We start from the raw sequence: 72089 nt of genomic DNA, 5'->3' as shown, positions 1-72089 counted from the left end.
GACCTGTAGAGGATGGAGATGTAGAGGATGGAGTTGTAGGGGATGGAGTTGTAGAGGATGGAGCTGTAGAGGATGGAGCTGTAGAGGATGGAGTTGTAGAGGATGGAGTTGTAGAGGATGGAGCTGTAGAGGATGGAGTTGTAGAGGATGGAGATGTAGAGGATGGAGCTGTAGAGGATGGAGTTGTAGATGATGGAGCTGTAGAGGATGGAGTTGTAGAGGATGGAGATGTAGAGGATGGAGTTGTAGGGGATGGAGTTGTAGAGGATGGAGTTGTAGAGGATGGAGCTGTAGAGGATGGAGTTGTAGAGTATGGAGTTGTAGAGGATGGAGTTGTAGAGGGTGGAGTTGTAGAGGATGGAGTTGTAGAGGATGGAGTTGTAGAGGGTGGAGTTGTAGAGGATGGAGTTGTAGAGGGTGGAGTTGTAGAGGATGGAGTTGTAGAGGGTGGAGTTGTAGAGGATGGAGTTATGGAGGATGGAGTTGTAGAGGATGGAGTTGTAGAGGATGGAGCTGTAGCGGAAGGAACTGCAGAGGATGGAGCTGTAGAGGATGGAGCTGTAGTGGATGGAGTTGTAGTGGATGGAGCTGTAGGGATGGAGTTGTAGAGGATGGAGTTGTAGAGGGTGGAGTTGTAGAGGATGGAGTTGTAGAGGATGGAGTTGTAGAGGGTGGAGTTGTAGAGGATGGAGTTGTAGAGGATGGAGTTGTAGAGGGTGGAGTTGTAGAGGATGGAGTTGTAGAGGGTGGAGTTGTAGAGGATGGAGTTATGGAGGATGGAGTTGTAGAGGATGGAGTTGTAGAGGATGGAGCTGTAGCGGAAGGAACTGCAGAGGATGGAGCTGTAGAGGATGGAGCTGTAGTGGATGGAGTTGTAGTGGATGGAGCTGTAGGGATGGAGTTGTAGAGGATGGAGTTGTAGAGGATGGAGTTGTAGAAGATGGAGTTGTAGAGGGTGGAGTTGTAGAAGATGGAGTTGTAGAGGATGGAGTTGTAGAGGGTGGAGTTGTAGAGGATGGAGCTACAGAGGATGGAGCTGTAGAGACCAGAGCTGTAGAGGATGGAGCTGTAGAGGATGGAGCTGTAGAGACCAGAGCTGTAGTGGATGGAGCTGTACAGGATGGAGCTGTAGAGGGTGGAGTTGTAGAGGATGGAGCTACAGAGGATGGAGCTGTAGAGGGTGGAGTTGTAGAGGATGGAGCTGCAGAGGATGGAGTTGTAGAGGATGGAGTTGTAGAGGGTGGAGTTGTAGAGGATGGAGTTGTAGAGGATGGAGTTGTAGAGGGTGGAGTTGTAGAGGATGGAGCTGCAGAGGATGGAGCTGTAGTGGATGGAGCTGTAGTGGATGGAGCTGTAGAGGAAGGAGCTGTAGGGGGTGGAGCTGTAGAGGAAGGAGCTGTAGGGGATGGAGCTGTGGGGGAAGGAGCTGTAGAGGAAGGAGCTGTAGGGGATGGAGCTGTAGTGGATGGAGCTGTAGAGGATGGAGCTGTAGTGGATGGAGCTGTAGAGGATGGAGCTGTAGAGACCAGAGCTGTAGTGGATGGAGCTGTAGAGACGAGAGCTGTAGTGGATGGAGCTGTAGTGGATGGAGCTGTAGAGGAAGGAGCTGTAGGGTGTGGAGCTGTAGAGGAAGGAGCTGTAGGGGATGGAGCTGTAGGGGAAGGAGCTGTAGAGGAAGGAGCTGTAGGGGATGGAGCTGTAGTGGATGGAGCTGTAGAGGATGGAGCTGTAGTGGATGGAGCTGTAGAGGATGGAGCTGTAGAGACCAGAGCTGTAGTGGATGGAGCTGTAGAGATGAGAACTGTAGTGGATGGAGCTGTAGAGGATGGAGCTGTAGAGATCAGAGCTGTAGTGGATGGAGCTGTAGGGGATGGAGCTGTAGTGGATGGAGCTGTAGAGGATGGAGCTGTAGAGACCAGAGCTGTAGAGGATGGAGCTGTAGGGGATGGAGCTGTAGTGAATGGAGCTGTAGAGGATGGAGCTGTAGAGACCAGAGCTGTAGAGGATGGAGCTGTAGAGGATGGAGCTGTAGAGACCAGAGCTGTAGAGGATGGAGCTGTAGAGGATGGAGCTGTAGAGACCAGAGCTGTAGAGGATGGAGCTGTAGAGGATGGAGCTGTAGAGGATGGAGCTGTAGAGGATGGAGCTGTAGAGGATGGAGCTGTTGAGACCAGAGCTGTAGAGGATGGAGCTGTAGAGGATGGAGCTGTAGAGGATGGAGCTGTAGAGACCGGAGCTGTAGAGGATGGAGCTGTAGGGGATGGAGCTGTAGAGGATGGAGCTGTAGAGACCAGAGCTGCAGTGGATGGAGCTGTAGAGACGAGAGCTGTAGTGGATGGAGCTGTAGGGGATGGAGCTGTAGTGGATGGAGCTGTAGAGGATGGAGCTGTAGAGACCAGAGCTGTAGAGGATGGAGCTGTAGGGGATGGAGCTGTAGTGAATGGAGCTGTAGAGGATGGACCTGTAGAGACCAGAGCTGTAGAGGATGGAGCTGTAGAGGATGGAGCTGTAGAGACCAGAGCTGTAGAGGATGGAGCTGTAGAGGATGGAGCTGTAGAGGATGGAGCTGTAGAGACCAGAGCTGTAGAGGATGGAGCTGTAGAGGATGGAGCTGTAGGGGATGGAGCTGTAGGGGATGGAGCTGTAGAGACCAGAGCTGTAGAGGATGGAGCTGTAGGGGATGGAGCTGTAGAGACCAGAGCTGTAGAGGATGGAGCTGTAGAGGATGGAGCTGTAGGGGATGGAGCTGTAGAGACCAGAGCTGTAGAGGATGGAGCTGTAGGGGATGGAGCTGTAGAGGATGGATCTGTAGGGGATGGAGCTGTAGTGGATGGAGCTGTAGAGACCAGAGCTGTAGAGGATGGAGCTGTAGTGGATGGAGCTGTAGGGATGGAGCTGTAGTGGATGGAGCTGTAGATGATGGAGCTGTAGGGGATGGAGCTGTAGGGGATGGAGCTGTAGGGATGGAGCTGTAGTGGATGGAGCTGTAGTGGATGGAGCTGTAGGGATGGAGCTGTAGTGGATGGAGCTGTAGAGACCAGAGCTGTAGGGGATGGAGCTGTAGGGGATGGAGCTGTAGGGGATGGAGCTGTAGAGACCAGAGCTGTAGAGGATGGAGCTGTAGGGGATGGAGCTGTAGAGACCAGAGCTGTAGAGGATGGAGCTGTAGAGGATGGAGCTGTAGAGACCAGTAGATGGTAAATATAGCTACACATCAAGGAGAGAGCGACAGATAGACTAGCGATTAAGAGCGTTGGGCGAGTAACCTAAAGGCCGACTTGGTGAAAAATATGTCTGTCTGTCTAAAGATCAGAGAATCAACAGAGTCTGTATAGGTAATCTCTCTCTGTCTGGAGGGATGGAAAACAGACTAAGGGGTAGAAGAAGAGTGGGTTGGATCAGGGGAGGCGGTGTGTGTGTGTGTGTGTGTGTGTGTGTGTGTGTGTGTTGAGCAATGCACAGGCATTGTACTCGAACCAGTGTATGGTGGTAACAGGATAAACACACCATTGTATGGGTGGTAACAGGATAAACACACCAGTGTATGGGTGGTAACGTAGCTTGTCAGAGACAATTAGTAGTGATTAAAGCACAGCCACACACACACACACACACACACACACACACACACACACACACACACACACACACACACACACACACACACACACACTCCCTTAATGTTGTTAACTCATTATTAACTACTGCATAACACAGGACTCCGAGATCTTTAATAGGACCCTATTGGATTCTATAAGATTATTTTAGACTCTATTGGACTCTATTGGAGTCTATAAAATTATGTTATACTCTATTGGATTCTATAATATTATTTTATACTCTATTGGAGTCTACTGGACTCTATTGGAGTCTATAAGATTATTTTATACTCTATTGGAGTCTACTGGACTCTATTGGACTCTATTGGATTCTATAAGATTATTTTATACTCTATTGGACTATAAGATTATTTTAGACTCTATTGGACTCTACTGGACTCTATTGGACTCTATTGGAGTCTATAAGATTATTTTCTACTCTATTGGATTCTATAAGATTATATTAGACTCTTTTGGAGTCTATTAGACTCCATTGGATTCTCCTGGACTCTATTGGACTCTATTGGCATCTGTTGTTCCGAGAATGACGTTTCATGTCTGACTCGTCAGAGCGCTGAACAACAGTGACCTCTTGTGATTGGTTTAGGGAATGACATCGTCGTGGCATTCTGAGTGTCACTGTCGTCATGGAGGAGCAGGAAGTAGTGAGCGGGGAAAATAAAGCTCTCCGGTCTCTAAATGCTGATGTCGAAACCCACGTTAATTTTATTAATCAATCGAAACAAAGCGCCCGAGCATGGTGGTTGGATTATTCCGGACATCCAGTTTCTTATGGCGATATACGAACGAACGGGTTATTACGTATGGATACTTTTCTGAGTGAGTCCCTCCCTCATGTCTTTCTTGTGTTACTCAAATACTTGATCTGTATTACGTTTAACATGTCATGTAATTTAGCTATGGGTTGAACCAAGAGGACAGTTATACCCCAACAAAGCATTACTCAGCTATGGGCCTTTCCCAAATGTTGAATTTAACGAGTTATAGTCTATAGCCTAAAGCTATTGTTCGTGACATGTAATTTCCCTCCATCTCATTCCACTCTCCGCAGCGCATCCATGGGTTTTCAGAGCCTCTCGAAATGGGGCGAAACTTTTAGCTAATCAGCAAGATGTTTATATGCCAACAGCTGCCACCGAATATGAAGAGGATGTTTCTGAGTTTCCAAGTTTCTGAATGTTGTCATAGCTACCCCAGGTGTGTCCCTCTCTATGTTGCTTCTCATCAACCCCGTTGACAGACACCTGTTGTACACTACACTTCCTAGTGCTGTCGTTTCCTTTCCTCGTTGTCACCTAGATATAAAGGAGTCAAACCAATAATAGCATTGACATTTTCCCTGTCCCAGGCTGCTATAGGCTGTTTAAAAAATAAATAAATGGTAGGCCTAGGCAACAGACAAGGAGAGGAAAACAACCTAGACTATTGAGACTTCCCCTCAAGTTGTTGTTCGTGTCACCACCCACACATGCATTACTTGTTTGGCATTTTACCCCTCAAAAAGTTATTTCGATTGTTTCTTCCTGTGTTCCAGTGTTGTTTATAGTAGCCTGGGTCCCAGATCGTTTTCTGATCTGGCCAACTCCTGATGGAATCGTCGTAACAAATCATTTGGCTTGGCGATGGAGTAGACAAAAAGCACAATCAGACCTGGAACCAGTTCTGTCCGGGGAGTGTTGATAGATCTGGGACCAGCTCTGTCCAGGGAGTGTTGATAGATCTGGGACCAGCTCTGTCCAGGGAGTGTTGATAGATCTGGGACCAGCTCTGTCCAGGAGTGTTGATAGATCTGGGACCAGCTCTGTCCGGGGAGTGTTGACAGACCTGGGACCAGCTCTGTCCGGGGAGTGTTGATAGATCTGGGACCAGCTCTGTCCAGGGAGTGTTGATAGATCTGGGACCAGCTCTGTCCAGGGAGTGTTGATAGATCTGGGACCAGCTCTGTCCTGGGAGTACTGATAGGTCTGGGACCAGCTCTGTCCGGGGAGTGTTGACAGATCTGGGACCAACTCTGTCCAGGGAGTGTTGATAGATCTGGGACCAGCTCTGTCCAGGGAGTGTTGACAGATCTGGGACCAGCTCTGTCCAGGGAGTGTTGATAGATCTGGGACCAGCTCTGTCCAGGAGTGTTGACAGATCTGGGACCAACTCTGTCCAGGGAGTGTTGATAGATCTGGGACCAGCTCTGTCCAGGGAGTGTTGATAGATCTGGGACCAGCTCTGTCCAGGGAGTGTTGATAGATCTGGAACCAGCTCTGTCCAGGGAGTGTTGATAGATCTGGGACCAGCTCTGTCCAGGGAGTGTTGATAGATCTGGGACCAGCTCTGTCCAGGGAGTGTTGATAGATCTGGGACCAGCTCTGTCCTGGGAGTGTTGATAGATCTGGGACCAGCACTGTCCAGGGAGTATTGATAGATCTGGGACCAGCTCTGTCCAGGGAGTGTTGATAGATCTGGGACCAGCTCTGTCCAGGGAGTGTTGATAGATCTGGGACCAGCTCTGTCCAGGGAGTGTTGATAGATCTGGGACCAGCTCTGTCCAGGGAGTGTTGACAGACCTGGGACCAACTCTGTCCAGGGAGTGTTGACAGATCTGGGACCAGCTCTGTCCAGGGAGTGTTGATAGATCTGGGACCAGCTCTGTCCAGGGAGTGTTGATAGATCTGGGACCAGCTCTGTCCAGGGAGTGTTGATAGATCTGGGACCAGCTCTGTCCAGGGAGTGTTGATAGATCTGGGACCAGCTCTGTCCAGGGAGTGTTGACAGATCTGGGACCAGCTCTGTCCAGGGAGTGTTGATAGATCTGGGACCAGCTCTGTCCAGGGAGTGTTGATAGATCTGGGACCAGCTCTGTCCAGGGAGTATTGACAGATCTGGGACCAGCTCTGTCCAGGGAGTGTTGACAGATCTGGGACCAGCTCTGTCCAGGGAGTGTTGACAGATCTGGGACCAGCTCTGTCCAGGGAGTGTTGATAGATCTGGGACCAGCTCTGTCCAGGGAGTGTTGACAGATCTGGGACCAGCTCTGTCCAGGGAGTGTTGACAGACCTGGGACCAGCTCTGTCCAGGGAGTGTTGACAGATCTGGGACCAGCTCTGTCCAGGAGTGTTGACAGATATGGGACCAGCTCTGTCCAGGGAGTGTTGACAGATCTGAGACCAGCTCTGTCCAGGGAGTGTTGACAGATCTGGGACCAGCTCTGTCCAGGGAATGTTGACAGATCTGGGACCAGCTCTGTCCAGGGAGTGTTGACAGATCTGGGACCAGCTCTGTCCAGGGAGTGTTGACAGATCTGGGACCAGCTCTGTCCAGGGAGTGTTGACAGATCTGGGACCAGCTCTGTCCAGGGAGTGTTGACAGATCTGAGACCAGCTCTGTCCAGGAGTGTTGACAGATCTGGGACCAGCTCTGTCCAGGGAGTGTTGACAGATCTGGGACCAGCTCTGTCCAGGGAGTGTTGATAGATCTGGGACCAGCTCTGTCCAGGGAGTATTGACAGATCTGGGACCAACTCTGTCCAGGGAGTATTGACAGATCTGGGACCAGCTCTGTCCAGGAATGTTGACAGATCTGGGACCAGCTCTGTCCAGGGAATGTTGACAGATCTGGGACCAGCTCTGTCCAGGGAATGTTGACAGATCTGGGACCAGCTCTGTCCAGGGAGTGTTGACAGATCTGGGACCAGCTCTGTCCAGGGAGTGTTGACAGATCTGGGACCAACTCTGTCCGGGGAGTATTGACAGATCTGGGACCAGCTCTGTCCAGGGAGTGTTGACAGATCTGGGACCAACTCTGTCCAGGGAGTGTTGACAGATCTGGGACCAACTCTGTCCAGGGAGTGTTGACAGATCTGGGACCAGCTCTGTCCAGGGAGTGTTGACAGATCTGGGACCAACTCTGTCCGGGAGTGTTGATAGATCTGGGACCAGCTCTGTCCAGGGAGTGTTGACAGATCTGGGACCAACTCTGTCCAGGGAGTGTTGACAGATCTGGGACCAACTCTGTCCAGGGAGTGTTGACAGATCTGGGACCAGTTCTGTCCAGGGAGTATTGACAGATCTGGGACCAACTCTGTCCAGGGAGTGTTGACAGATCTGGGACCAACTCTGTCCAGGGAGTGTTGACAGATCTGGGACCAACTCTGTCCAGGGAGTGTTGACAGATCTGGGACCAACTCTGTCCAGGGAGTGTTGACAGACCTGGGACCAACTCTGTCCAGGGAGTGTTGACAGACCTGGGACCAACTCTGTCCAGGGAGTGTTGACAGATCTGGGACCAACTCTGTCCAGGGAGTGTTGACAGATCTGGGACCAGCTCTGTCCAGGGAGTGTTGACAGATATGGGACCAACTCTGTCCAGGGAGTGTTGACAGATCTGGGACCAGCTCTGTCCAGGGAGTGTTGACAGATCTGGGACCAGCTCTGTCCAGGGAGTGTTGACAGATCTGGGACCAGCTCTGTCCGGGGAGTGTTGACAGACCTGGGACCAGCTCTGTCCAGGGAGTGTTGACAGATCTGGGACCAACTCTGTCCAGGGAGTGTTGACAGATCTGGGACCAGCTCTGTCCAGGGAGTGTTGACAGATATGGGACCAACTCTGTCCAGGGAGTGTTGACAGATCTGGGACCAGCTCTGTCCGGGAATGTTGACAGATCTGGGACCAACTCTGACCAGGGAGTGTTGACAGATCTGGGACCAACTCTGTCCAGGGAGTGTTGACAGATCTGGGACCAGCTCTGTCCAGGGAATGTTGACAGATCTGGGACCAACTCTGTCCAGGGAATGTTGACAGATCTGGGACCAACTCTGTCCAGGGAGTGTTGACAGATCTGGGACCAGCTCTGTCCAGGGAGTGTTGACAGATCTGGGACCAGCTCTGTCCAGGGAATGTTGACAGATCTGGGACCAACTCTGTCCAGGGAATGTTGACAGATCTGGGACCAACTCTGTCCAGGGAGTGTTGACAGATCTGGGACCAGCTCTGTCCAGGGAATGTTGACAGATCTGGGACCAACTCTGTCCAGGGAGTGTTGACAGATCTGGGACCAGCTCTGTCCAGGGAGTGTTGACAGATCTGGGACCAGCTCTGTCCAGGGAATGTTGACAGATCTGGGACCAACTCTGTCCAGGGAGTGTTGATAGATCTGGGACCAGCTCTGTCCGGGAATGTTGACAGATCTGGGACCAACTCTGTCCAGGGAGTGTTGATAGATCTGGGACCAGCTCTGTCCAGGGAGTGTTGACAGATCTGGGACCAGCTCTGTCCAGGGAGTGTTGACAGATCTGGGACCAGCTCTGTCCAGGGAGTGTTGACAGATCTGGGACCAGCTCTGTCCAGGGAGTGTTGACAGATCTGGGACCAACTCTGTCCAGGGAGTGTTGATAGATCTGGGACCAGCTCTGTCTGGGAATGTTGACAGATCTGGGACCAACTCTGTCCAGGAGTGTTGACAGACCTAGGACCAACTCTGTCCAGGAGTGTTGACAGATCTGGGACCAACTCTGTCCAGGAGTGTTGACAGATCTGGGACCAACTCTGTCCAGGAGTGTTGACAGACCTGGGACCAACTCTGTCCAGGAGTGTTGACAGACCTGGGACCAACTCTGTCCAGGAGTGTTGACAGACCTGGGACCAACTCTGTCCAGGAGTGTTGACAGACCTGGGACCAACTCTGTCCAGGAGTGTTGACAGATCTGGGACCAGCTCTGTCCGGGAATGTTGACAGACCTGGGACCAACTCTGTCCAGGGAGTATTGACAGATCTGGGACCAGCTCTGTCCGGGAATGTTGACAGACCTGGGACCAGCTCTGTCCAGGGAGTGTTGACAGATCTGGGACCAGCTCTGTCCAGGGAGTGTTGACAGATCTGGGACCAGCTCTGTCCAGGGAGTGTTGACAGATCTGGGACCAGCTCTGTCCGGGAATGTTGACAGACCTGGGACCAACTCTGTCCAGGGAGTGTTGACAGATCTGGGACCAGCTCTGTCCAGGGAGTGTTGACAGATCTGGGACCAGCTCTGTCCAGGGAGTGTTGACAGATCTGGGACCAGCTCTGACCAGGAGTGTTGACAGATCTGGGACCAGCTCTGACCAGGAGTGTTGACAGATCTGGGACTAGCTCTGTCCAGGGAGTGTTGACAGATCTGGGACCAGCTCTGACCAGGAGTGTTGACAGATCTGGGACCAGCTCTGACCAGGAGTGTTGACAGACCTGGGACCAGCTCTGTCCAGGGAGTATTGACAGATCTGGGACCAGCTCTGACCAGGAGTATTGACAGACCTGGGACCAGTTCTGACCAGGACTATTGACAGACCTGGGACCAGCTCTGACCAGGAGTGTTGACAGATCTTGGACCAGCTCTGTCCAGGAGTGTTGACAGATCTGGGACCAGCTCTGTCCAGGGAGTGTTGTCTGATCTGGGACCAGCTCTGACCAGGAGTATTGACAGTTTCACAGACGTCATTGTTTCTCTGTGTGTTCCAGTGTACTCTCTGCAGGAGTGTTGTCTGATCTGGGACCAGCTCTGACCAGGAGTATTGACAGTTTCACAGACGTCATTGTTTCTCTCTGTGTTCCAGTGTACTCTCTGCAGGAGTGTTGTCTGATGCTAATCCGTAATCTGGTAGAAGAGGAGGACTACGGCAGACTGGACATCCCCGAGTCACTGAAGACTGACCTCAGACAACAGCCTGACTTACTGAAGGAGCTGGGACTCATCAACCGTCTCAGAATAGGAGTGTTGACCTAGGATCAGTTGTATCATTTAGATCACAATGAATCAGATTACATGGACAGGGGGGGATGACCTGATCCTAGATCAGCTCTCATACTCTGAGAAGCTTTATGCATAACAGGCCACTGAATAATGGACTTTCTGTTGACCAAATGTACTGCCCCCCCCCCCCCCCCCAAAGTCAGGTTCGGGGAACTGCAGTAGGGTTGCGAATTAAGAGTACTCATTATTATAAAGAGTACATATTATTGTATGGGACAAAAAAAGAAACAAATATAAATAAAGAAATATTTTTTTTTTAAATGTTTATTGAATAAATGTATTTGTTTGTTTCTTTTCATTTTGATGAGGGTGTGAAAACACAATGAATTTAAGGTTATACGGGGTGAGGTCGCAATAAATTCTTGAGGAGAAAATGGGGTCCCCACTGAAACATTTTGAATACCACTGGCTTAGAGCATCTGAATGGAACTTGTCCCTACCCTGAACTCATTGGTGACTCTAGAAGCTCAGAGCATCTGAATGGAACTTGTCCCTACCCTGAACTCATTGGTGACTCTAGAAGCTCAGAGCATCTGAATGGAACTTGTCCCTACCCTGAACTCATTGGTGACTCTAGAAGCTCAGAGCATCTGAATGGAACTTGTCCCTACCCTGAACTCATTGGTGACTCTAGAAGCTCAGAGCATCTGAATGGAACTTGTCCCTACCCTGAACTCATTGGTGACTCTAGAAGCTCAGAGCATCTGAATGGAACTTGTCCCTACCCTGAACTCATTGGTGACTCTAGAAGCTCAGAGCATCTGAATGGAACTTGTCCCTACCCTGAACTCATTGGTGACTCTAGAAGCTCAGAGCATCTGAATGGAACTTGTCCCTACCCTGAACTCATTGGTGACTCTAGAAGCTCAGAGCATCTGAATGGAACTTGTCCCTACCCTGAACTCATTGGTGACTCTAGAAGCTCAGAGCATCTGAATGGAACTTGTCCCTACCCTGAACTCATTGGTGACTCTAGAAGCTCAGAGCATCTGAATGGAACTTGTCCCTACCCTGAACTCATTGGTGACTCTAGAAGCTTAGAGCATCTGAATGGAACTTGTCCCTACCCTGAACTCATTGGTGACTCTAGAAGCTCAGAGCATCTGAATGGAACTTGTCCCTACCCTGAACTCATTGGTGACTAGACGCTCAGAGCATCTGAATGGAACTTGTCCCTACCCTGAACTCATTGGTGACTCTAGAAGCTCAGAGCATCTGAATGGAACTTGTCCCTACCCTGAACTCATTGGTGACTAGACGCTCAGAGCATCTGAATGGAACTTGTCCCTACCCTGAACTCATTGGTGACTCTAGAAGCTCAGAGCATCTGAATGGAACTTGTCCCTACCCTGAACTCATTGGTGACTCTAGAAGCTCAGAGCATCTGAATGGAACTTGTCCCTACCCTGAACTCATTGGTGACTAGACGCTCAGAGCATCTGAATGGAACTTGTCCCTACCCTGAACTCATTGGTGACTCTAGAAGCTCAGAGCATCTGAATGGAACTTGTCCCTACCCTGAACTCATTGGTGACTAGACGCTCAGAGCATCTGAATGGAACTTGTCCCTACCCTGAACTCATTGGTGACTCTAGAAGCTCAGAGCATCTGAATGGAACTTGTCCCTACTCTGAACTCATTGGTGACTTTAGAAGCTCCAGAGCATCTGAATGGAACTTGTCCCTACCCTGAACTCATTGGTGACTCTAGAAGCTCAGAGCATCTGAATGGAACTTGTCCCTACTCTGAACTCATTGGTGACTCTAGAAGCTCAGAGCATCTGAATGGAACTTGTCCCTACCCTGAACTCATTGGTGACTCTAGAAGCTCAGAGCATCTGAATGGAACTTGTCCCTACCCTGAACTCATTGGTGACTAGACGCTCAGAGCATCTGAATGGAACTTGTCCCTACTCTGAACTCATTGGTGACTAGAAGCTCAGAGCATCTGAATGGAACTTGTCCCTACCCTGAACTCATTGGTGATTCTAGAAGCTCAGAGCATCTGAATGGAACTTGTCCCTACCCTGAACTCATTCATTGGTGACTCTAGAAGCTCAGAGCATCTGAATGGAACTTGTCCCTACCCTGAACTCATTGGTCACAGCGCTTCATGTCGACCAAATGTAGCCTTTTCCTAGCCTGGTCCCAGATCTATTTGTGCTGTCTAACCAACTCCTTTGGTCATCAAGACGAGATCAGGCTAGCCTTTCCCTTCCTCAAAACACTCAAAGTATGGAATGTATGAACAACATATTTAGGTTTAGAGCAGGTTGAATGGAACTTGTGACCAAACATTATAACAGAGCCTATTTACCATAGCAACACAGTGGGCCTGCTCCTACTTATCAGCCAAACATAGTTTATACCGTATATTCAGTGCCTTGCAGAAGTATTCATACCCCTTGGATTTCTTCACGGTGTGTGGTGCTACAACGTGGGATTAAAATGGATTTAATGTCAACAATCTACACAAAATACTCGAAGGTCAAAGTGGAAGATTTAAAAAATAAAAATGGATGAATAAATGTTTTTATAACTAAAATATAGTTGTTGTGTTAGTATTCAGCTCCCTGAGTCAACACCTGTTAGAATCACCTTTGGCATTGATTCCAGCTGTGAGTCTTTCTGGGTAAGTCTCTAAGAGCTCTACATACCTGGACTGTACAATATTTGCCCATTATTATTTTTAAAAAATCTTCAAGTTCTGTCAAGATGTTGGGGATCATGGCTAGGACAGCAATGTTCAAGTCTTGCCATGGATTCTTAAGCAGATTTAAGTCAAAACTGTAACTTGGCCACTCAGGAACCTTCACCGTCTCCTTGGTAAGCCACTCCTGTGTAGATGTGGCTTTGTGTTGTAGGTTATTGTCCTGCTAAAAGTTGAATTCCTCTCTCAGTCTATGGTGTAAAGCAGACTGAAGCAGGTTTTTTCCCCCTCTAGGATTTTGCCTGTGCTTAGCTCCATCTCGGTTCTTTTTATCCTGAAAAACTCCACTTGCCAATGGCAAGCATACCCATACCATGATGCAGACACCACCAGGCTTAAAGACAAGGAAGCCGTTGTTAACCTCTATTATTTCACACAGTGAGTCCATGTCACTTATTATGTGTTTTGTTAAACCACATTTTACTCCTGAACTAATTTTATGTTTGCTTAAACAAAGCGGCTGAATACTTATGCAACGATTATATTTTAGTTATGCATTTATTTTTCTTCCGCTTTGACATCGCAGAGTATTTTGTGTAAATTATTGATGAAAAAAAAGACAAATCCATTTTAATTCTAATTTGTAAAACAATAAAATGTAAAATAATCCAAAAGGGTCTGAATACTTTTGCAAAACACTGTCGGTGCGTTCACCTGGTCTAGTGGTATAACTGGTTCTGTAGAGGTGAGTGTTCACCTGGTCTAGTGGTATAACTGGTTCTATACAGGTGAGTGTTCACCTGGTCTAGTGGTATAACTGGTTCTGTAGAGGTGAGTGTTCACCTGGTCTAGTGGTATAACTGGTTCTGTAGAGGTGAGTGTTCACCTGGTCTAGTGGTATAACTGGTTCTATACAGGTGAGTGTTCACCTGGTCTAGTGGTATAACTGGTTCTATACAGGTGAGTGTTCACCTGGTCTAGTGGTATAACTGGTTCTATACAGGTGAGTGTTCACCTGGTCTAGTGGTATAACTGGTTCTATACAGGTGAGTGTTCACCTGGTCTAGTGGTATAACTGGTTCTGTAGAGGTGAGTATTCACCTGGTCTAGTGGTATAACTGGTTCTATACAGGTGAGTGTTCACCTGGTCTAGTGTTATAACTGGTTCTATACAGGTGAGTGTTCACCTGGTCTAGTGGTATAACTGGTTCTATACAGGTGAGTGTTCACCTGGTCTAGTGGTATAACTGGTTCTGTACAGGTGAGTGTTCACCTGGTCTAGTGGTATAACTGGTTCTATACAGGTGAGTGTTCACCTGGTCTAGTGGTATAACTGGTTCTATACAGGTGAGTGTTCACCTGGTCTAGTGGTATAACTGACTGGTTCTGTACAGGTGAGTGTTCACCTGGTCTAGTGGTATAACTGGTTCTATACAGGTGAGTGTTCACCTGGTCTAGTGGTATAACTGGTTCTATACAGGTGAGTGTTCACCTGGTCTAGTGGTATAACTGGTTCAGTAGAGGTGAGTGTTCACCTGGTCTAGTGGTATAACTGGTTCTATACAGGTGAGTGTTCACCTGGTCTAGTGGTATAACTGGTTCTATACAGGTGAGTGTTCACCTGGTCTAGTGGTATAACTGGTTCTATACAGGTGAGTGTTCACCTGGTCTAGTGGTATAACTGGTTCAGTAGAGGTGAGTGTTCACCTGGTCTAGTGGTATAACTGGTTCAGTAGAGGTGAGTGTTCACCTGGTCTAGTGGTATAACTGGTTCTATACAGGTGAGTGTTCACCTGGTCTAGTGGTATAACTGGTTCTGTACAGGTGAGTGTTCACCTGGTCTAGTGGTATAACTGGTTCTATACAGGTGAGTGTTCACCTGGTCTAGTGGTATAACTGGTTCTATACAGGTGAGTGTTCACCTGGTCTAGTGGTATAACTGACTGGTTCTGTACAGGTGAGTGTTCACCTGGTCTAGTGGTATAACTGGTTCTATACAGGTGAGTGTTCACCTGGTCTAGTGGTATAACTGGTTCTATACAGGTGAGTGTTCACCTGGTCTAGTGGTATAACTGGTTCAGTAGAGGTGAGTGTTCACCTGGTCTAGTGGTATAACTGGTTCTATACAGGTGAGTGTTCACCTGGTCTAGTGGTATAACTGGTTCTATACAGGTGAGTGTTCACCTGGTCTAGTGGTATAACTGGTTCTATACAGGTGAGTGTTCACCTGGTCTAGTGGTATAACTGGTTCAGTAGAGGTGAGTGTTCACCTGGTCTAGTGGTATAACTGGTTCAGTAGAGGTGAGTGTTCACCTGGTCTAGTGGTATAACTGGTTCTATACAGGTGAGTGTTCACCTGGTCTAGTGGTATAACTGGTTCTATACAGGTGAGTGTTCACCTGGTCTAGTGGTATAACTGGTTATGTAGAGGTGAGTGTTCACCTGGTCTAGTGGTATAACTGGTTCTATACAGGTGAGTGTTCACCTGGTCTAGTGGTATAACTGGTTCAGTAGAGGTGAGTGTTCACCTGGTCTAGTGGTATAACTGGTTCTGTAGAGGTGAGTGTTCACCTGGTCTAGTGGTATAACTGGTTCTATACAGGTGAGTGTTCACCTGGTCTAGTGGTATAACTGGTTCAGTAGAGGTGAGTGTTCACCTGGTCTAGTGGTATAACTGGTTCTATACAGGTGAGTGTTCATATGGTCTAGTGGTATAACTACTGGTTCTATACAGGTGAGTGTTCACCTGGTCTAGTGGTATAACTGACTGGTTCTATACAGGTGAGTGTTCAACTGGTCTAGTGGTATAACTGGTTCTATACAGGTGAGTGTTCACCTGGTCTAATGGTATAACTGGTTCTATACAGGTGAGTGTTCACCTGGTCTAGTGGTATAACTGGTTCTACTGAGTTAGAGGAAGCAGACGTACCTACATGAAAATTTAAAACACTCCACTTTACAATTTAATCAAGAAATCAAAGCATATACAATTGACGGTTGATTCACAGTTCACCGAATAGATGTGCAACTACTTTACATTCCACGTGACAATTTGTATTGCAACTTGCAGGTTTGTTAATAAATGAATGACTTGAGGAAACAGAATATAGAGCCTAGTAAAATCTCTTCATTAGTATTTACATGATGTCTAATGGAAACCTCTTGGTGTTCAGACCTGTCGTGTTCTTCAGACTCCCTGTCCTGACATCTGATGTGGTAGTGTTCTACTGTACATGGTTCTGCCCACCAGCTAACTGGTTGAACATGTTTCCTGGTCCCAGAGGATCCCTCTGTTTGCTGGCATATCAAATCTCTGTCATCAAATGACCCAAAGTAGTGCACTATATAGGGAATAGGGTCCCATTTGGGATGCGGACCCTGGTCAAAAGTAGTGCACTATATAGGGAATAGGGTCCCATTTGGGATGCGGACCCTGGTCAAAAGTAGTGCACTATATAGGGAATAGGGACCCATTTAGGACACAGCCCCTGGTCAAAAGTAGTGCACTATATAGGGAATAGGGACCCATTTAGGACACAGCCCCTGGTCAAAAGTAGTGTACTATATAGGGAATAGGGACCCATTTGGGATGCGTACCCTTGTCAAAAGTAGTGCACTATATAGGGAATAGGTTGCTATGTGATACATTTTCTCTGGTGAAGTCAATAGTAGAGAATAGTGTATTTTTATACAACTTTACTGTGACTACTATTCAAGTATTTCTACAATGATCATGGCCAGTTTATTCAGTATACCAGCAAGCGAGGGGGATGGAAGTTAAAACTAAAGTAGAACGAAGTACTTTCCTAAAAAATGTGTTCTGCTTTCTTACACCATCACAACCTTCCGTAATCCGTATGCCTGAATATTCAGAAAGGAATCATTCACTGAGCGAGCAACCCACAATTAAATATGTTTTTTTGTGTTTGTTTTACATTCAGAATAATAAACAGTATGAGAACAAAAACAGCATTAAGTCCAAAACACAGCCAGTCCCAAAATGATAAAAAAAACTAAATGGCACAGGTTATAATATAATATTATCTCCAGGGGTTAAACTTAGACGGCGTGGGTTAATGTTTCACAATCACTGGAAGGATCTACAGCAGGGTCGGCTATCAGAGATGGAGGGCAAATCAGTTTTCAATTCATGGGAGGTGAATCGATAAATATCCATTTTCTTTTCTATGAGGATTTTATAAATAATTACAAGAAAATGTTACTGAATTGAGAACTGAATCGATCCCAAGTCACCCTGTGAGCCAAGCAGCTGATCACCTAAATCGGGGGCAGAGTCCCAAACCACACACTATTCCCTTTACGGTGCACTACGTTCATACAGGGCCCTGGTCAAAACGTAGTGCACTAAATTAGGTAATAGTGTGTAGTGTAGTGCACTAAATGAGGGAATAGAAGGTCAGTTTTTCTTCATGGAGTCCAGCATGCGGAGGATGTGCAGGAAGAGGTTAACGATGTCCAGGTACAGGTTAATGGAGGCCAGGACGTGCTCCTCAGGGGACAGCTGGTGCATCAGGAGGTGGGTGTCGTAGATGATGAAGCCACAGAACAACAGAGCTCCCGCACCAGCAAACAACAGCTCCACTGTGTCATTCTGGAAGAAGAGCTGGGGGGGAGGGGAGAAGAGGAGGAGGAGGGAGAGGAGATTCAGATTAAACTGTGGATAGATGGGGGGGGGGGGGGGAGAGGAGACTCAGATTAAACTGTGGATAGATGGATTGACTGACGGATGGATTAAGGATGTCTGAATGGACGGATGATAGATGGATGACTGACTGACGGATGGATTAAGGATGTCTGAATGGACGGATGATAGATGGATGACTGACTGACAGATAGATTAAGGATGTCTGAATGGACGGATGATAGATGGATGACTGACTGACAGATAGATTAAGGATGTCTGAATGGACGGATGATAGATGGATGACTGACTGACGGATAGATTAAGGATGTTTGAATGGACGGATGATAGATGGATGACTGACTGAAGGATAGATTAAGGATGTCTGAATGGACGGATGATAGATGGATGACTGATTGACGGATAGATTAAGGATGTCTGAATGGACGGATGATAGATGGATGACTGATTGACGGATAGATTAAGGATGTCTGAATGGACGGATGATAGATGGATGACTGATTGACGGATAGATTAAGGATGTCAGAATGGACGGATGATAGATGGATGACTGATTGACGGATAGATTAAGGATGTCAGAATGGACGGATGATAGATGGATGACTGATTGACGGATAGATTAAGGATGTCTGAATGGACGGATGATAGATGGATTGACTGACGGATGGATTAAGGATGTCTGAATGGACGGATGATAGATGGATGATTGACTGGATAGATTAAGGATGTCTGAATGGACGGATGATAGATGGATTGACTGACTGATAGATTAAGGATTTCTGAATGGACGGATGATAGATGGATGACTGACTGACAGATAGATTAAGGATGTCTGAATGGACGGATGATAGATGGATGATTGACTGGATAGATTAAGGATGTTTGAATGGACGGATGATAGATGGATTGACTGACTGATAGATTAAGGATGTCTGAATGGACGGATGATAGATGGATGACTGACTGACAAGGCGTTAATGAGGAATGACTACATAGAAAAATAATGGAAAATGAAGAGATAATGGATGTTGAAAAGAATGGTAATGACCTACCTCTACCATAGTAACCACTACCAGAAACCACCTCTACCATAGTAACCACTACCAGAAACCACCTCTACTGTAGTAACCACCTCTACTGTAGTAACCACCTCTACCATAGTAACCACTACCAGAAACCACCTCTACTGTAGTAACCACTACCAGAATCGACCTCTACCATAGTAACCACTACCTGAAACCACCTCTACCATAGTAACCACTACCAGAAACCACCTCTACTGTAGTAACCACTACCTGAAACCACCTCTACCATAGTAACCACTACCTGAAACCACCTCTACTGTAGTAACCACTACCTGAAACCACCTCTACTGTAGTAACCACTACCTGAAACCACCTCTACTGTAGTAACCACCTCTACCGTAGTAACCACTACCTGAAACCACCTCTACTGTAGTAACCACTACCTGAAACCACCTCTACCATAGTAACCACTACCAGAAACCACCTCTACTGTAGTAACCACTACCAGAATCCACCGCTACCATAGTAACCACTACCTGAAACCACCTCTACCATAGTAACCACTACCAGAAACCACCTCTACTGTAGTAACCACTACCAGAAACCACCTCTACTGTAGTAACCACTACCTGAAACCACCTCTACTGTAGTAACCACCTCTACTGTAGTAACCACTACCAGAAACCATCTCTACTGTAGTAACCACTACCAGAAACCACCTCTACTGTAGTAACCACTACCAGAAACCACCTCTACTGTAGTAACCACTACCAGAAACCACCTCTACTGTAGTAACCACTACCAGACACCACCTCTACTGTAGTAACCACTACCAGACACCACCTCTACTGTAGTAACCACCTCTACTGTAGTAACCACTACCAGAAACCACCTCTACTGTAGTAACCACTACCAGACACCACCTCTACTGTAGTAACCACTACCAGAAACCACCTCTACTCTAGTAACCACCTCTACTGTAGTAACCACCTCTACCATAGTAACCACTACCTGAAACCACCTCTACTGTAGTAACCACCTCTACTGTAGTAACCACTACCTGAAACCACCTCTACCGTAGTAACCACTACCTGAAACCACCTCTACTGTAGTAACCACTACCTGAAACCACCTCTACTGTAGTAACCACCTCTACTGTAGTAACCACTACCTGAAACCACCTCTACCGTAGTAACCACTACCTGAAACCACCTCTACTGTAGTAACCACCTCTACTGTAGTAACCACTACCTGAAACCACCTCTACTGTAGTAACCACTACCAGAAACCACCTCTACTGTAGTAACCACTACCAGAAACCACCTCTACTGTAGTAACCACTACCAGAAACCACCTCTACTGTAGTAACCACTACCAGAAACCACCTCTACTGTAGTAACCACCTCTACCATAGTAACCACTACCAGAAACCACCTCTACTGTAGTAACCACTACCAGAAACCACCTCTACTGTAGTAACCACTACCAGAAACCACCTCTACTGTAGTAACCACTACCAGAAACCACCTCTACTGTAGTAACCACCTCTACTGTAGTAACCACTACCAGAAACCACCTCTACTGTAGTAACCACTACCAGACACCACCTCTACTGTAGTAACCACTACCAGAAACCACCTCTACTGTAGTAACCACCTCTACCATAGTAACCACTACCAGAAACCACCTCTACTGTAGTAACCACTACCAGAAACCAACTCTACTGTAGTAACCACTACCAGAAACCACCTCTACTGTAGTAACCACTACCAGAAACCACCTCTACCCTAGTAACCACTACCAGAAACGACCTCTACTGTAGTAACCACTACCAGAAACCACCTCTACTGTAGTAACCACTACCAGAAACCACCTCTACTGTAGTAACCACTACCAGAAACCACCTCTACTGTAGTAACCACTACCAGAAACCACCTCTACCATAGTAACCACTACCAGAAACCACCTCTACTGTAGTAACCACTACCAGAAACCACCTCTACCATAGTAACCACTACCAGAAACCACCTCTACTGTAGTAACCACTACCAGAAACCACCTCTACCATAGTAACCACTACCAGAAACCACCTATACTGTAGTAACCACTACCAGAAACCACCTCTACTGTAGTAACCACCTCTACTGTAGTAACCACTACCTGAAACCACCTCTACTGTAGTAACCACTACCTGAAACCACCTCTACCATAGTAACCACTACCAGAAACCACCTCTACCATGTTAACCACTACCTGAATCCACCTCTACCATAGTAACCACTACCTGAAACCACCTCTACTGTAGTAACCACTACCTGAAACCACCTCTACTGTAGTAACCACTACCTGAAACCACCTCTACTGTAGTAACCACTACCTGAAACCACCTCTACTGTAGTAACCACTACCTGAAACCACCTCTACTGTAGTAACCACTACCTGAAACCACCTCTACTGTAGTAACCACTACCTGAAACCACCTCTACTGTAGTAACCACTACCTGAAACCACCTCTACTGTAGTAACCACCTCTACCATAGTAACCACTACCAGAAACCACCTCTACTGTAGTAACCACCTCTACTGTAGTAACCACTACCTGAAACCACCTCTACTGTAGTAACCACTACCTGAAACCACCTCTACTGTAGTAACCACTACCAGAAACCACCTCTACTGTAGTAACCACTACCTGAAACCACCTCTACTGTAGTAACCACTACCTGAAACCACCTCTACTGTAGTAACCACCTCTACCATAGTAACCACTACCAGAAACCACCTCTACTGTAGTAACCACTACCTGAAACCACCTCTACTGTAGTAACCACTACCTGAAACCACCTCTACTGTAGTAACCACTACCTGAAACCACCTCTACTGTAGTAACCACTACCTGAAACCACCTCTACTGTAGTAACCACCTCTACCATAGTAACCACTACCAGAAACCACCTCTACTGTAGTAACCACCTCTACTGTAGTAACCACTACCTGAAACCACCTCTACTGTAGTAACCACTACCTGAAACCACCTCTACTGTAGTAACCACTACCAGAAACCACCTCTACTGTAGTAACCACTACCTGAAACCACCTCTACTGTAGTAACCACTACCTGAAACCACCTCTACTGTAGTAACCACCTCTACCATAGTAACCACTACCAGAAACCACCTCTACTGTAGTAACCACCTCTACTGTAGTAACCACTACCTGAAACCACCTCTACTGTAGTAACCACTACCAGAAACAACCTCTACTGTAGTAACCACTACCTGAAACCACCTCTACTTTAGTAACCACCTCTACCATAGTAACCACTACCAGAAACCACCTCTACTGTAGTAACCACTACCTGAAACCACCTCTACTGTAGTAACCACTACCTGAAACCACCTCTACTGTAGTAACCACTACCTGAAACCACCTCTACTGTAGTAACCACTACCTGAAACCACCTCTACTGTAGTAACCACCTCTACCATAGTAACCACTACCAGAAACCACCTCTACTGTAGTAACCACCTCTACTGTAGTAACCACTACCTGAAACCACCTCTACTGTAGTAACCACTACCAGAAACCACCTCTACTGTAGTAACCACCTCTACTGTAGTAACCACTACCTGAAACCACCTCTACTGTAGTAACCACTACCTGAAACCACCTCTACTGTAGTAACCACTACCAGAAACCACCTCTACTGTAGTAACCACCTCTACTGTAGTAACCACTACCTGAAACCACCTCTACTGTAGTAACCACTACCTGAAACCACCTCTACCATAGTAACCACTACCAGAAACCACCTCTACTGTAGTAACCACCTCTACTGTAGTAACCACTACCTGAAACCACCTCTACTGTAGTAACCACTACCTGAAACCACCTCTACTGTAGTAACCACTACCTGAAACCACCTCTACTGTAGTAACCACTACCTGAAACCACCTCTAATGTAGTAACCACTACCTGAAACCACCTCTACTGTAGTAACCACTACCTGAAACCACCTCTACTGTAGTAACCACTACCTGAAACCACCTCTACCGTAGTAACCACTACCTGAAACCACCTCTACTGTAGTAACCACCTCTACTGTAGTAACCACTACCTGAAATCACCTCTACTGTAGTAACCACCTCTACCGTAGTAACCACTACCAGAAACCACCTCTACTGTAGTAACCACCTCTACTGTAGTAACCACTACCAGAAACCACCTCTACTGTAGTAACCACTACCTGAAACCACCTCTACTGTAGTAACCACTACCTGAAACCACCTCTACCGTAGTAACCACCTCTACTGTAGTAACCACTACCAGAAACCACCTCTACTGTAGTAACCACTACCTGAAACCACCTCTACTGTAGTAACCACTACCTGACACCACCTCTACTGTAGTAACCACTACCTGAAACCACCTCTACTGTAGTAACCACCTCTACTGTAGTAACCACTACCAGAAACCACCTCTACTGTAGTAACCACTACCAGACACCACCTCTACTGTAGTAACCACTACCTGAAACCACCTCTACTGTAGTAACCACTACCTGAAACCACCTCTACTGTAGTAACCACTACCTGAAACCACCTCTACTGTAGTAACCACTACCTGAAACCACCTCTACTGTAGTAACCACTACCAGAAACCACCTCTACCGTAGTAACCACCTCTACTGTAGTAACCACTACCTGAAACCACCTCTACTGTAGTAACCACTACCTGAAACCACCTCTACTGTAGTAACCACTACCTGAAACCACCTCTACTGTAGTAACCACTACCTGAAACCACCTCTACTGAAGTAACCACTACCTGAAACCAACTCTACCTGAAACCACCTCTACTGTAGTAACCACTACCTGAAACCACCTCTACTGCAGTAACCACCTCTACTGTAGTAACCACTACCTGAAACCACCTCTACTGTAGTAACCACTACCTGAAACCACCTCTACTGTAGTAACCACTACCAGAAACCACCTCTACCATAGTAACCACTACCTGAAACCACCTCTACTGTAGTAACCACCTCTACTGTAGTAACCACTACCTGAAACCACCTCTACCGTAGTAACCACTACCTGAAACCACCTCTACTGTAGTAACCACCTCTACCGTAGTAACCACTACCTGAAACCACCTCTACCATAGTAACCACTACCTGAAACCAACTCTACCTGAAACCACCTCTACTGTAGTAACCACTACCTGAAACCACCTCTACCGTAGTAACCACTACCTGAAACCAACTCTACCTGAAACCACCTCTACTGTAGTAACCACTACCTGAAACCACCTCTACCGTAGTAACCACCTCTACTGTAGTAACCACCTCTACTGTAGTAACCACCTCTACCGTAGTAACCACTACCTGAAACCACCTCTACTGTAGTAACCACCTCTACTGTAGTAACCACTACCTGAAACCACCTCTACTGTAGTAACCACTACCTGAAACCACCTCTACTGTAGTAACCACTACCTGAAACCACCTCTACTGTAGTAACCACTACCTGAAACCACCTCTAATGTAGTAACCACTACCTGAAACCACCTCTACTGTAGTAACCACTACCTGAAACCACCTCTACTGTAGTAACCACTACCTGAAACCACCTCTACCGTAGTAACCACTACCTGAAACCACCTCTACTGTAGTAACCACCTCTACTGTAGTAACCACTACCTGAAATCACCTCTACTGTAGTAACCACCTCTACCGTAGTAACCACTACCAGAAACCACCTCTACTGTAGTAACCACCTCTACTGTAGTAACCACTACCAGAAACCACCTCTACTGTAGTAACCACTACCTGAAACCACCTCTACTGTAGTAACCACTACCTGAAACCATCTCTACCGTAGTAACCACCTCTACTGTAGTAACCACTACCAGAAACCACCTCTACTGTAGTAACCACTACCTGAAACCACCTCTACTGTAGTAACCACTACCTGACACCACCTCTACTGTAGTAACCACTACCTGAAACCACCTCTACTGTAGTAACCACCTCTACTGTAGTAACCACTACCAGAAACCACCTCTACTGTAGTAACCACTACCAGACACCACCTCTACTGTAGTAACCACTACCTGAAACCACCTCTACTGTAGTAACCACTACCTGAAACCACCTCTACTGTAGTAACCACTACCTGAAACCACCTCTACTGTAGTAACCACTACCTGAAACCACCTCTACTGTAGTAACCACTACCAGAAACCACCTCTACCGTAGTAACCACCTCTACTGTAGTAACCACTACCTGAAACCACCTCTACTGTAGTAACCACTACCTGAAACCACCTCTACTGTAGTAACCACTACCTGAAACCACCTCTACTGTAGTAACCACTACCTGAAACCACCTCTACTGTAGTAACCACTACCTGAAACCACCTCTACTGAAGTAACCACTACCTGAAACCAACTCTACCTGAAACCACCTCTACTGTAGTAACCACTACCTGAAACCACCTCTACTGCAGTAACCACCTCTACTGTAGTAACCACTACCTGAAACCACCTCTACTGTAGTAACCACTACCTGAAACCACCTCTACTGTAGTAACCACTACCAGAAACCACCTCTACCATAGTAACCACTACCTGAAACCACCTCTACTGTAGTAACCACCTCTACTGTAGTAACCACTACCTGAAACCACCTCTACCGTAGTAACCACTACCTGAAACCACCTCTACTGTAGTAACCACCTCTACCGTAGTAACCACTACCTGAAACCACCTCTACCATAGTAACCACTACCTGAAACCAACTCTACCTGAAACCACCTCTACTGTAGTAACCACCTCTACTGTAGTAACCACTACCTGAAACCACCTCTACCGTAGTAACCACTACCTGAAACCACCTCTACTGTAGTAACCACCTCTACCGTAGTAACCACTACCTGAAACCACCTCTACCATAGTAACCACTACCTGAAACCAACTCTACCTGAAACCACCTCTACTGTAGTAACCACTACCTGAAACCACCTCTACCGTAGTAACCACTACCTGAAACCAACTCTACCTGAAACCACCTCTACTGTAGTAACCACTACCTGAAACCACCTCTACTGTAGTAACCACTACCTGAAACCACCTCTACCGTAGTAACCACCTCTACTGTAGTAACCACCTCTACTGTAGTAACCACCTCTACCGTAGTAACCACTACCTGAAACCACCTCTACTGTAGTAACCACTACCTGAAACCACCTCTACTGTAGTAACCACTACCTGAAACCTGAAACCACCTCTACTGTAGTAACCACTACCTGAAACCACTTCTACTGTAGTAACCACTACCTGAAACCACCTCTACTGTAGTAACCACTACCTGAATCCACCTCTACCGTAGTAACCACTACCTGAAACTACCTCTACTGTAGTAACCACTACCTGAAACCACCTCTACTGTAGTAACCACTACCTGAAACCACCTCTACTGTAGTAACCACTACCTGAAACCACCTCTACTGTAGTAACCACTACCTGAAACCTGAAACCACCTCTACTGTAGTAACCACCTCTACCGTAGTAACCACTACCTGAAACCAACTCTACCTGAAACCACCTCTACCGTAGTAACCACTACCTGAAACCACCTCTACTGTAGTAACCACTACCTGAAACCACCTCTACTGTAGTAACCACTACCTGAAACCACCTCTACTGTAGTAACCACTACCTGAAACCACCTCTACTGTAGTAACCACTACCTGAAACATGAAACCACCTCTACTGTAGTAACCACCTCTACCGTAGTAACCACTACCTGAAACCAACTCTACCTGAAACCACCTCTACCGTAGTAACCACTACCTGAAACCACCTCTACCGTAGTAACCACTACCTGAAACCACCTCTACTGTAGTAACCACTACCTGAAACCACCTCTACTGTAGTAACCACTACCTGAAGGAAAACAGAATTTTAACAGTAAACAGAAACTGTAAAAAGGACGAAACTCACCTTCATGAAACCAGCGATGATCAGGATCCACAGGCCGGAGAACAGTCTGGAACACAGTGAAGATTCAGATTCTGTCCCTAGCGTTCAACCAGCAGGTACCCTAATACACTCTGTCTGTAGTTGACAACCATACAGTTGTGGGTGAAGCTTTATCAAGGAGGGGTGTTAGTGGCTCCTGTGGACGTTGTCATCAAGACAGCACTAACAAACCTGAGACCATGCTTGGTGTTTAGAAATAACCTCTAAAAACACATTGGTAATATATCTGTAACAGCTATAATAAATAGGTAATATATCTGTAGCAGCTATAATAAATAGGTAATATATCTGTAACAGCTATAATAAATAGGTAATATATCTGTAACAGCTATAATAAATAGGTAATATATCTGTAGCAGCTATAATAAATAGGTAATATATCTGTAACAACTATAATAAATAGGTAATATATCTGTAACAGCTATAATAAATAGGTAATATATCTGTAACAGCTATAATAAATAGGTAATATATCTGTAACAGTGTAACAGCTATAATAAATAGGTAATATATCTGTAACAGCTATAATAAATAGGTAATATATCTGTAACAGCTATAATAAATAGGTAATATATCTGTAACAGCTATAATAAATAGGTAATATATCTGTAACAGCTATAATAAATAGGTAATATATCTGTAACAGCTATAATAAATAGGTAATATATCTGTAACAGCTATAATAAATAGGTAATATATCTGTAACAGCTATAATAAATAGGTAATATATCTGTAACAGCTATAATAAATAGGTAATATATCTGTAACAGCTATAATAAATAGGTAATATATCTGTAACAGCTATAATAAATAGGTAATATATCTGTAACAGCTATAATAAATAGGTAATATATCTGTAACAGCTATAATAAATAGGTAATATATCTGTAACAGCTATAATAAATAGGTAATATATCTGTAACAGCTATAATAAATAGGTAATATATCTGTAACAGTGTAACAGCTATAATAAATAGGTAATATATCTGTAACAGCTATAATAAATAGGTAATATATCTGTAACAGTGTAACAGCTATAATAAATAGGTAATATATCTGTAACAGCTATAATAAATAGGTAATATATCTGTAACAGTGTAACAGCTATAATAAATAGGTAATATATCTGTAACAGCTATAATAAATAGGTAATATATCTGTAACAGCTATAATAAATAGGTAATATATCTGTAACAGCTATAATAAATAGGTAATATATCTGTAACAGTGTAACAGCTATAATAAATAGGTAATATATCTGTAACAGCTATAATAAATAGGTAATATATCTGTAACAGCTATAATAAATAGGTAATATATCTGTAACAGTGTAACAGCTATAATAAATAGGTAATATATCTGTAACAGCTATAATAAATAGGTAATATATCTGTAACAGCTATAATAAATAGGTAATATATCTGTAGCAGTGTAACAGCTATAATAAATAGGTAATATATCTGTAACAGCTATAATAAATAGGTAATATATCTGTAACAGTGTAGCAGCTATAATAAATAGGTAATATATCTGTAAGAGCTATAATAAATAGGTAATATATCTGTAACAGATATAATAAATAGGTAATATATCTGTAACAGCTATAATAAATAGGTAATATATCTGTAACAGCTATAATAAATAGGTAATATATCTGTAACAGTGTAGCAGCTATAATAAATAGGTAATATATCTGTAAGAGCTATAATAAATAGGTAATATATCTGTAACAGATATAATAAATAGGTAATATATCTGTAACAGCTATAATAAATAGGTAATATATCTGTAACAGCTATAATAAATAGGTAATATATCTGTAACAGCTATAATAAATAGGTAATATATCTGTAACAGCTATAATAAATAGGTAATATATCTGTAACAGCTATAATAAATAGGTAATATATCTGTAACAACTATAATAAATAGGTAATATATCTGTAACAGTGTAACAGCTATAATAAATAGGTAATATATCTGTAACAGCTATAATAAATAGGTAATATATCTGTATCAGCTATAATAAATAGGTAATATATCTGTATCAGCTATAATAAATAGGTAATATATCTGTAACAGTGTAACAGCTATAATAAATAGGTAATATATCTGTAACAGCTATAATAAATAGGTAATATATCTGTATCAGCTATAATAAATAGGTAATATATCTGTATCAGCTATAATAAATAGGTAATATATCTGTAACAGTGTAGCAGCTATAATAAATAGGTAATATATCTGTAACAGCTATAATAAATAGGTAATATATCTGTAACAGTGTAACAGCTATAATAAATAGGTAATATATCTGTAACAGTGTAACAGCTATAATAAATAGGTAATATATCTGTAACAGTGTAACAGCTATAATAAATAGGTAATATATCTGTAACAGCTATAATAAATAGGTAATATATCTGTAACAGCTATAATAAATAGGTAATATATCTGTAACAGCTATAATAAATAGGTAATATATCTGTAACAGTGTAACAGCTATAATAAATAGGTAATATATCTGTAACAGCTATAATAAATAGGTAATATATCTGTAACAGCTATAATAAATAGGTAATATATCTGTAACAGCTATAATAAATAGGTAATATATCTGTAACAGCTATAATAAATAGGTAATATATCTGTAACAGCTATAATAAATAGGTAATATATCTAATATATATGTGACCCTATTCCCTACATAGTGCACCACTGTTGAAAAAGAGGGTGTTAATTTCAGACACAACCGGTTCTATGAGAGGAGTTTAAGGCCTCTTACCCAGCTCCCAGTTTACTGAAGTCTCTCTTAGACTGGAAGGTGTAGGCAGTCAGCCCAAGGAACACAGCTGCTGTGAGGAAGAAGGCCTGGAGCACGATGGAATACTCATAGAAGGTCACTACAGAGACAACAACACAAACACATGCCTGGTTCACAATGTATAGGAGGGAACAAACAACGAGGACTGCGTCTGAAATTGACACGTATTCCCTATAAAGGGCACTAATTAGTGCACCCTATTCCCTATAAAGGGCACTAATTAGTGCACCCTATTCCCTATAAAGGGCACTAATTAGTGCACCCTATTCCCTATAAAGGGCACTAATTAGTGCACCCTATTCCCTATAAAGGGCACTAATTAGTGCACCTTATTCCCTATATAGTGAATAGGATGCCATGTCGGATGCAGGCAGGGAGTGAAGCCTGTGGTGTTGCTATGGAAACACAGTAAGGGGGGGGGGGGGGGTCGATATTTCCTGAGGGGAATAATAAACTATGAATAATCATATTACTAATGAGGTCACAGGTGTCTCACAGTAGATGAACTAATTTATTATTTATTGAGACGTGAATATAATTTATAATTTATATAGGAGCGGTGGATATTTTGAACTAAAAAGATAAGAAAACTTCTCAAAAGATGAATCAACATCAAGCAAAGGGCAGAACTCACCTGCGGTAGCAACAGAGACCGACTCCAACAGAGTCTGAAAGAGAGAAAGAAAACAATGTTAAGCTTAAACAAATTCATTACATCGTGGCACTACTTTTAACCAGGGCCACTATTCCCTATATAGTGCACTACTTTCGACCAGAACCCTATGGGCCCTGGTCAAAAGTAGTGCACTATATAGGGAATAGGGTGCCATTTGGGGACATAATCGGTGCAAACCAGAACTTACGAATGCGGCAAGCAGGTACAGGTTAATGGGGTGTTGATGTCTGTAGAAGGCCAGGGCAATGATCAACACCAGGGAGCCAATGGCTGACACCAACACAACCGCTGGACTGGAGGGGGTACAGAACCAATGAGAGAGTCAGAACCAAGCCAACCAGGAAGCGTGTTGGGACAGAGTATACTAGTGCACATCTGGTTGGACTCTTGTCTCTTTGCATACCATTGAAAGTCCCATGAGGAGTTGACAACACGGCAGAAACAGACTGACACCCAGGCTGGAGAGATTAGAGTAATAGGAAGTTGATGTCATCGGGTAGCCAAAATACAAGTCTCCTTACAGTATATACATACATGCACAATGCTGGTGTATAGGGCTATTTGAGGGGGTGGAGGATTGGCGTACATTCACCCCCCCCCCTCCCCCAAAAATAATGAATGTAGGCCTATTTTAACGTTTTCTGACGGTTTTCATCCATTACCGTTACATCCCTAGTGGAGTACGCGTTCAACTATCTGAATGTACTAATATCTATCATACCAATATCATTACCCAGGTGGGTATCATTTACTAATATCTATCATACCAATATCATTACCCAGGTGGGTATCATTTACTAATATCTATCATACCATTATCATTACCCAGGTGGGTATCATTTACTAATATCTATCATACCAATATCATTACCCAGGTGGGTATCATTTACTAATATCTATCATACCAATATCATTACCCAGGTGGGTATCATTTACTAATATCTATCATACCAATATCATTACCCAGGTGGGTATCATTTACTAATATCTATCATACCAATATCATTACCCAGGTGGGTATCATTTACTAATATCTATCATACCAATATCATTACCCAGGTGGGTATCATTTACTAATATCTATCATACCAATATCATTACCGTTACAGCCTTAGTGGAGTACGCGTTCAACTATCTGAATGTACTAATATCTATCATACCAATATCATTACCCAGGTGGGTATCATTTACTAATATCTATCATACCAATATCATTACCCAGGTGGGTATCATTTACTAATATCTATCATACCATTATCATTACCCAGGTGGGTATCATTTACTAATATCTATCATACCAATATCATTACCCAGGTGGGTATCATTTACTAATATCTATCATACCAATATCATTACCCAGGTGGGTATCATTTACTAATATCTATCATACCAATATCATTACCCAGGTGGGTATCATTTACTAATATCTATCATACCAATATCATTACCCACGTGGGTATCATTTACTAATATCTATCATACCAATATCATTACCCAGGTGGGTATCATTTACTAATATCTATCATACCAATATCATTACCCAGGTGGGTATCATTTACTAATATCTATCATACCAATATCATTACCCAGGTGGGTATCATTTACTAATATCTATCATACCAATATCATTACCCAGGTGGGTATCATTTACTAATATCTATCATACCAATATCATTACCCAGGTGGGTATCATTTACTAATATCTATCATACCAATATCATTACCCAGGTGGGTATCATTTACTAATATCTATCATACCAATATCATTACCCAGGTGGGTATCATTTACTAATATCTATCATACCAATATCATTACCCAGGTGGGTATCATTTACTAATATCTATCATACCAATATCATTACCCAGGTGGGTATCATTTACTAATATCTATCATACCAATATCATTACCCAGGTGGGTATCATTTACTAATATCTATCATACCAATATCATTACCCAGGTGGGTATCATTTACTAATATCTATCATACCAATATCATTACCCAGGTGGGTATCATTTACTAATATCTATCATACCAATATCATTACCCAGGTGGGTATCATTTACTAATATCTATCATACCAATATCATTACCCAGGTGGGTATCATTTACTAATATCTATCATACCAATATCATTACCCAGGTGGGTATCATTTACTAATATCTATCATACCAATATCATTACCCAGGTGGGTATCATTTACTAATATCTATCATACCAATATCATTACCCAGGTGGGTATCATTTACTAATATCTATCATACCAATATCATTACCCAGGTGGGTATCATTTACTAATATCTATCATACCAATATCATTACCCAGGTGGGTATCATTTACTAATATCTATCATACCAATATCATTACCCAGGTGGGTATCATTTACTAATATCTATCATACCAATATCATTACCCAGGTGGGTATCATTTACTAATATCTATCATACCAATATCATTACCCAGGTGGGTATCATTTACTAATATCTATCATACCAATATCATTACCCAGGTGGGTATCATTTACTAATATCTATCATACCAATATCATTACCGTTACAGCCTTAGTGGAGTACGCGTTCAACTATCTGAATGTACTAATATCTATCATACCAATATCATTACCCAGGTGGGTATCATTTACTAATATCTATCATACCAATATCATTACCCAGGTGGGTATCATTTACTAATATCTATCATACCATTATCATTACCCAGGTGGGTATCATTTACTAATATCTATCATACCAATATCATTACCCAGGTGGGTATCATTTACTAATATCTATCATACCAATATCATTACCCAGGTGGGTATCATTTACTAATATCTATCATACCAATATCATTACCCAGGTGGGTATCATTTACTAATATCTATCATACCAATATCATTACCCAGGTGGGTATCATTTACTAATATCTATCATACCAATATCATTACCCAGGTGGGTATCATTTACTAATATCTATCATACCAATATCATTACCCAGGTGGGTATCATTTACTAATATCTATCATACCAATATCATTACCCAGGTGGGTATCATTTACTAATATCTATCATACCAATATCATTACCCAGGTGGGTATCATTTACTAATATCTATCATACCAATATCATTACCCAGGTGGGTATCATTTACTAATATCTATCATACCAATATCATTACCCAGGTGGGTATCATTTACTAATATCTATCATACCAATATCATTACCCAGGTGGGTATCATTTACTAATATCTATCATACCAATATCATTACCCAGGTGGGTATCATTTACTAATATCTATCATACCAATATCATTACCCAGGTGGGTATCATTTACTAATATCTATCATACCAATATCATTACCCAGGTGGGTATCATTTACTAATATCTATCATACCAATATCATTACCCAGGTGGGTATCATTTACTAATATCTATCATACCAATATCATTACCCAGGTGGGTATCATTTACTAATATCTATCATACCAATATCATTACCCAGGTGGGTATCATTTACTAATATCTATCATACCAATATCATTACCCAGGTGGGTATCATTTACTAATATCTATCATACCAATATCATTACCCAGGTGGGTATCATTTACTAATATCTATCATACCAATATCATTACCCAGGTGGGTATCATTTACTAATATCTATCATACCAATATCATTACCCAGGTGGGTATCATTTACTAATATCTATCATACCAATATCATTACCCAGGTGGGTATCATTTACTAATATCTATCATACCAATATCATTACCCAGGTGGGTATCATTTACTAATATCTATCATACCAATATCATTACCCAGGTGGGTATCATTTACTAATATCTATCATACCAATATCATTACCCAGGTGGGTATCATTTACTAATATCTATATCAATATCATTACTAATATCTATCATACCAATATCATTACCCAGGTGGGTATCATTTACTAATATCTATCATACCAATATCATTACCCAGGTGGGTATCATTTACTAATATCTATCATACCAATATCATTACCCAGGTGGGTATCATTTACTAATATCTATCATACCAATATCATTACCCAGGTGGGTATCATTTACTAATATCTATCATACCAATATCATTACCCAGGTGGGTATCATTTACTAATATCTATCATACCAATATCATTACCCAGGTGGGTATCATTTACTAATATCTATCATACCAATATCATTACCCAGGTGGGTATCATTTACTAATATCTATCATACCAATATCATTACCCAGGTGGGTATCATTTACTAATATCTATCATACCAATATCATTACCCAGGTGGGTATCATTTACTAATATCTATCATACCAATATCATTACCCAGGTGGGTATCATTTACTAATATCTATCATACCAATATCATTACCCAGGTGGGTATCATTTACTAATATCTATCATACCAATATCATTACCCAGGTGGGTATCATTTACTAATATCTATCATACCAATATCATTACCCAGGTGGGTATCATTTACTAATATCTATCATAACAATATCATTACCCAGGTGGGTATCATTTACTAATATCTATCATACCAATATCATTACCCACGTGGGTATCATTTACTAATATCTATCATACCAATATCATTACCCACGTGGGTATCATTTACTAATATCTATCATACCAATATCATTACCCAGGTGGGTATCATTTACTAATATCTATCATAACAATATCATTACCCAGGTGGGTATAATTTACTAATATCTATCATACCAATATCATCACCCAGGTAATGATTTGTGTTATGTTCCAACAGGAATCTGATCCAAAAACTTTGTAAAGTACAAGGATGCCAAACAAACAACGCACACAAAGTAGCATGATCAATTCCCCTAGCTAACTAGCTGCCGACTAGGCATCAACTCACCACGTAGCTTATTCTTAATGTTTGTCCGTAGGCTACCAGAGAGAGGACAGATATTTTTTCGGAATAAACGTGGCGAGTGAAAAACGTAATGAAATAGCCCACCCTCTCTACCCGGTATCTTATTCTGCCGCTATACAACTATCTATGTGTTGTTTGTTGGCAGCCTTGTTATTTACAACGGTTTTTTTGGAACAGATTCCTGTTGGAACGTTCCACAAATTATACCCACCCTTCATTACCCTTCTACCACAGTGTTTCCCAGATATGCCCATTGAATTACGCAGGCCTACTAATAGTTCACAATTGACCTTGAATGAACAAAGTCCTTGATGGTGTCACAGTACATGAAGAGAGCAGAGGTAGCCGTGGTCAGGATGATCTGAAGAGAAAGGATGGTGTATACCTTGCGCAGGAAATCTTTTCCGGGGAGAGAGAGAGAGAGAGAGAGAATAAATAGATAAGACAGCTAAGTTGGCTTATTGAAATCATGATTTATTTAGTTCAATTCTATAGCAGCAGATGTATTTTATTCTGTCATTTAGTTAGTTGCCACCACGATAAATGTCACATCGTTTATTTAATTTGGCAAGGTATGATCTAGACATATTGAAAAGATTGCTAGTTAGCTTGCTAGTTAGCAACCATCATCAGCTAGGCTAGCTAGGTAAATAGACTACAACGGGTCTTCTCTTACCCATCCGGATTTGCACACTCGCTGTCGCAACATTTGTTCCATAGTTGAAATCATCTTCAATTGAAGACCTAGGGTATTTTTCAGGTGTAGTCATCTTGATCCAGCTTTAATTCAGACTAAAATACTGTCTTGATGTTTTCTGTTTTGGGGCCCTTGCACAGCTGTTCCGGTTGACGTGCGTCAGTTCACTCCACTTCCGGCTTGGTTTGTAAACGTTCGTCATGTGACATGGCTCGTGATTTCTGTGAAACCTGCAATAGCGTAACACACCACTAACTGTTGATAAAGGGTCTTTTTTTTCAGGGAACTATTAAAGCGGTTGAGTAGACAATGCTCAACTTTATGCTAAAACTCAAAACAAAAACCCTAATTAAAAGAGGTATGTGTATTGTGGCCTAGGGTGGTCTAGTGGTCTATGCCGCACGTCTACGGTGTCGGCCTGGGTTCAAATCCGGCGTGCTACCTGATATAAACTATCTTTCCCCACTGTCATCCTCCCTCTGTTCAATCAAATCTGAAAATAGCATATAAATACACATATTTTTAAAGAGATACATGCATTGTACTATTGTATTAAGTAATGGTGTGTAACCATTCTAGCAACTTTTCACTCTAATTACTCATATATTTGTGGTCCCGAGTGGCGCAGCAGTCTTAATGCACTGCATCTCAATGCAAGAGGCGTCACTACAGTCCCTGGTTCGATTCGAGGCTGTATCACATCCCATAGGGCTGCGCACAATTGACCCAGCGTCGTCCGGGTTTGGCCGGGGTAGGCCATCATTGTAAATAATAATTTGTTCTTAACTGACTTGCCTAGTTAAATAAAAGTTAAATAAATACAAATACAATTAGATCAATGGAGATACAAAATATTGAAATGGCCAAACAACTATTTATCTATTCTATATGTTTTTATTCTCAAAATGGATGCAAAGGTGAAATAACATGATCAAATTTATTTATATAGCCTATAGCTATTTATTTATTTTTTTTAACTAGGCAAGTCAGTTAAGAACAAATTCTTATTTTCAATGACGGCCTAGGAACAGTGGGTTAACTGCCTAGTTCAGGGGCAGAACGACAGTCAGCTCGGGGATTTGAACTTGCAACCTTCCAGTTGCCCAACGTTCTAACCACTAGGCTACCCTGCCGCCTCAAAGTGCTGTACAGAAACCCAGCCTAAAACCCCAAACAGCAAGCAATGCAGGTGTAGAAGCACGGTGGCTAGGAAAAACTCCCTAGAAAGGCCAAAACCTAGGAAGAAACCTAGAGAGGAACCAGGCTATGTGGGGTGGCCAGTCCTCTTCTGGCTGTACCGGGTGGAGATTATAACAGAACATGGCCAAGATGTTCAAATGTTCATAAATGACCAGCATGGTCAAATAATAATATCTCATGACATACATCGAAATTGCTATTATGGTAACTCACCTGGATGTCAGGTTATTTCCAGACTATAGTCCTCCCCAATAAACTATTTAACCTGTGCGGCTTTCTTTAGCCTGACAACAGAAATCTACCATTTTTGATTGGCTTTTAAAAATAGAGAGGAGGCGGTCCTGGAGCGCATTTATACGACTGTCTGCCTTACTTTCAGTTAGGTTATTTCCACAGCCAGGCACAGACAGACGGATCTTTCCATTCTCTATTTTATTTGAGTACGAATAATTCCGAATTACACCAAATATGAAGTATATTCTGTCAATCGTTGTACTTGGGCTCATTTACAGCGCTGTAGAGGCCAAAGAATGTAAGTATCTTGTTTTATAAAGTCAACGCAACGTTTGGAAATGCACGTCTTTATCGATTTCTTACCATCAGTTTGTTTGTACGCTGTTTATATTTTATTTTTACGTTTTTTTACTAGGATATTTATTTAAATACCAAACGTATAACTTTTCTGTAGTTTTTTTTGGTTTGTTTATTAAACACTGTTTCTTGTAAACCCTACATTGTCATGTCATGTGGGAGGAAGGACACCACAACCTCGAGCCCTAGCGAAATAATTTGCATGAACCTTTTGCCATTTTTTTGCTAGATAATCATTATTTCTACATCCTAATCATTGATTTTTAATCCTCAACTAATTTGCTGGCATGCTTTTACATTTTTGTGAGATGTGTGATGTGTCACCTAATGTAAAGTTAATGTAATGTAAACCTAATGTAAGGTTTTTAACCTGATCAAAAATAACGTTAAGTGATTGTTTCAGTGGATAGGTAATATTATAGCCTACCTGGTACAGGCCGACAATGACATGACGCCACATTTTGTTATGGCTGGTAATCCCCTCCAGATTTTACTTTCACTTGTAATGAAATGGCTGCTGTCTTTGGCCATAATAAATGTCTGATAACTCACAGACCTTTGTCCCTAAGTGTACTTTACTTTTAAATAACTTTGTTAAAATATATAGCCTACCTGTGTGAAATGTAAAGGAATATATTTATGTATTCCAATACCTGCAAACGGAATAATAACACTTTAAAAACGAATTAAAACCTATGAATCTCCCTATGGCGTTTCCTTTCGTATTTCTACCAGCTCCCCCCAAGGTGCAGGTGTACAGCCGTAACCCTGGCAACTTTGGCGATAAGAACACCCTGATCTGTCACGTGAGTGGCTTCCACCCCCCTGACATCAGCATCCAGCTCCTGAAGAACGGCGTGGAGATCCCCGACGCCAAGCAGACAGACCTGGCCTTCGAACAGGGATGGCAGTTCCACCTCACCAAGAGTGTTGGATTCACACCAGCCAGCGGAGAGGAGTACACCTGCAGAGTCCGCCACCTGAAGAATCTGAAGACCTACACCTGGGGTGAGTTACTAGTGTAGTTAGAGGAGTACACCTGGGGTGAGTTACTAGTGTAGTTAGAGGAGTACACCTGGGGTGAGTTACTAGTGTAGTTAGAGGAGTACACCTGGGGTGAGTTACTAGTATAGTTAGTAGTTAGAGGAGTACACCTGGGGTGAGTTACTAGTGTAGTTAGAGGAGTACACCTGGCGTGAGTTACTAGTGTAGTTAGAGGAGTACACCTGGGGTGAGTTACTAGTGTAGTTAGAGGAGTACACCTGGGGTGAGTTACTGATTTAGTTAGTAGTTAGAGGAGTACACCTGGGGTGAGTTAGTAGTCAGAGGAGTACACCTGGGGTGAGTTACTAGTGTAGTTAGTAGTTAGTGGAGGACACCTGGGGTGAGTTACTAGTGTAGTTAGTAGTTAGAGGAGTACACCTGGGGTGAGTTACTAGTTTAGTTAGTAGTTAGAGGAGTACACCTGGGGTGAGTTACTGATTTCGTTAATAGCTAGAGGAGTACACCTGGGGTGAGTTACTGATTTAGTTAGTAGCTAGAGGAGTACACCTGACTGGCCTATCCTCTCACATCTCTACAAGTGTCTAGGGAGGAAGTACAGGGCTTTTTTTCTGGACAGGGCCCCGGAGAGCTAGGTTCATTATGTGGTCATTGATTTAGATACCAATTGATGAGCCATTAGTTACAGTAAGAGACTGATTTCGTGTAGACATGTAGTTTGTGGAAGTCTGTAAAACAATAACAATGCTGTCTGTTGTTGTTGTTGTTGTTTTCTCCAGAGGCAGATATGTAAGGATCTGGAGCAGGACATAATGGTAGGTATTCAGATTAATTAATTTATATTTATTTGTTAAAACTGTCTCTAATTACATGAACTGTAGCTAACTAGATTAAATCAGAAATAAACCTCATATCTTTACCCTTCTTTGTTAACAGGCGGTCATTCCATCTGTGGTTGTCCAATCCGTGCCAGCCTTTATCTAGAGCTGAGATGACAAACTTGGGGCTTTTGTTTTCATTTTTTGGTAACACTTTGTGCGATGGTGCCAGTTTCAAGGGTTTTTGAATTGACAATCATTACTAAAACACTTACACACAAAATTGTAATGATTTTTTTGGGGGGGGGGCAAGCTATTTTTAATTGACAAATGGCACAGCTTCTGATGAACATTCTCAATCAAAGTCACTTCTTTCAATAAAACAAAGGCTTTTATCAAGTATTTAATTTTTTAGATTGAAAAAAAAAACGAAAACTTTAATTTCCTTGAAATTGGTACCATTTAGATTTGAACACTTTTTCTCATAAATAACCAATAAATAAATAAACTCCATAACTTGCACTATTTGACTGTGGTTTTAGCTATAAGCAACAGTGTGTAATGTAAAGAATGATATTTGATCTGCATGTTATTTTTTTTAAAAGCCCAAATTATTTTCGAGGAAGCCCCATGTGATATGTATTTGTGTGACCTGTAAATATCAACGTTCATTTTGGTTCGAAGTCATTTATCGATATAATATCTCATCTTCTGTCTATCCTTCGAACATTCCTGTAAATTACCAATTGTCAACAGTAATAAATGGGGGGTCTTTTTACAGGCACATTTTGCCAAGTAGAGAACTGTATTTTCATTACTTAAAAAAAATAAGATATTTTCTGTCTTTCGGTGTATTATACAACACTTTTCTGTTCAGTTTGATACAAATAAATGGTCAACTATTAAAAATATTTAGTCAAATAAAAAATAAAAAAATCATTGGGACCAGAAATTGCACTTCTTATGATAGTTCTTGATTAAATGTCTCTAAACTGTAAGAACGTGTTGTGATCGACTCAGTCATGTCCTAAAGTCCATTTTGATACGTTATATTAATCATTCAATCGGTAATGTGCTTGGAATAAGCTACTCACATTGCCAAGGCAGGTAGGCGTGATGATACAATGTTGACATTTCAGATCATACACCATACTTTATGACCATATACTTTGTCTCAATGCAATGTATGTCCAGCATTGTAACTGGTAAAAGGAAGATTGCGTCAACTTTGTAACAGACTGCCATGGCTAGAAGGGATACAGCTTTTGTCAAATTCATGTTTTTTCTTGTTTATTTTGCATTTCAGCAAACCCTTTTCTAAACCTTATCCAAATTCTCCTAACCTGCTACGAAAAGTAAATTCTCACGTTCATTTCACAAAAGCTGTTTCTCTTCTAGCCCTGTAACCTTTTGGGTCTCAATTTAAGGTTAGGCACAAAGTTAATAGCAACTGTGGTTACGGTTGGGTTTAAAATCAGATAAATGGGTGGGGTTTAGCCATAATTATGGGTGGGGTTTAGCCATAATTATGACTTTGTGGCTGTATTAACTAGCGACGACCCTGGATCAACCTAGAGAAACATCGAGAGGTGAAGCCTGCATAGCAACTGTGAAGTACGATTTTCAATTGGCGCATCAATCGAAGTGGGTGCGGCTTCACTACATATCACGAAGAATATATATTTTGCTTTCTTCAGACACCGGCTGGAAAGTCTGTTTTGTTTGTCGCAGTTTTATATTTTTTTCAGCCTTGGAAAGAAATCATGAAAACTGTTTTGTCCGTGATCGCTTTCTGCTTCTTCCTGGGGTTCATAAACGCAAAAGAATGTAAGTAATTAAAGTTATCACTTTGTCATTAAAGTTATTGATGGGATTGTCTTTGTCACCCATGACCTTCGTGAAAACAGTTAGATATTTCCTTAACATTGTTTTAAGTAAACAATAAGCCTAGTATTAGGCAACTATTATTACTTGATAAAATATTGAATTCGATGTTTACTATTAGTGCCCATATATACGCATTGAATAACATTCTTAAAAGTCTAAAAATAAATCGTAAGGTTTTTGAAGTGTTTGTTTTATATCTATATATCATTTAACCCCTTATTTTTGTAGGCACAAAACTACCTCCATACTTCCATTTGTTTGTATGTGTTGAAGAGTCATGACACCTATGGGGGGGGGTAATAGGTGCAAAACGTGTTTGTGAGAGTCTTCCCTTTCCATAGAGGGGTCATAATAGTTTACCGAGGTAAAGACCGTTTGAAGTTGGATATTCAACGGATATTCGCGATTTCAAACCTCAATAGCTTTCAAACCACTTGAGCCACAGACTCCAAATAAGTGTCATGATGTTGGAAAAATTGCAGCACAACATTGCACAGGTCTTATTTTCACGATTGTGACATGAATTCGCTTTCCAAAGCTAATAAACATGTGGAAATGTGAGCAAAATGTTGTAGTCCTAGTTAGTTAGGGAGCGTAAACAAAGTTCAAACTTTTTACATTTGAATTTCAATATCTCCTTGGTCATGTGACCTAATGACTTCAAACAAGGTTCAGAATGTCCACCGACTACTCTTCTATATTGAACACCCTTTTAGTTTGTCCATTTTCATCTCACATGATTTTACATTAATTTTTCAAACTTTCAAATGTCAATAGCTCCTTGGTCGTGTGACCCAACTGATTTCAAGCAAGGTGCAGAATGTCCACTGACTACCCTTCTAATATTGCACACTCTTGTTTGTGTACTCTATAATCACACACAGTGCCACGTACATTTTTCCTAGTTTTAAATTGCAATAACTCCTTGGTCCCTAAGAAGCGTGCGGTAGATATACACCCATATTGCATAACCTCTGGTCATGTATCTTCTATATTGTTGTACATTATTATTATTTTGACAATTAGGGGGTTCAGTCCAGTGTTGTGTTTAGCCTTTTATTTATCATTTATCTATAGTAATTTGTAGTTTTTAAGGACTTATTTTCCCTGGTTTTTTATTTTATTTTTTCCACAGTATTTAACAGCGGTACACGATAGGAGAGAGACAGATAATATCTCCCTTTTGTCGTTAATATCAACCATAAAGGAAAAGGACAAAGTACGAGAGTCATGTTGTTAATTGTCCAAAGCAGGGATGGAGAGTGAGGTAGACTGGACAGGGATGGAGAGTGAGGTAGACTGGACAGGGATGGAGAATGAGGTAGACTGGACAGGGATGGAGAGTGAGGTAGACTGGACAGGGATGGAGAGTGAGGTAGACTGGACAGGGATGGAGAGTGAGGTAGACTGGACAGGGATGGAGAGTGAGCTGGTGAGGTAGACTGGACAGGGATGGAGAGTGAGGTAGACTGGACAGGGATGGAGAGTGAGCTGGTGAGGTAGACTGGTCAATACATATACTGAACAGGGATGGAGAGTGAGCTGGTGAGGTAGACTGGACAATACATATACTGAACAGGGATGGAGAGTGAGCTGGTGAGGTAGACTGGACAGGGATGGAGAGTGATCTGGTGAGGTAGACTGGACAGGGATGGAGGGTGAGCTGGTGAGGTAGACTGGACAATACATATACTGAACAGGGATGGAGAGTGAGCTGGTGAGGTAGACTGGACAGGGATGGAGAGTGAGCTGGTGAGGTAGGCTGGACAATAGATATACTGAACAGGGATGGAGAGTGAGCTGGTGAGGTAGACTGGACAGGGATGGAGAGTGAGCTGGTGAGGTAGACTGGTCAATATATATACTGGACAGGGATGGAGAGTGAGCTGGTGAGGTAGACTGGTCAATATATATACTGGACAGGGATGGAGAGTGAGCTGGTGAGGTAGACTGGACAATACATATACTGAACAGGGATGGAGAGTGAGCTGGTGAGGTAGACTGGACAGGGATGGAGAGTGAGCTGGTGAGGTAGACTGGACAATACATATACTGAACAGGGATGGAGAGTGAGCTGGTGAGGTAGACTGGACAGGGATGGAGAGTGATCTGGTGAGGTAGGCTGGACAATACATATACTGAACAGAGATGGAGAGTGAGTTAGGCTGGACAGAGATGGAGAGTGAGGTAGGCTGGACAATACATATACTGAACAGAGATGGAGAGTGAGGTAGGCTGGACAATACATATACTGAACAGAGATGGAGAGTGAGGTAGGCTGGACAGAGATGGAGAGTGAGGTAGGCTGGACAATACATATACTGAACAGAGATGGAGAGTGAGGTAGACTGGACAATACATATACTGAACAGAGATGGAGAGTGAGGTAGGCTGGACAATACATATACTGAACAGGGATGGAGAGTGAGGTAGACTGGACAGGGATGGAGAGTGAGCTGGTGAGGTAGACTGAACAGGGATGGAGAGTGATCTGGTGAGGTAGGCTAGACAATACATATACTGAACAGAGATGGAGAGTGAGGTAGGCTGGACAATACATATACTGAACAGAGATGGAGAGTGATCTGGTGAGGTAGGCTAGACAATACATATACTGAACAGGGATGGAGAGTGAGGTAGGCTGGACAATACATATACTGAACAGAGATGGAGAGTGAGGTAGGCTGGACAATACATATACTGAACAGGGATGGAGAGTGAGGTAGGCTGGACAATACATATACTGAACAGAGATGGAGAGTGAGGTAGGCTGGACAATACATATACTGAACAGAGATGGAGAGTGAGGTAGGCTGGACAATACATATACTGAACAGAGATGGAGAGTGAGGTAGGCTGGACAATACATATACTGAACAGGGATGGAGAGTGAGCTGGTGAGGTAGACTGGACAGGGATGGAGAGGGAGCTGGTGAGGTAGACTGGACAGAGATGGAGAGTGAGGTAGGCTGGACAATACATATACTGAACAGAGATGGAGAGTGAGGTAGGCTGGACAATACATATACTGAACAGAGATGGAGAGTGAGGTAGGCTGGACAATACATATACTGAACAGGGATGGAGAGTGAGGTAGGCTGGACAATACATATACTGAACAGGGATGGAGAGTGGTCTGGTGAGGTAGACTGGACAATACATATACTGAACAGAGATGGAGAGTGAGGTAGGCTAGACAATACATATACTGAACAGGGATGGAGAGTGATCTGGTGAGGTAGACTGGACAATACATATACTGAACAGAGATGGAGAGTGGTCTGGTGAGGTAGGCTGGACAATACATATACTGAACAGGGAACCACAGTAATGGTGGCCAGTAAATCAATGAATAAAAATGTAATGTTGACAAATTAAACAGAAATTGTAGACCTTTAAATCTTTATCATCATGTCAACAGACATTTTACTTCGTTTCGTGGTGTTAACTTCCTCTTTATCCCTGGTTAACTTCCTCTTTATCCCTGGTTGATGTACATTACACAGTGTTAACTTCCTCTTTATCCCTGGTTAACTTCCTCTTTATCCCTGGTTGATGTACATTACACAGTGTTAACTTCCTCTTTATCCCTGGTTGATGTACATGTCAGAGTGTTAACTTCCTCTTTATCCCTGGTTGATGTACATTACACAGTGTTAACTTCCTCTTTATCCCTGGTTGATGTACATTACACAGTGTTAACTTCCTCTTTATCCTTGGTTGATGTACATTACACAGTGTTAACTTTCTCTTTATCCCTGGTTGATGTACATTACACAGTGTTAACTTCCTCTTTATCCCTGGTTGATGTACATTACACAGTGTTAACTTCCTCTTTATCCCTGGTTGATGTACATTACACAGTGTTAACTTCCTCTTTATCCCTGGTTGATGTACATTACACAGTGTTAACTTCCTCTTTATCCCTGGTTGATGTACATTACACAGTGTTAACTTCCTCTTTATCCCTGGTTGATGTACATTACACAGTGTTAACTTACTCTTTATCCCTGGTTGATGTACATTACACAGTGTTAACTTCCTCTTTATCCCTGGTTGATGTACATTACACAGTGTTAACTTCCTCTTTATCCCTGGTTGATGTACATTACACAGTGTTAACTTTCTCTTTATCCCTGGTTGATGTACATTACACAGTGTTAACTTCCTCTTTATCCCTGGTTGATGTACATTACACAGTGTTAACTTCCTCTTTATCCCTGGTTGATGTACATTACACAGTGTTAACTTCCTCTTCATCCCTGGTTGATGTACATTACACAGTGTTAACTTCCTCTTTATCCCTGGTTGATGTACATTACACAGTGTTAACTTCCTCTTTATCCCTGGTTAACTTCCTCTTTATCCCTGGTTAACTTCCTCTTTATCCCTGGTTAACTTCCTCTTTATCCCTGGTTGATGTACATTACACAGTGTTAACTTCCTCTTTATCCCTGGTTAACTTCCTCTTTATCCCTGGTTGATGTACATTACACAGTGTTAACTTCCTCTTTATCCCTGGTTGATGTACATTACACAGTGTTAACTTCCTCTTTATCCCTGGTTGATGTACATTACACAGTGTTAACTTCCTCTTTATCCCTGGTTGATGTACATTACACAGTGTTAACTTCCTCTTTATCCCTGGTTGATGTACATTACACAGTGTTAACTTCCTCTTTATCCCTGGTTGATGTACAAGTCAGAGTGTTAACTTCCTCTTTATCCCTGGTTGATGTACATTACACAGTGTTAACTTCCTCGTTATCCCTGGTTGATGTACATTACACAGTGTTAACTTCCTCTTTATCCCTGGTTAACTTCCTCTTTATCCCTGGTTGATGTACATGTCAGAGTGTTAACTTCCTCTTCATCCCTGGTTGATGTACATTACACAGTGTTAACTTCCTCTTTATCCCTGGTTAACTTCCTCTTTATCCCTGGTGGATGTACATTACACAGTGTTAACTTCCTCTTTATCCCTGGTTAACTTTCTCTTTATCCCTGGTTGATGTACATTACACAGTGTTAACTTCCTCTTTATCCCTGGTTGATGTACATTACACAGTGTTAACTTCCTCTTTATCCCTGGTTGATGTACATTACACAGTGTTAACTTCCTCTTTATCCCTGGTACATTACACAGTGTTAACTTCCTCTTTATCCCTGGTTAACTTCCTCTTTATCCCTGGTACATTACACAGTGTTAACTTCCTCTTTATCCCTGGTTAACTTCCTCTTTATCCCTGGTTAACTTTCTCTTTATCCCTGGTTGATGTACATTACAGTGTTAAAAAATAGGACAAAAAATAAATAAATAGCATATAGGATCCAACCCTATCACAGAGTGAATAAATGTAGAGTGTTTGTAGACTTTAAGAAAAAAATATGAAGTGACAGTTTCATCCCCCACCCAAAAATGTTGTTGCATTGATGCATTGTGTCTTCTAACTGTCCAAGAATAGGATCCAAAGTGTTTGGAAATATTTGTTCCCCATAAATACAAAGGAGGAGGTGTATCCTCGTACCTCTGGCACGTCAGTCAGACTGACAGGCTGTGTAAAAACCTTTATGATGGGGCCGGCAACAGAGTTCCCATTGGCTAAGCACCACAGAGACCAATCAGGAGAGATGGAGTTCCCATTGGCTAAGCACCACAGAGACCAATCAGGAGAGAGGGAGTTCCCATTGGCTAAGCACCACAGAGACCAATCAGGAGAGAATACATACAGGTCAACAACGGCGCCAATTGAAAGTCAAGGGGTGTGTCTGTGGCTTTAGGATTACTCTCTATTTACAGAGAAACCCCTGTGGTTCAAGTCGAGCTACTCTTCCCCTTTTCGGTCTGCTCTGCGCATGTCTGAGAGTGACAGAGCCATACAGCCACTTGCAGATCTTTTCAGTGTCCATGTGAAAGATAGTTATTGGGAGGCTGGAACAGTTAGTTTAACTTCAAAAACATTTTTGTAAACAACAATGTAAAATGAAGGCCTGCAAAAGTTTACAGATTTAAGTCTAATAGCATGTGAGACGAAAGTAGACAGACATCAGGGTGTGAGATATGAAGGTACAGTCAGAGGACATTCTGAACCTTGTTTGAAGTCAGTTGGGTCACATGACCAGGGAGCTATTGAAATTTAGAATTTTGAAAAATTTATGTAAAATCATGTGACCTACCTGCCTGCCTGACTGTACCATTCCCTCCTCCCCCTGTAGCTCCCCCCAAGGTGCAGGTGTACGGCCGTAACCCAGGGCAACATGGGAAGGACAACACCCTGATCTGTCACGTGAGTGGCTTCCACCCCCCTGACATCAGCATCCAGCTCCTGAAGAACGGCGTGGAGATCCCCGACGCCAAGCAGACAGACCTGGCCTTCGAACAGGGATGGCAGTTCCACCTCACCAAGAGTGTTGGATTCACACCAGCCAGCGGAGAGGAGTACACCTGCAGAGTCCGCCACCTGAAGAATCTGAAGACCTACACCTGGGGTGAGTTACTAGTGTAGTTAGAGGAGTACACCTGGGTTGAGTTACTAGTGTAGTTAGAGGAGTACACCTGGGGTGAGTTACTAGTGTAGTTAGAGGAGTACACCTGGGGTGAGTTACTAGTGTAGTTAGAGGAGTACACCTGGGGTGAGTTACTAGTGTAGTTAGAGGAGTACACCTGGGGTGAGTTACTAGTGTAGTTAGAGGAGTACACCTGGGGTGAGTTACTAGTGTAGTTAGTAGTTAGAGGAGTACACCTGGGGTGAGTTACTAGTGTAGTTAGAGGAGTACACCTGGGGTGAGTTACTGGTGTAGTTAGAGGAGTACACCTGGGATGAGTTACTAGTGTAGTTAGAGGAGTACACCTGGGTTGAGTTACTAGTGTAGTTAGTAGTTAGAGGAGTACACCTGGGGTGAGTTAGTAGTTAGAGGAGTACACCTGGGGTGAGCTACTAGTATAGTTAGTAGTTAGAGGAGTACACCTGGGTTGAGTTACTAGTGTAGTTAGTAGTTAGAGGAGTACACTTGGGGTGAGTTAGTAGTTAGAGGAGTACACCTGGGGTGAGTTACTGGTGTAGTTAGAGGAGTACACCTGGGGTGAGTTACTAGTGTAGTTAGAGGAGTACACCTGGGGTGAGCTACTAGTATAGTTAGTAGTTAGAGGAGTATACCTGGGGTGAGCTACTAGTGTAGTTAGAGGAGTACACCTGGGGTGAGTCACTAGTATAGTTAGTAGTTAGAAGAGTACACCTGGGGTGAGTTACTAGTGTAGTTAGTAGTTAGAGGAGTACACCTGGGGTGAGTTACTAGTGTAGTTAGAGGAGTACACCTGGGGTGAGTTACTAGTATAGTTAGTAGTTAGAAGAGTACACCTGGGGTGAGTTACTAGTATAGTTAGTAGTTAGAGGAGTACACCTGGGGTGAGTTACTAGTGTAGTTAGAGGAGTACACCTGGGGTGAGTTACTAGTGTAGTTAGAGGAGTACACCCGGGGTGAGTTACTAGTGTAGTTAGAGTACACCCGGGGTGAGTTACTAGTGTAGTTAGAGGAGTACACCTGGGGTGAGTTACTAGTGTAGTTAGAGGAGTACACCTGGGGTGAGTTACTAGTATAGTTAGTAGTTAGAATAGTACACCTGGGGTGAGCTACTAGTATAGTTAGTAGTTAAATTACAGCTGCAGAGTCCCACACATACACACGTTGCTAAGTTCTATTTCAGAATCTGACTTCTGTGTGTGTGTGTGTGTGTGTGTGTGTGTGTGTGTGTGTGTGCGTGTGCGTGTGCGTGTGCGTGTGAGAGAGAGAGAGTTAATCATAATGTGCCATTGACTGACAGAAACCAACTTTTCCTATTTCCTCTACAGAATCAGATATGTAAAGGCTTCGGTGTTCATCGCTGCAGGTGTGTATGTCTGATCATTTCATTTGTAGAGAAACAGTCTATTTAGCTGGCAGTTCTTTAGCTTTGGTCACTAACAATCTCTGGTTATTGTAATACTGTAGAGAACTGAATAGGGCTGGGCGATATGGTTTGGCTGGGCGATATTTAACAATAAATGAAAGGATCCAGGTTACATTTAGCCCAAAAACTGTTACTGTTAGCCTAGGCTACTGCTAGCCCAAACACTGTTACTGTTAGACAAACACTGTTACTGTTAGCCGAGGCTACTGTTAGCCCAAACACTGTTACTGTTAGCCTAGGCTACTGTTAGACAAATACTGTTGCTGTTAGCCTAGGCTACTGTTAGCCAAACACTGTTGCTGTTAGCCTAGGCTACTGTTAGCCTAGGCTACTGTTAGACAAACACTGTTGCTGTTAGCCTAGGCTACTGTTAGACAAACACTGCTGCTGTTAGCCTAGGTTACTGTTAGCCAAACACTGTTGCTGTTAGCTGAGGCTATTGTTAGTGTTGGATCCTGTATTTTACATTATAGCCATTACCATATATATGATTGAATATTATCTGCTGTTGGCTTGTGTGGATGTATGTATGTATGTGTTATGCAACATAGCTGACTTGAAACATTGTTAACAGTTTCAGGGCCATGGGACTTTCTCATGATGGAAAAATACAGAGTAGCATGAAGACAGGAACTGTTCAATGAGTTGGGAGGGGGGCACATTCAGAGCGGGGTGTTGCGAGAACAAGTGGTCTTTTGTTAGATAACAGGAGCCAGGTGCGAGATAACGGTATGGAGCATGAGAGCCTGGATGTTCTTCACAAGCAACATTTACATCTATCAACAGAAGCGCCAAGAGGCGGGGACCCGCCTGAGCGCCTGCAATAGGCTGAGCAAGTTTAAACCACGCCCAGTCTCTACTGTGATAGGCCAACAGACGGGTTGGAACTGTCTATCACAGTATAAAGAATACTGTTTTACATACATCTTGTCAGTTCCCTGTTCTGCCCTGCGTGGTATTACAGTGAGCCCGTATATACGAAAGTTGCATTTGCCATTTATTACTTAGCTAATAAAAAATACATAGTATAAAATCGGTGGCTCATTGTTATATTTATCCTGATACCAGATTTGAATTTACGCAACTCTAACATTAGCCAAACACTGTTGCTGTTAGCCGAGGCTACTGTTAGCCAAACACTGTTGCTTTTAGCCGAGGCTACTGTTAGCCCAAACATTGTTGCTTTTAGCCTAGGCTACTGTTAGCCCAAACACTGTTGCTGTTAGCCGAGGCTACTGTTAGCCAAACACTGTTGCTGTTAGCCGAGGCTACTGTTAGCCAAACACTGTTGCTGTTAGCCGAGGCTACTGTTAGCCAAACACTGTTGCTGTTAGCCGAGGCTACTGTTAGCCAAACACTGTTGCTGTTAGCCTAGGCTACTGTTAGCCAAACACTGTTGCTGTTAGCCTAGGCTACTGTTAGCCAAAAACACACATCTGAATAGCACCCTAAGAACCGCAATCTGGATAGCTGAAAAGAAAGCATGATATTATTTGAATAGTGAAATAATTTCAAATGCCCATCCATAGGGTGGCAACACATACATTCTAAATTATTTCAATGGGGTTTTCTCCATTCTGATTGGTTTAATAAACTGTTCAATAAAACTTAAAACAAAAATAACCATCTTTAGCATGTTCATACGCTTCTGCATTTCCTGCACTCAATTTGAGATCATTTCCACACTTCCACAATAGGGCAGCACGATATGGGCAAACAATCGCAGCCGTGTTTTTTTTAAACCAAATATTGCAATTGCGATTTAGATCAAAACACCTGGGGTGAACAGTTAGAATCATGGAAATGGAATGAATATTCTAATTCTATAGTTAGAATATAATAGTGGGCACTTTGAATACAGTGTTGCTTGACATCCTACGGTGTTGTTTGACATCCTACGGTGTTGTTTGACATCCTACGGTGTTGTTTGACATCCTACGGTGTTGTTTGACATCCTACGGTGTTTGACATCCTACGGTGTTGTTTGACATCCTACGGTGTTGTTTGACATCCTACGGTGTTGTTTGTCATCCTACGGTGTTGTTTGACATCCTACGGTGTTGTTTGACATCCTACGGTGTTGTTTGTCATCCTACGGTGTTGTTTGACATCCTACGGTGTTGTTTGACATCCTACGGTGTTGTTTGACATCACATCCTACGGTGTTGTTTGACATCCTACGGTGTTTGACATCCTACGGTGTTGTTTGACATCCTACGGTGTTGTTTGACATCCTACGGTGTTGTTTGTCATCCTACGGTGTTGTTTGACATCCTACGGTGTTGTTGTGACAGGGGGCGGGGCTAGATCTGAAACATCGCTCCCCGAGTGACAGGGGGCGGGGCTAGATCTGTGTGCATGGAGAGGAGAGAGATGACTCAAGTAGCAGAGTAAACTATAAAAACGGATGTTATACACAGCGGAGTAGGGTGTAATTTAACAAACCTAACATTGAAATACCTTTTTATAGAAGGTGAAGTAAAAACCCAAACTGGTCCATGCATCAATACCGGTGTATAGTCAAATATGGTATATCGACTGTCATTCGGGGAGCGATGTTTCAGATCTAGCCCCGCCCCCAGCCCTAGTACTGCATACTGTGTAATATATACACTTTACTGAAGTAAGCATGAACCATTGTGGAAATGAAATGTGGATGAGATTAATGACTTCTTGTTGATGTTGTTGTTGTTGTTGACAACCACAGAATACACCAGCCTCCGAGAATCTCCACTCCGGACATTCCTGGGAATCATCTCCACAACACTGTCCTGTCAAAACTCATCTCCACAACACTGTCCTGTCTAAACTCATCTCCACAACACTGTCCTGTCAAAATCATCTCCACAACACTGTCCTGTCTAAATCATCTCCACAACACTGTCCTGTCTAAACTCATCTCCACAACACTGTCCTGTCAAAATCATCTCCACAACACTGTCCTGTCTAAATCATCTCCACAACACTGTCCTGTCTAAATCATCTCCACAACACTGTCCTGTCTAAATCATCTCCACAACACTGTCCTGTCTAAATCATCTCCACAACACTGTCCTGTCTAAACTCATGAAGTTCAAATCTGTGGGATTGTAAATCTGCACCAGAGAACACCATAATTGCAGCCAGGCTTATAATGTGTTAATCTATACAGTAGGACCTGGGTTATGTAATGTATCAACCTATACAGTAGGACCTGGGTTATGTAATGTGTTAACCTATACAGTAGGACCTGGGTTATGTAATGTGTTAATCTATACAGTAGGACCTGGGTTATGTAATGTGTTAATCTATACAGTAGGACCTGGGCTATGTAATGTGTTAACCTATACAGTAGGACCTGGGTTATGTAATGTGTTAATCTATACAGTAGGACCTGGGTTATGTAATGTGTTAATCTATACAGTAGGACCTGGGCTATGTAATGTGTTAATCTGTACAGTAGGTCCTGGGCTATGTAATGTATCAACCTATACAGTAGGTCCTGGGCTATGTAATGTGTTTATCTATACAGTAGGTCCTGGGCTATGTAATGTGTTAGCCCAGGTCCTATTGTATAGGTTATGTAATGTGTTAGCCCAGGACCTACTGTATAGATTATGTAATGTGTTTGCCCAGGTCCTATTGTATAGGTTATGTAATGTGTTAGCCCAGGACCTACTGTATAGATTATGTAATGTGTTTGCCCAGGTCCTACTGTATAGGTTATGTAATGTGTTAGCCCAGGACCTACTGTATAGATTATGTAATGTGTTAGCCCAGGACCTACTGTATAGATTATGTAATGTGTTTGCCCAGGTCCTACTGTATAGATTATGTAATGTGTTTGCCCAGGTCCTACTGTATAGGTTATGTAATGTGTTTGCCCAGGTCCTACTGTATAGATTATGTAATGTGTTTGCCCAGGACCTACTGTATAGGTTATGTAATGTGTTTGCCCAGGTCCTACTGTATAGGTTATGTAATGTGTTTGCCCAGGACCTACTGTATAGGTTATGTAATGTGTTTGCCCAGGTCCTACTGTATAGATTATGTAATGTGTTTGCCCAGGTCCTACTGTATAGGTTATGTAATGTGTTAGCCCAGGACCTACTGTATAGATTATGTAATGTGTTTGCCCAGGTCCTACTGTATAGATTATGTAATGTGTTTGCCCAGGTCCTAATGTATAGGTTATGTAATGTGTTAGCCCAGGTCCTACTGTATAGAATATGTAATGTGTTTGCCCAGGTCCTACTGTATAGATTATGTAATGTGTTAGCCCAGGACCTACTGTATAGATTATGTAATGTGTTAGCCCAGGTCCTACTGTATAGATTATGTAATGTGTTAGCCCAGGTCCTACTGTATAGATTATGTAATGTGTTAGCCCAGGTCCTACTGTATAGGTTATGTAATGTGTTAGCCCAGGTCCTACTGTATAGATTATGTAATGTGTTAGCCCAGGTCCTACTGTATAGATTATGTAATGTGTTTGCCCAGGACCTACTGTATAGATTATGTAATGTGTTTGCCCAGGTCCTACTGTATAGATTATTTGGGCTTTTCTCTTAGCTATGATCAGGAAATAAGTACAATTGATCAATCCAGATGTGATTGATGAGAAATGTAGAACTTTAATCTGTTTTTAAATAGCGTAGATTATTAAGTGCTTGGTTTTAAAAATCACCAAAATAAATAAAGTCTGACTTGATTGTCGTTGAACTACCAGTTATTTCCACACCCCTGTGTGGTCAGTCATGTGATCAGACACACCCCTGTGTGGTCAGTCATGTGACCAGACACACCCCTGTGTGGTCAGTCATGTGACCAGACACACCCCTGTGTGGTCAGTCATGTGACCAGACACACCCCTGTGTGGTCAGTCATGTGATCAGACACACCCCTGTGTGGTCAGTCATGTGACCAGACACACCCCTGTGTGGTCAGTCATGTGATCAGACACAACACCCCTGTGTGGTCAGTCATGTGATCAGACACACCCCTGTGTGGTCAGTCATGTGACCAGACACACCCCTGTGTGGTCAGTCATGTGACCAGACACACCCCTGTGTGGTCAGTCATGTGACCAGACACACCCCTGTGTGGTCAGTCATGTGATCAGACACACCCCTGTGTGGTCAGTCATGTGACCAGACACACCCCTGTGTGGTCAGTCATGTGATCAGACACACCCCTGTGTGGTCAGTCATGTGACCAGACACACCCCTGTGTGGTCAGTCATGTGATCAGACACAACACCCCTGTGTGGTCAGTCATGTGATCAGACACACCCCTGTGTGGTCAGTCATGTGATCAGACACACCCCTGTGTGGTCAGTCATGTGATCAGACACAACACCCCTGTGTGGTCAGTCATGTGATCAGACACACCCCTGTGTGGTCAGTCATGTGATCAGACACACCCGTGTGGTCAGTCATGTGATCAGACACACCCCTGTGTGGTCCACTTGCAATAAGAAGCAATAATCAAGCTGTAATTGTCAACACATTTATTGATTAGTCAGTCTGTCACTAGTTTTATGCATGATTGTTACAACTCATGAAATGAAAACAATGTCTAAATGATGCATACAGTATTCCAATGTAATCACAGTTAACACATTGTACTCATGATTAACCTTTACATGTCAAACCAAGAAAGCAAAACGATGGATCCATGAAGTAAGTTAAAGAAAAAGACAAGTAATCAAAATGTAGAACACAATAAAACAATATTTAGATAGTTGCAATCTGATCTAGGTAGATGTCTTAATCTATGAAATGTTTATTTTTGCAGAGAAGGCCCACTGAGACCAAAGTATATTTTTCAAAAGAAACCATGCTTCACAGAAATGCAGAATACATCATAAGGAACCAGTGATGAGAATTACAGAAAACAAAGGTGCATGAGATAAAACAAAACATTTTATTTTTTTTAAACATGTACCTTTGACCTCGGACAAGTAATCTATCAATATCCTAAAAATGCCCAAAAGGCACTAGTGGAATGGTTGAACATAAATACTAACGTTACAGTATTTGCAAAGACACCCACTGGGTGGCATTGTTGTGTTGTTCCCAGGACAACCACTGGATGGCATTGTTGTGTTGTTCCCAGGACAACAACTGGGTGGCATTGTTGTGTTGTTCCCAGGACAACCACTGGGTGGCATTGTTGTGTTGTTCCCAGGACAACCACTGGGTGGCATTGAATTAGCTGTATTTGCAACAATCTCCTACGACATATCCATAGGCTCATCACCATCTGTCGTGAAAAGAGCCTCATTCAGGAAGACGTTTTCCTGTACCTCTTCCTTAACTCTTTTCAAAACTGCCTGATTGTTGTCCTCCTCCAAACGGATGACAAAGTTCCGTAATATGGGGAGCAGAGGGAGGGCGTACTCTAACACACTCTGTTTGCTCTGAGTGCGCTTATCCTCATATTCAAAGCCACCAGTATGTATGCCAAACACTCGACCAAGGTCATCGAAGACTGGCGAGCCAGAAGATCCATGGAAGAAGGAGGTGTTGTAGGTCACAAAGTCGTCCTTGTTCTCCTGCGTCACTTCCTCGTAACGCTTTTTCTCTTTTTCAAGGGCATCGTTTATTGTGAAGATTGCATGTCCCTTTTCCCGTTTATATTTATTCGCAGCCTCCTCTCTTATCTCACTGCCAATGATGGAGGTGGGTTCCATTTGTTTCACCAGTCCACCTGGGTGTCCAATGAGGCAGGCCCCACCGCATGCTGGGACTGGGCCATATTCACGGAGGAGACCAGGAGGAACCTTTTGCCGTTGTTTCTTATTCTGAGGATCCAGCTCCAGTATGGCATAGTCTATATGATGTTTTCCCTGATGTCCATATTGAAAGTCGATCAGCAGGGTTTTTGCTCTGAATACGTTCACATCGGATCCATTTGGATTTTCATAGTTGAACTTTACAGATACATCGACTAACAACTGTATGTTTTCTCTTACATTTTCACCAAACAAATGTGCATTTGTTAGGATGTAGTTGTCAAACAGCACGAAGCCTGTCCCCAGAACACCCTGAACACCTTCAACAATCACCTGACAAACGGAGGCACCAAGTTTAATCAATTTCTTCACTCTGTGAACCTCAGAGAACTTTTGTCTGATTTTCCCGAATTCCTGCTTCATGAGATCCAACTCTTCAGGAAATGTCTTCTGTTGGCTGTCCTCCCTCCTACTTTCCATCTGCTTCACCAGATCTTCAAACTGGTTGCGAAGGATCGTCAATATTTCACCATGTTTTGGCACGGGAATGCATTTTCGTTTCTGCTTTCTTCTCGAAGAGGACTCCCCTACATCTGATGTTTGTGTTGTTAGCGTCGATGGAGACATCTGTGTGTCGTCTCCTTCAGAGTCAGGGCTTGGGTTGAACAGAGATGTTTGCGTGGTTACAATGTTTTTTGTTTTTATTGTGGAGTCAGATGTTTCCATCTTAATTGCCGTTTTCTCCTTATGCTTTGTCAGACAGATTTCAAAGTTTCTAACATTAAGTTTTTTTGCAATTTGCCCCATTGAAACCTTGCTTCCTGTTGATCGCTCAGAGAGCTGGCATCTCTGTTCAAACACAATGTTTGAGAAGCGTCCATCATTTCGTAGAGCCTTCTTCACTTCCTCCTTCTGTTTTGCATAGACACATAGAGGTCCGTAGGACTCCAGTTGTTTGTTTCCAAGTATTTGTTTTGATTTGCTGTTTTTCCCTCCCGTTGTCTCAACAGAGAAAGTTACATAATTGTCTGTTTCCTGATCCGTGACCCCTGCAGGTTCATCTGTGGCATGTGTGACCATCTCAATAGTGAGACGGTCATCCTCTTTGATCAGCCAACATGGAAAGTGCTTCACTATGTACCCCTTACAACTCTTGATGACAATGTCTTTCCCTTTCAGTGTCTTCCTGTCCATTTGGTTTAACTCCTTGAATGTGTCATTAGTTTCAAGAGCTCTCAATATTGTTCCAGGTTTGGTGCAGGTGATTTCCTCTTTGGGTATTTTATGAGTTGGGCAACTGAAGGAGAATGAGTGACAGTGTTCCGTTTCTGGATAAATCTGTAAAAGAAAATAGAATATAGATTTTTTTTGGTGTCAATATTCTCATGTTACTGAAATGGTGAGGATAAAGTATTCTGAGATACTCTGCAGTATATTTTCATCATATAGAGAAACAGTATTGTATAAATATATATAGACAAGATCCCTCTGTCCTTGATGCTGATGATGTTTTTATTATGTGACCCATCAAAGTCATGCTTAAACTAAAACAAAAATAACTTCACTTACATTGCTCTCAAGCGGCTCAGACTTCACCATGGCTGCCATTGGACCTGTGAAATGACCTGTGAAATGATTCAACATTATTAAGTCCATTGTGGTTGACAAGAGGGTCATTCCATCAATAGTGCATTTTGGGTAATTTGGTAAAAAAAAAAAAAATGTAAACTGTTTGTGTCACCTAATTGTAACATTGTCATAAAGAGCAAGTTCAACTTAATTAAAAAACATGTTTTAACATCTCAAGAGGTTAAAAGTAGACCCAGTGAAATGACGTAGCAACGAGCAGCTGACTAGGTATCTCCTTTCTCCTTCTCCAGCTCACCTGCTGACTAGGTATCCCCTTTCTCCTTCTCCAGCTCACCTGCTGACTAGGTATCTCCTTTCCCCTTCTCCAGCTCACCTGCTGACTAGGTATCTCCTTTCCCCTTCTCCAGCTCACCTGCTGACTAGGTATCTCCTTTCCCCTTCTCCAGCTCACCTGCTGACTAGGTATCTCCTTTCCCCTTCTCCAGCTCACCTGCTGACTAGGTATCTCCTTTCCCCTTCTCCAGCTCACCTGGTGACTAGGTATCTCCTTTCCCCTTCTCCAGCTCACCTGCTGACTAGGTATCTCCTTTCTCCTTCTCCAGCTCACCTGCTGACTAGGTATCCCCTTTCCCCTTCTCCAGCTCACCTGCTGACTAGGTATCCCCTTTCCTAGCTCACCTGCTGACTAGGTATCCCCTTTCCCAGCTCACCTGCTGACTAGGAATCTCCTTTCCCAGCTCACCTGCTGACTAGGTATCCCCTTTCCCCTTCTCCAGCTCACCTGCTGACTAGGTATCCCCTTTCCCAGCTCACCTGCTGACTAGGTATCCCCTTTCCCAGCTCACCTGCTGACTAGGTATCTCCTTTCCCAGCTCACCTGCTGACTAGGTATCCCCTTTCCCCTTATCCAGCTCACCTGCTGACTAGGTATCCCCTTTCCCAGCTCACCTGCCGACTAGGTATCCCCTTTCCCAGCTCACCTGCTGACTAGGTATCTCCTTTCCCAGCTCACCTGCTGACTAGGTATCTCCTTTCCCAGCTCACCTGCTGACTAGGTATCTCCTTCCCCAGCTCACCTGCTGACTAGGTATCTCCTTCCCAGGCTCACCTGCTGACTAGGTATCCCCTTTCTCCTTCTCCAGCTCACCTGCTGACTAGGTATCCCCTTTCCCCTTCTCCAGCTCACCTGCTGACTAGGTATCTCCTTTCTCCTTCTCCAGCTCACCTGCTGACTAGGTATCCCCTTCTCCAGCTCACCTGCTGACTAGGTATCTCCTTTCTCCTTCTCCAGCTCACCTGCTGACAAGGTATCTCCTTTCTCCTTCTCCAGCTCACCTGCTGACTAGGTATCCCCTTTCCCCTTCTCCAGCTCACCTGCTGACTAGGTATCCCCTTTCCCCTTCTCCAGCTCACCTGCTGACTAGGTATCCCCTTTCCCCTTCTCCAGCTCACCTGCTGACTAGGTATCCCCTTTCCCAGCTCACCTGCTGACTAGGTATCCCCTTTCCCAGCTCACCTGCTGACTAGGTATCTCCTTTCCCAGCTCACCTGCTGACTAGGTATCTCCTTTCCCAGCTCACCTGCTGACTAGGTATCTCCTTTCCCAGCTCACCTGCTGACTAGGTATCTCCTTTCCCAGCTCACCTGCTGACTAGGTAGCCCCTTTCCCCTTCTCCAGCTCACCTGCTGACTAGGTATCCCCTTTCCCCTTCTCCAGCTCACCTGCTGACTAGGTATCCCCTTTCCCCTTCTCCAGCTCACCTGCTGACTAGGTATCCCCTTTCCCCTTCTCCAGCTCACCTGCTGACTAGGTATCCCCTTTCCCAGCTCACCTGCTGACTAGGTATCTCCTTTCCCAGCTCACCTGCTGACTAGGTATCTCCTTTCCCAGCTCACCTGCTGACTAGGTATCTCCTTTCCCAGCTCACCTGCTGACTAGGTATCCCCTTTCCCCTTCTCCAGCTCACCTGCTGACTAGGTATCCCCTTTCCCAGCTCACCTGCTGACTAGGTATCTCCTTTCCCAGCTCACCTGCTGACTAGGTATCTCATTTCCCAGCTCACCTGCTGACTAGGTATCTCCTTTCCCAGCTCACCTGCTGACTAGGTATCTCCTTTCCCAGCTCACCTGCTGACTAGGTATCCCCTTTCTCCTTCTCCAGCTCACCTGCTGACTAGGTATCCCCTTTCCCCTTCTCCAGCTCACCTGCTGACTAGGTATCCCCTTTCCCCTTCTCCAGCTCACCTGCTGACTAGGTATCCCCTTTCTCTTTCTCCAGCTCACCTGCTGACTAGGTATCCCCTTTCCCAGCTCACCTGCTGACTAGGTATCCCCTTTCCCCTTCTCCAGCTCACCTGCTGACTAGGTATCCCCTTTCCCCTTCTCCAGCTCACCTGCTGACTAGGTATCCCCTTTCCCAGCTCACCTGCTGACTAGGTATCCCCTTTCTCTTTCTCCAGCTCACCTGCTGACTAGGTATCCCCTTTCCCAGCTCACCTGCTGACTAGGTATCCCCTTTCCCCTTCTCCAGCTCACCTGCTGACTAGGTATCCCCTTTCCCCTTCTCCAGCTCACCTGCTGACTAGGTATCCCCTTTCCCAGCTCACCTGCTGACTAGGTATCTCCTTTCTCCTTCTCCAGCTCACCTGCTGACAAGGTATCTCCTTTCTCCTTCTCCAGCTCACCTGCTGACTAGGTATCCCCTTTCCCCTTCTCCAGCTCACCTGCTGACTAGGTATCCCCTTTCCCCTTCTCCAGCTCACCTGCTGACTAGGTATCCCCTTTCCCCTTCTCCAGCTCACCTGCTGACTAGGTATCCCCTTTCCCAGCTCACCTGCTGACTAGGTATCCCCTTTCCCAGCTCACCTGCTGACTAGGTATCTCCTTTCCCAGCTCACCTGCTGACTAGGTATCTCCTTTCCCAGCTCACCTGCTGACTAGGTATCTCCTTTCCCAGCTCACCTGCTGACTAGGTATCTCCTTTCCCAGCTCACCTGCTGACTAGGTAGCCCCTTTCCCCTTCTCCAGCTCACCTGCTGACTAGGTATCCCCTTTCCCCTTCTCCAGCTCACCTGCTGACTAGGTATCCCCTTTCCCCTTCTCCAGCTCACCTGCTGACTAGGTATCCCCTTTCCCCTTCTCCAGCTCACCTGCTGACTAGGTATCCCCTTTCCCAGCTCACCTGCTGACTAGGTATCTCCTTTCCCAGCTCACCTGCTGACTAGGTATCTCCTTTCCCAGCTCACCTGCTGACTAGGTATCTCCTTTCCCAGCTCACCTGCTGACTAGGTATCCCCTTTCCCCTTCTCCAGCTCACCTGCTGACTAGGTATCCCCTTTCCCAGCTCACCTGCTGACTAGGTATCTCCTTTCCCAGCTCACCTGCTGACTAGGTATCTCATTTCCCAGCTCACCTGCTGACTAGGTATCTCCTTTCCCAGCTCACCTGCTGACTAGGTATCTCCTTTCCCAGCTCACCTGCTGACTAGGTATCCCCTTTCCCCTTCTCCAGCTCACCTGCTGACTAGGTATCCCCTTTCCCCTTCTCCAGCTCACCTGCTGACTAGGTATCCCCTTTCCCCTTCTCCAGCTCACCTGCTGACTAGGTATCCCCTTTCTCTTTCTCCAGCTCACCTGCTGACTAGGTATCCCCTTTCCCAGCTCACCTGCTGACTAGGTATCCCCTTTCCCCTTCTCCAGCTCACCTGCTGACTAGGTATCCCCTTTCCCCTTCTCCAGCTCACCTGCTGACTAGGTATCCCCTTTCCCAGCTCACCTGCTGACTAGGTATCCCCTTTCTCTTTCTCCAGCTCACCTGCTGACTAGGTATCCCCTTTCCCAGCTCACCTGCTGACTAGGTATCCCCTTTCCCCTTCTCCAGCTCACCTGCTGACTAGGTATCCCCTTTCCCCTTCTCCAGCTCACCTGCTGACTAGGTATCCCCTTTCCCAGCTCACCTGCTGACTAGGTATCTCCTTTCTCTTTCTCCAGCTCACCTGCTGACTAGGTATCCCCTTTATCTTTCTCCAGCTCACCTGCTGACTAGGTATCTCCTTTCCCCTTCTCCAGCTCACCTGCTGACTAGGTATCTCCTTTCCCCTTCTCCAGCTCACCTGCTGACTAGGTATCCCCTTTCCCCTTCTCCAGCTCACCTGCTGACTAAGTATCCCCTTTCCCCTTCTCCAGCTCACCTGCTGACTAGGTATCTCCTTTCTCTTTCTCCAGCTCACCTGCTGACTAGGTATCTCCTTTCTCTTACCCAGCTCACCTGCTGACTAGGTATCCCCTTTCCCAGCTCACCTGCTGACTAGGTATCCCCTTTCCCAGCTCACCTGCTGACTAGGTATCCCCTTTCTCTTTCTCCAGCTCACCTGCTGACTAGGTATCTCCTTTCTCTTTCTCCAGCTCACCTGCTGACTAGGTATCTCCTTTCCCCTTCTCCAGCTCACCTGCTGACTAGGTATCTCCTTTCTCTTTCTCCAGCTCACCTGCTGACTAGGTATCCCCTTTCTCTTTCTCCAGCTCACCTGCTGACTAGGTATCCCCTTTCTCTTTCTCCAGCTCACCTGCTGACTAGGTATCTCCTTTCTCTTTCCCAGCTCACCTGCTGACTAGGTATCTCCTTTCTCTTTTTCCAGCTCACCTGCTGACTAGGTATCCCCTTTCTCTTTCTCCAGCTCACCTGCTGACTAGGTATCCCCTTTCTCTTTTTCCAGCTCACCTGCTGACTAGATGTTTAATGTTTCTTTTGAATTTTTTTTAAATAAAATAATAGTTTCACCATATTAAAATGAGAGTTCAGTTCACGTACATAACAGGTATGATCTTGAAATGAGGGACAATTGTAAATTCATCACTAATCACGTTGTATAATTTAAAAAATCTTCAAAAATGACTGTCAAAGCTAGATAACGATGGAGGGAGAGAGATGGAGAGTAAAATGGTCAGAGTTAGGTGTTGTCTCATTTGTGTCTGGAAGTAGCTAGAAAGCTAGCCATCGTTAGCCAGTTAGCTTGGGCGCTTTACTATCTTTGTGAGGTCAGAAAGTTCCGGTCAACGCTATTCTTCGGCCAGAGCGTCCATTGGGAAGCGAACCGCTCTGAATTTACCAACGCCCAGCGTGCACTCTGGCACTCCATATTGAATTTACCAACGCCCAGCGCGCACTCTGGCACTCCATATTGAATTTACCAACGCCCAGCGCGCACTCTGGCACTCCATATTGAAGTTACCAACGCCCAGCGCGCACTCTGGCACTCCATATTGAATTTACCAACGCCCAGCGCGCACTCTGGTACTCCATACCCAGCGCGCACTCTGGCACTCCATATTGAATTTACCAACGCCCAGCGGCACTATGGCACTCCATATTGAATTTACCAACGCCCAGCGTGCACTCTGGCACTCCATATTGAATTTACCAACGGCCAGCGCGCACTCTGGCACTCCATATTGAATTTACCAACGCCCAGCGCGCACTATGGCACTCCATATTGAATTTACCAATGCCCAGCGCGCACTCTGGCACTCCATATTGAATTTACCAATGCCCAGCGGCACTATGGCACTCCATATTGAATTTACCAACGCCCAGCGTGCACTCTGGCACTCCATATTGAATTTACCAACGCCCAGCGCGCACTCTGGCACTCCATATTGAATTTACCAACGGCCAGCGCGCACTCTGGCACTCCATATTGAATTTACCAACGGCCAGCGCGCACTCTGGCACTCCATATTGAATTTACCAACGCCCAGCGCGCACTATGGCACTCCATATTGAATTTACCAATGCCCAGCGCGCACTCTGGCACTCCATATTGAATTTACCAACGCCCAGCGCGCACTCTGGCACTCCATATTGAATTTACCAACGCCCAGCGGCACTATGGCACTCCATATTGAATTTACCAACGCCCAGCGTGCACTCTGGCACTCCATATTGAATTTACCAATGCCCAGCGGCACTATGGCACTCCATATTGAATTTACCAACGCCCAGCGCGCACTCTGGCACTCCATATTGAATTTACCAATGCCCAGCGGCACTATGGCACTCCATATTGAATTTACCAACGCCCAGCGCGCACTCTGGCACTCCATATTGAATTTACCAACGCCCAGCGCGCACTCTGGCACTCCATATTGAATTTACGAACACACCCTGTGTTGTTACACAATAGTATGGTGGTAATAACACAAGTTTATCCATCCAAAACTTTTCAATAATTGACCACTTGTCTTTTGAACTCACCTGTTGTACGGACTAGTAGGGTGGTAATAACACAAATGGACCCGCCAAAAAGGCCAGGATCTTACTCTCCAAAAATGTCCCTCCTACTGGACCAGATTCTTCTTTAACATGTCCGTTTATGTGAGGCTCCGGTTCCCGAGCTCTTCACTACACGTAACTCGTCCTCACTCATTTCCATTTCACTTCCAGCCCTCGACATTGTGTTTCTACTTGACACCAGTCCCCCCCCCCCCACCCACTTTCACAACAACTAGCCTACAGTCCGGAAAACTAAGCCCTGTTCTACTCGGTTAAATTAACCAGTACACACTTCACAACTCCTATACAGACTCGTCTACATTTAGCTAACCTTGTCCAATTACTATTTTGTGACATTGTGTGTTTGTTAATAGTACCAACCTGTAAAACAGGAGACAAGATGCGGCAGGATAACGTTTGCGTCTGTCCCGTTAGGCTTCTCTCGGAAGAATGAGGAAGTTACAGCAGTTCATTAAAAAAAAGGTGACCAGATGTGAAGACAAAACCTACTATTTGCCTCCGACTACTGGCAACAATAGGTATAAATGCATTTCAATAGGAAACCAATGGGAGGACTCAAGTAATACCCGGAATGAATCAGAAATTAAAATATTCCTCTTAAAAATGAAAGAAAAACACAAAAGTGATAATAGATTTTACCTGTGTCACAAATGCAATTGATATCTGCAATTGTTCTGTGCAGTGTAGACTACTCTTCACTGATAAACTGTGTTTTGTACAGTGTAGGCTACTCTTCACTGATAAACTGTGTTCTGTGCAGTGTAGACTACTCTTCACTGATAAACTGTGTTCTGTGCAGTGTAGACTACTCTTCACTGATAAACTGTGTTCTGTGCAGTGTAGACTACTCTTCACTGATAAACTGTGTTCTGTACAGTGTAGGCTACTCTTCACTGATAAACTGTGTTCTGTACAGTGTAGGCTACTCTTCACTGATAAACTGTGTTCTGTGCAGTGTAGACTACTCTTCACTGATAAACTGTGTTCTGTACAGTGTAGGCTACTCTTCACTGATAAACTGTGTTCTGTACAATGTTGGCTACTCTTCACTGATAAACTGTGTTCTGTGCAGTGTAGACTACTCTTCACTGATAAACTGTGTTCTGTGCAGTGTAGACTACTCTTCACTGATAAACTGTGTTCTGTACAGTGTAGGCTACTCTTCACTGATAAACTGTGTTCTGTACAGTGTAGGCTACTCTTCACTGATAAACTGTGTTCTGTGCAGTGTAGACTACTCTTCACTGATAAACTGTGTTCTGTACAGTGTAGGCTACTCTTCACTGATAAACTGTGTTCTGTACAATGTTGGCTACTCTTCACTGATAAACTGTGTTCTGTACAGTGTAGGCTACTCTTCACTGATAAACTGTGTTTTGTACAGTGTAGGCTACTCTTCACTGATAAACTGTGTTCTGTACAGTGTAGGCTATTCTTCACTGATAAACTGTGTTTTGTACAGTGTAGGCTACTCTTCACTGATAAACTGTGTTCTGTGCAGTGTAGGCTACTCTTCACTGATAAACTGTGTTCTGTACAGTGTAGGCTACTCTTCACTGATAAACTGTGTTCTGTACAATGTTGGCTACTCTTCACTGATAAACTGTGTTCTGTATAGTGTAGGCTACTCTTCACTGATAAACTGTGTTCTGTACAGTGTAGGCTACTCTTCACTGATAAACTGTGTTCTGTACAGTGTAGGCTACTCTTCACTGATAAACTGTGTTCTGTACAGTGTAGGCTACTCTTCACTGATAAACTGTGTTTTGTACAGTGTAGGCTACTCTTCACTGATAAACTGTGTTCTGTACAGTGTAGGCTACTCTTCACTGATAAACTGTGTTCTGTACAGTGTAGGCTATTCTTCACTGATAAACTGTGTTCTGTATAGTGTAGGCTACTCTTCACTGATAAACTGTGTTCTGTACAGTGTAGGCTACTCTTCACTGATAAACTGTGTTTTGTACAGTGTAGGCTACTTTTCACTGATAAACTGTGTTCTGTACAGTGTAGGCTACTCTTCACTGATAAACTGTGTTCTGTACAGTGTAGGCTACTCTTCACTGATAAACTGTGTTCTGTACAGTGTAGGCTACTCTTCACTGATAAACTGTGTTTTGTACAGTGTAGGCTACTCTTCACTGATAAACTGTGTTCTGTACAGTGTAGGCTACTCTTCACTGATAAACTGTGTTTTGTACAGTGTAGGCTACTCTTCACTGATAAACTGTGTTCTGTACAGTGTAGGCTACTCTTCACTGATAAACTGTGTTCTGTACAATGTTGGCTACTCTTCACTGATAAACTGTGTTTTGTACAGTGTAGGCTACTCTCCACTGATAAACTGTGTTTTTGTACAGGGTAGGCTACTCTTCACTGATGAACTGTGTTCTGTGCAGTGTAGACTACTCTTCACTGATAAACTGTGTTCTGTACAATGTTGGCTACTCTTCACTGATAAACTGTGTTCTGTACAGTGTAGGCTACTCTTCACTGATAAACTGTGTTCTGTACAGTGTAGGCTACTCTTCACTGATAAACTGTGTTCTGATGGGGATTATATATATATTTTTTAAACTTAATTTAACTAGGCAAGTCAGTTAAGAACTGCATTTGTTTTTAACTGACTTGCCTAGTTAAATAAAGGTAAAAAATATATATATATCTTATTTACAATGACAGTTTACCAGCCTTGATCAGGGGCAGAACGACAGACGTTTTACCTTGTCGGTTCAGGGATTCGAACCAGCAACCTTTCAGTTACTGACTCAACACTTTAATCACCTGCCGCCTCTGGTCTGTGTTCTGTTGGGGATGGTCTGTGTTCTGTTGGGGATGGTCTGTGTTCTGTTGGGGATGGTCTGTGTTCTGTTGGGGATGGTCTGTGTTCTGTTGGGGATGGTCTGTGTTCTGTTGGATGGTCTGGGTTCTGTTGGGGATGGTCTGTGTTCTGTTGGGGATGGTCTGTGTTCCGTTGGGGATGGTCTGGGTTCTGTTGGGGATGGTCTGTGTTCTGTTGGGATGGTCTGTGTTCTGTTGGGGATGGTCTGTGTTCTGTTGGGGATGGTCTGTGTTCTGTTGGATGGTCTGGGTTCTGTTGGGGATGGTCTGTGTTCTGTTGGGGATGGTCTGTGTTCTGTTGGGGATGGTCTGGGTTCTGTTGGGGATGGTCTGGGTTCTGTTGGGGATGGTCTGTGTTCTGTTGGGGATGGTCTGTGTTCTGTTGGGGATGGTCTGTGTTCTGTTGGGGATGGTCTGTGGTCTGTTGGGGATGGTCTGTGTTCTGTTGGATGGTCTGTTCTGTTGGGGATGGTCTGGGTTCTGTTGGGGATGGCCTGTGTTCTGTTGAGGATGGTCTGTGTTCTGTTGGGGATGGTCTGTGTTCTGTTGGGGATGGTCTGTGTTCTGTTGGGGATGGTCTGTGTTCTGTTGGGGATGCTCTGTGTTCTGTTGGGGATGGTCTGTGTTCTGTTGGGGATGGTCTGTGTTCTGTTGGGGATGGTCTGTGTTCTGTTGGGGATGGTCTGTGTTCTGTTGGGGATGGTCTGTGTTCTGTTGGGGATGGTCTGTGTTCTGTTGGGGATGGTCTGGGTTCTGTTGAGGATGGTCTGTGTTCTGTTGAGGATGGTCTGTGTTCTGTTGCGGATGGTCTGTGTTCTGTTGAGGATGGTCTGTGTTCTGTTGAGGATGGTCTGTGTTCTGTTGGGGATGGTCTGTGTTCTGTTGGGGATGGTCTGTGTTCCGTTGGGGATGGTCTGTGTTCTGTTGGGGATGGTCTGTGTTCTGTTGAGGATGGTCTGTGTTCTGTTGAGGATGGTCTGTGTTCTGTTGGGGATGGTCTGTGTTCTGTTGGGGATGGTCTGTGTTGTGGCAGCGTCCAAATTAAAAGTACACAACGCAGAACGAACCACACTACATTTACACACACCTGCGTCTCATCATCAGTCACACCTGGACTTCATTACTTCCTGATTACTTACCCTTTACATCGCACTCTGTTATTATCAGTCAGCAGGTAATACTGGTTATGTTTCCTTGTCAGACGGTTCTCTTGGTTTGCATCGTTCAATGTTCGTTGTCATTAAACTCACTAACTGCACCTGCTTCCTGACTCACTGCGTTGACGTTACACAGACACATTGCATATGCTACGGAACAACAAAATGGAGCCCTTTGCATAGCCCTTCTCTCCTTGTCTATAGCAGGGACACAATCTGTTTAAATGGCCCAAATGTTGATTTAGACGTTGACAAATGTGACAGATTTTGACGATCACTGATGTCATTATATGTTTGGTAAAGTCATAAAGAAGGTGAAATATTTTGGGTAGATGTTCCTAAAACATGACACATACAGTGGGGCAAAAAGTATTTAGTCAGCCACCAATTGTGCAAAATACTTATTTTCCACCATAATTTGCAAATAAATTCATTAAAAATCCTACAATGTGATTTTCAGGATTCTTTTTTCTCATTTTGTCTGTCGTAGTTGAAGTGTACCTATGATGAAAATTACAGGCCTCTCTCATCTTTTTAAGTGGGAGAACTTGCACAATTGGTGGCTGACTAAATACTTTTTTACCCCACTGTATATAGACATATTATATAGTATGAAAAGGCTTATTTTTTTTCATATTTGTATATGTTTTGTTATACTTTTATTGTGTACTAGATCATATGGGTTGAAGTGTTTATTGTGTACTAGATCATATGGGTTGAAGTGTTTATTGTGTACTAGATCATATGGGTTGAAGTGTTTATTGTGTACTAGATCATAAGGGTTGAAGTGTTTATTGTGGACTAGATCATATGGGTTGAAGTGTTTATTGTGTACTAGATCATATGGGTTGAAGTGTTTATTGTGTACTAGATCATATGGGTTGAAGTGTTTATTGTGTACTAGATCATAAGGGTTGAAGTGTTTATTGTGTACTAGATCATATGGGTTGAAGTGTTTATTGTGTACTAGATCATAAGGGTTGAAGTGTTTATTGTGTACTAGATCATATGGGTTGAAGTGTTTATTGTGTACTAGATCATAAGGGTTGAAGTGTTTATTGTGTACTAGATCATAAGGGTTGAAGTGTTTATTGTGTACTAGATCATAAGGGTTGAAGTGTTTATTGTGTACTAGATCATATGGGTTGAAGTGTTTATTGTGTACTAGATCATAAGGGTTGAAGTGTTTATTGTGTACTAGATCATATGGGTTGAAGTGTTTATTGTGTACTAGATCATAAGGGTTGAAGTGTTTATTGTGTACTAGATCATATGGGTTGAAGTGTTTATTGTGTACTAGATCATAAGGGTTGAAGTGTTTATTGTGTACTAGATCATATGGGTTGAAGTGTTTATTGTGGACTAGATCATATGGGTTGAAGTGTTTATTGTGGACTAGATCATATGGGTTGAAGTGTTTATTGTGTACTAGATCATATGGGTTGAAGTGTTTATTGTGTACTAGATCATATGGGTTGAAGTGTTTATTGTGTACTAGATCATATGGGTTGAAGTGTTTATTGTGTACTAGATCATATGGGTTGAAGTGTTTATTGTGTACTAGATCATATGGGTTGAAGTGTTTATTGTGTACTAGATCATATGGGTTGAAGTGTTTATTGTGTACTAGATCATATGGGTTGAAGTGTTTATTGTGTACTAGATCATATGGGTTGAAGTGTTTATTGTGTACTAGATCATATGGGTTGAAGTGTTTATTGTGTACTAGATCATATGGGTTGAAGTGTTTATTGTGTACTAGATCATATGGGTTGAAGTGTTTATTGTGGACTAGATCATATGGGTTGAAGTGTTTATTGTGTACTAGATCATATGGGTTGAAGTGTTTATTGTGGACTAGATCATATGGGTTGAAGTGTTTATTGTGGACTAGATCGTATGGGTTGAAGTGTTTATTGTGTACTAGATCATATGGGTTGAAGTGTTTATTGTGTACTAGATCGTATGGGTTGAAGTGTTTATTGTGTACTAGATCATATGGGTTGAAGTGTTTATTGTGGACTAGATCATATGGGTTGAAGTGTTTATTGTGTACTAGATCATATGGGTTGAAGTGTTTATTGTGGACTAGATCATATGGGTTGAAGTGTTTATTGTGGACTAGATCGTATGGGTTGAAGTGTTTATTGTGTACTAGATCATATGGGTTGAAGTGTTTATTGTGGACTAGATCGTATGGGTTGAAGTGTTTATTGTGTACTAGATCATATGGGTTGAAGTGTTTATTGTGTACTAGATCGTATGGGTTGAAGTGTTTATTGTGTACTAGATCATATGGGTTGAAGTGTTTATTGTGGACTAGATCATATGGGTTGAAGTGTTTATTGTGTACTAGATCATATGGGTTGAAGTGTTTATTGTGGACTAGATCATATGGGTTGAAGTGTTTATTGTGGACTAGATCGTATGGGTTGAAGTGTTTATTGTGTACTAGATCATATGGGTTGAAGTGTTTATTGTGTACTAGATCATATGGGTTGAAGTGTTTATTGTGTACTAGATCATATGGGTTGAAACGTGTTTTATTTCTCAGTGCATTTGGAAAGTATTTAGACCCCTTGACTTTTTACACATGTTGTTACATCACAAATTGTTTTCCCCCCTCACCAATTTACACACAATACCCCACATTGACAAAAACTGTTTTTTTTTAGACATTTTTACAAATGTATTAAAACAAAAAACCTCCATAATTCTTCAATGGAAGAAGTTTCAAACCACCATGACTCTTTCTAGAGCTGGCCACCCGGCCAAGCTGAGCAAATGGGGGGAAAGGGACATGGTCAGGGAGGTGACCAAGAACCAGATGGTCACTCTGACAGAGCTCCAGAGTTCCTCTGTGGAGATGGGAGAACCTTCCAGAAGGACAACCATCTCTACAGCACTCCACCAATCAGGCCCTTATGGTAGAGTGGCCAGACGGATGCCACTCCTCAGTAAAAGGCACATGACAGCCTGCTTGGAGTTTGCCAAAAGGCACCTAAAGGACTCTAAGACCATGAGAAACAAGATTATCTTGTCTGATGAAACCACGATTGAACTCTTTGGACTGAATACCAAGCGTCACATCTGTAGGAAACCTGGCACCATCTCTACGGTGAAGCATGGTGGTGGCAGCATCATGCTGTGGGGATGTTTTTCAGCAGTAGGGCTTCGGAAACTAGTCAGAATCGAGGCAAAGATGAACGGAGCAAAGTACAGAGAGAATCTTGATGAAAACCTGCTCCAGAGAGCTCAGGACCTCAAACTGGGGTGAAGGTTCACCTTCCAACAGGACAACGACCCTAAGCACACAGACAAGACAACGCAGGAGTGGCTTTGGGACAAGTCTCTGAATGTCCTTGAGTGGCCCAGTCAGAGCCCAGACTTCAACCCGATCTAACATCTCTGGAGAGACCTGAAAATAGCTGTGCAGCTCCCCATTCAACCTGACAGAGCTTGAGAGGATCTGCAGAGAAGAATGGGAGAAACTCCCCAAATACAGGTGTACCAAGCTTGTAGCGTCATACCCAAGAAGACTCGATGCTGTAATCGCTGCCAAAGGTGCTTCAACAAAGTACTGAGTAAAGGGTCTGAATACTTATGTAAATGTGATGTTTCAGTTTATTTATATATATATATTTTTTACCTGTTTTTGCTTTGTCATCATGAGGTATTTTGTGTCAATTGTTGATGATTTTTGTAATCAATTTTTAAACAAGGCTGTAACGTAACAAAAAGTGGAAAAAGTCAAGTGGTCTGAATACTTCCCGAATGCCCTGTATATGAATCCTTTTTCAGATAATGTATGTCATAAACATTTCCTAGCGCTCAAGCCTCCTCCTCAACTCGGTCTCTCCCCACCTGCAAAATTTCAGTCACATGCCTTCCCAGATATAATTTGTTGACCTCTTGTGTTTTCTTTGGAAAGATGGGCCTGGCTGAGAATAGAACATTCCGTTTTCGGCCTCAGTGTGGCGCTGTTCACCGCAATTTGATGGGTTATAATTGTGACCAGAAGAAAACGACTTCTTTTACTCAACTAGAGATTTAAATAAATGGTGTTTCTTTAAAAAATGACCCTGGCTGACACATCTCTTTATTTACAGTGTCCGGCTGCCTTGGTTAACACTAACACAGGACAGTATGGCA

At 43.3% G+C, this 72089-nt stretch overlaps 4 protein-coding genes and 1 pseudogene across 6 annotated transcripts; 3 read left to right on the top strand and 2 right to left on the bottom strand.

The window, feature by feature from the left end:
* Positions 1-4246: 4246 nt before the first annotated feature.
* LOC139379625 (von Hippel-Lindau disease tumor suppressor-like) lies at positions 4247-10521 on the top strand (annotated as a pseudogene).
* A 5469-nt stretch (positions 10522-15990) lies between these two features.
* On the bottom strand, positions 15991-36121 carry LOC139379620 (protein lifeguard 4-like). 2 transcript variants are annotated; one of them, XR_011628397.1, is made up of 8 exons: positions 35877-36121; positions 35491-35599; positions 30465-30570; positions 30236-30269; positions 29563-29680; positions 26739-26784; positions 16584-17669; positions 15991-16386 (listed from the first exon to the last, which is right to left on the bottom strand). XR_011628397.1 is itself a non-coding variant. In XM_071122422.1 (7 exons), exons 1-7 carry the CDS (start codon positions 35968-35970, stop codon positions 17463-17465), a joined length of 714 nt encoding a protein of 237 aa, XP_070978523.1. In that variant the 5' UTR covers positions 35971-36121; the 3' UTR covers positions 15991-17462. The 2 variants fall into 2 exon arrangements, 1 of the variants encoding a protein (XP_070978523.1); XM_071122422.1 differs by having other exon boundaries at positions 15991-17669.
* Positions 36122-37444: 1323 nt separating this feature from the next.
* LOC139379631 (beta-2-microglobulin-like) lies at positions 37445-40509 on the top strand. The gene is made up of 4 exons (XM_071122435.1): positions 37445-37629; positions 38424-38696; positions 39470-39505; positions 39627-40509. The coding sequence occupies exons 1-3, from the start codon at positions 37566-37568 to the stop codon at positions 39481-39483; spliced, it is 351 nt and encodes a 116-aa protein (XP_070978536.1). The 5' UTR covers positions 37445-37565; the 3' UTR covers positions 39484-39505; positions 39627-40509.
* A 682-nt stretch (positions 40510-41191) lies between these two features.
* Positions 41192-47910, top strand: LOC139379630 (beta-2-microglobulin-like). Its single transcript, XM_071122434.1, has 2 exons — positions 41192-41335; positions 47612-47910. Exons 1-2 carry the CDS (start codon positions 41272-41274, stop codon positions 47899-47901), a joined length of 354 nt encoding a protein of 117 aa, XP_070978535.1. The 5' UTR covers positions 41192-41271; the 3' UTR covers positions 47902-47910.
* A 7230-nt stretch (positions 47911-55140) lies between these two features.
* On the bottom strand, positions 55141-64354 carry LOC139379613 (serine protease FAM111A-like). 2 transcript variants are annotated; one of them, XM_071122411.1, is made up of 3 exons: positions 64300-64354; positions 57628-57683; positions 55141-57396 (listed from the first exon to the last, which is right to left on the bottom strand). In XM_071122411.1, the coding sequence occupies exons 2-3, from the start codon at positions 57664-57666 to the stop codon at positions 55558-55560; spliced, it is 1878 nt and encodes a 625-aa protein (XP_070978512.1). In that variant the 5' UTR covers positions 57667-57683; positions 64300-64354; the 3' UTR covers positions 55141-55557. The 2 variants fall into 2 exon arrangements, with proteins under 2 accessions (XP_070978512.1, XP_070978513.1); XM_071122412.1 differs by lacking the exon at positions 64300-64354 and adding an exon at positions 63901-63971.
* Between the last annotated feature and the right edge of the window lie 7735 nt (positions 64355-72089).

Source organism: Oncorhynchus clarkii, chromosome 21 (assembly GCF_045791955.1).
Source record: "Oncorhynchus clarkii lewisi isolate Uvic-CL-2024 chromosome 21, UVic_Ocla_1.0, whole genome shotgun sequence".
Taxonomy (NCBI): Eukaryota; Metazoa; Chordata; class Actinopteri; order Salmoniformes; family Salmonidae; genus Oncorhynchus; species Oncorhynchus clarkii.
This window is presented reverse-complemented; position numbering and strand designations above follow the sequence as displayed.

Coding starts and splice junctions, on each gene's coding strand:
- LOC139379613 (XM_071122411.1), bottom strand. CDS start 57,666: ATGGCAGCCATGGTGAAGTCTGAGCCGCTTGAGAGCAAT. Junction 57,397..57,627: donor CTGAGCCGCTTGAGAGCAAT/GTAAGTGAAGTT, acceptor TTTCTTTTACAG/ATTTATCCAGAAACGGAACA.
- LOC139379631 (XM_071122435.1), top strand. CDS start 37,566: ATGAAGTATATTCTGTCAATCGTTGTACTTGGGCTCATTTACAGCGCT. Junction 37,630..38,423: donor CGCTGTAGAGGCCAAAGAAT/GTAAGTATCTTG, acceptor TATTTCTACCAG/CTCCCCCCAAGGTGCAGGTG.
- LOC139379620 (XM_071122422.1), bottom strand. CDS start 35,970: ATGACTACACCTGAAAAATACCCTAGGTCTTCAATTGAAGATGATTTC. Junction 30,571..35,490: donor AAGGACTTTGTTCATTCAAG/GTCAATTGTGAA, acceptor TACCCCCTCCAG/TCCAGCGGTTGTGTTGGTGT. Junction 17,670..26,738: donor TCATCGCTGGTTTCATGAAG/GTGAGTTTCGTC, acceptor CCTCCCCCCCAG/CTCTTCTTCCAGAATGACAC.
- LOC139379630 (XM_071122434.1), top strand. CDS start 41,272: ATGAAAACTGTTTTGTCCGTGATCGCTTTCTGCTTCTTCCTGGGGTTC. Junction 41,336..47,611: donor GTTCATAAACGCAAAAGAAT/GTAAGTAATTAA, acceptor CTCCCCCTGTAG/CTCCCCCCAAGGTGCAGGTG.